The 64,842-nt window shown below is 52.7% G+C and overlaps 2 protein-coding genes across 4 annotated transcripts; both read left to right on the top strand.

Moving 5' to 3' along the window:
- The first annotated feature begins 32,146 nt into the window (after positions 1–32,146).
- On the top strand, positions 32,147–39,860 carry SERPINA4 (serpin family A member 4). 2 transcript variants are annotated; one of them, XM_045561424.1, is made up of 5 exons: positions 32,147–32,242; positions 34,076–34,741; positions 37,212–37,485; positions 38,351–38,510; positions 39,302–39,860. In XM_045561424.1, the coding sequence occupies exons 2-5, from the start codon at positions 34,093–34,095 to the stop codon at positions 39,500–39,502; spliced, it is 1,284 nt and encodes a 427-aa protein (XP_045417380.1). In that variant the 5' UTR covers positions 32,147–32,242; positions 34,076–34,092; the 3' UTR covers positions 39,503–39,860. The 2 variants fall into 2 exon arrangements, with proteins under 2 accessions (XP_045417380.1, XP_045417373.1); XM_045561417.1 differs by lacking the exon at positions 32,147–32,242 and adding an exon at positions 32,299–32,358.
- Positions 39,861–50,369: 10,509 nt separating this feature from the next.
- Positions 50,370–61,057, top strand: SERPINA5 (serpin family A member 5). 2 transcript variants are annotated; one of them, XM_045561407.1, is made up of 5 exons: positions 50,370–50,461; positions 56,369–56,997; positions 58,691–58,961; positions 59,277–59,424; positions 59,988–61,057. In XM_045561407.1, exons 2-5 carry the CDS (start codon positions 56,370–56,372, stop codon positions 60,174–60,176), a joined length of 1,236 nt encoding a protein of 411 aa, XP_045417363.1. In that variant the 5' UTR covers positions 50,370–50,461; position 56,369; the 3' UTR covers positions 60,177–61,057. The 2 variants fall into 2 exon arrangements, with proteins under 2 accessions (XP_045417363.1, XP_045417355.1); XM_045561399.1 differs by lacking the exons at positions 50,370–50,461; positions 59,988–61,057 and adding an exon at positions 55,911–55,933 and having other exon boundaries at positions 59,277–59,614.
- The last annotated feature ends 3,785 nt before the right edge of the window (positions 61,058–64,842 follow it).

The raw sequence follows: 64,842 nt of genomic DNA, 5'->3' as shown, positions 1-64,842 counted from the left end.
GATAACTGGGTTTCTTGGGGTCATTCCCATTTATCCCTCATTGTTGTCTTTTGCTATGTTTCATGGGCTCCAAATTGTCGCTCTATCACCTTAGCTCACAGGGAGTCTTTAGGGGAAGGGGGCCGAGGGGTGATGAATCGGCGACTAAATGCATAACTTCTGTTAGGGGTAACAGGAATAAAAAACTCACATCAAAGTTTGTGACCACGCATGAAAGTTACAAGTTGTTTTCCTATTGCATGTTTGTTGTGCTGGAATGCTGAGACTACGGGTGGGTTTTGTTGCCTTCCTCTCCCCTTACATTTTTATATCTTCCAAATTGTCTTTAAGGAACAGGCATTACTTTAGATTTGATTTTTAAAAGACTTAAAATAAAATGAAATTCTTATCTTCAGTTTTATCACTTAGAGAGAGGTGTTGATGATGCCTGAGAACCATCCAACCCGCTGATCCTGTGAAGGAAGAGTGATAACTCCGCCATATGCCTCTTCAGTTCCGCTTTGTCCGATGAGTTGCTATGAGCAGAAAGATCTTTCACATCCTTTCCCCATTCAGTTGTGTTCATAGTACCTGTTATATGACCAAAGCACCATGGAGGCCTCGGAGCAGCCATGCACGGTGGTTTTCCTTCCTTTCGGATGCTGCTTTCAGCAAAGACATGACTCTCATCCCCAAAGCTATTCAGAGCAGGTGACCTAGCAAAGGCGTCTCAGAAAGAGGCAACATTAGGTCACTTCCAGGTCTGGGTCAGCCACGAACTGATGTACTCATGGCCCAGACCAACAGGGCCATGGGGATATGGACTCCAGAGCTGCCAGAACCAGAGAGGGACCCTGAAGGAGCCCCTGAGTTGCCGCCTTCTGTCGCCCAGGGAGCAAGTCCTGCCTGTTGGGATGTGTGTGGGTCACAGACACCGTGTGACCAGGTGAGACGAGAGGGCTTACACTGTCAGGCTCTGTTCACCAAGAGGTGCAGACGGGACCCCCCGGCCTGTGATGGAAGGAAGGCCTGAGGCAGAGGCAGGTGGTCCCATCACGGCAGAGGCTGTAGTGGTCGAGGATCAGAGCAGCAAGGTGATGCTGACCCAGAATCTGGTTCTGCATTCTCGCTTGGGAGGGAAGAACCCAGTGTGATAATGACAGGGTGAGGCCTGTATGAGTCCAAGACCACACCCGCCTGCCTGCCCCAGACCCACTCTGCTCCAGGGGAAACTCCCATGGGAGACATGCAGGGAGAGGCTTCCGCAGGGATGCTCGCCGAGCTGCACGGACTGCTCTGGGGATGCCTGAACTCAGACAGTGCCAGAGGCCAGGAGGCTGCAAGCAGAGGGTCATTACAGGGGGGCTGCAGGCCAGATGCTAAGCCTGATGGTGAGATGGTGCCAAACCTGCCTGGGGAGAAGAGCCCCGCAAGAGGTGGGTATCGGCGGGGAGCAATGAAGGAGATGGCTATGGGAGGACCAGCCCCTTCCAAGCACCCATCAAGGGACCACAGCCTAGACTTGAGGCTGCCCCTGACCACCTGTGGATGGGGTGACTTGAGGCCCATGGGTTTGGGCCTGGTGTCTATCAGGGGCTAGAAGGATGAAGGTGATTGTTCAGCCTGGGGAGGTAAGAGCCTATAGGAGGCACTGGATCCTGCCTGGGGTGCCTAGGATGGCTTCATAGATGGGGTACTCTTAAGCTAGGTTTTGAAGGATGAGTAGGAGTTCTCTAGGTAAAAACTGAAGGCAAGAGTAACACATCAAAGATCCTGCATCCTGGAGAAAGTGAGTAAATGATCTAATGCCTCTAGAAATTATAAATGTGACTTTGGGCTTCTGGTTCCTTAAATGCAAAATGGGAATAACCTACCTCTAAAGCAGTCGTTGTAGTTCTGGGAGCACATTAGAATCATCTGGGAGCTTTAAAAATATCCATTCTCTGCACGTTCCTCTAGAGCTTTTGATTGGTTGATGTGGGATAAAGTCTTTTTGGAATGTCTCCAGGGAATGCAATGAGCATCTGAGGTTGGGAATCTCTGCTCTAAAGCAAGTAATTCCCACTTGGTGATTCTGAGACTCATTCAGGGAGTCTTTGAAAGCATTGGGCCACCAGATATCAAGGATGGCTATAAAGCCATAGCAATTGGGACAGTGAGGTATTGGCACAGAGACTGAGAAGTCAGCCAATGGAACAAACCAGAGAATCCAACAGACCCAAAAAGGAAAAGTCACCCAATATGTGACCAAGGTATCCCCGCAGCTGAATGGGGAAAGGATGCCAATGAAACCACTGCATATCCACACGGGGACATAAACAGCAACCCCATTTCACCCCATATACAAAATTTAGTTTAAGAAACCACAGACCCAAATGTAAAAGGTATTAGATTGGACCATATGAACCTCTGGAGAGTTAATAATTTTTTTTTACCTCAAAACCCACAAGTGTCAAGACAATAAAGCTTGTAGAAGAAAAAATAATAGAATATCTTCACAACCATGAGATAGGCAAAGACTTTATAAACAGCACACAGAAAGTAATGACCATAGAAAAATGATATATTGAACTTCATTAAGAACTTTGCCTGGGCGTGGTGGCTCACACCTGTAATCCCAGCACTTTGGTAGGCCAAGGTGGGAGGATCGCTTGAAGCCAGGAGTTGGAGACCATCCTGAGCAAGACTGAGACCCCATTTTCACAAAAAATAGAAAAATTAACCAAGGGTGCACCTGTGGTCCCAGCTACTAGAGAGGCTGAGGCAGGAGGATCACTTGAGCCCAGGAGGTTCAGGCTTCAGTGAGCCATAAAGACACCACTGCCCAAGTGACAGAGCAAGACTCTGCCATTCATAAATAAATAAATCCCCTGAGAGAGTGCCAGAGCAAGTCACAGACGGGGAGTGGTGCTTATAATGCATATGTCTGATAAGGGCCTCATATCTGATTTTAAGCATTTCTACAAATCAGTTGGAAAAAGATAACAATTTGAAAAATAAGCAAAGACATAAACAAATACTTCACAAAAGGAGATCTCTCAGTGGCCAGTAAACATCTGAAAAGAGCTCAACATCATTAGTCATCAGAAATATGCAAAACAAAACTCCAGCAAAATCCCACTGCACACCCACTAGAGTAGCCAAGATGAAAAGGACGGGCGACACCAGGGTGCGGAGCAAGCGGAGCTCTCTGTGTTGGGGGTGTGAAAACTGGCGCAAACGCTCGGGAGAACTGCTAGGCGGGATCCACTAAGGCTAGACCTGTGGTTACCCTTGGACCCATTCGTGTACCCCGCGGTATGTGCCCAACAGAAGCGAGTGCTAGTGGGCTCACACAGACACGCACTTCGATGTCCACAGGAGCTTTGTCTAATTCCCCCAAGATGGAAACCACCCGGAGGTCCATTAACAGCAGAATGAAAAAAAAAAAAAAAGAGCCACCACCCGGGATCATACCTTCCATTTCCGTGGTGACCCCATTGTCCGTGGTTTTCAAAGGACCCCCAAGTGATGCTCCTGGCAGGCAGCCATGGAGCCAATCCTCACTGCAGAGCCCAAATGCCATGGGAACAAACCATACTGCACCCCCCAAGCAAGAAGGTATAGACTGAGTTAATAAAAATGCAACTTTACCCATGGAATTAAGCTGTAACTGGGGAGTTTAACCAGTAAATAATTATAAATCAATAAATGTTTTAAAATCAATAACCAACTGATTTTAAAGGAAAATTAACATTTTTAAGCAATCCCAAATAAGATCCTCGGTTACCCCAAAGAGCTTTTAGTAAAAAATGTTGAAAATCTTTCCAAACAAAAGTCTAAGCAAGTAAAAAAAGGAGAAAAATAAAAATATCTTAAAAAAATTAGGAAGTAGTCCATAGATAGCAAAAATCCAAGATGGCACTACAAAACAATGGAGAAAAGGTGATCAATTACATAAATGTTAATGGGAAACAAACAAATCATGTCAAAAATAACATAAAATTTGGAAAATAAATTAAACTTAAAAATATTGGAGGAAAGTTTTTTTTTTTATAATGTCAGAGCAGGAAAGAGCTTACTAAGCGTGACACACACGCCAGAAACCATGAAGGAAGAGATGGATATATCCTTCTTATGTAGTATGTTAAAATTCCACAGCATACACTAAATAAGGACAAATCACAAATTGGAATATGTGGGCAAAACTGAGAGCTAACATCCTTAAACATGCAGAGCTCCTATACGTCAGTAATGATGGCACGTGTTCCTCACTGGGCAGAAGTGGAGAATGCGGGCAGATATGCACTGAAACCTTACAGGTGGGGGCCGGTTTTGATTCCCTACTTTATCTCATTCTCCTGATCTTATTTTCTTCTTCATCTTTGTTTCTGCAGAACAAGGCACTTTCATACACATGAATAGTAGGTACAGTTGCTGATAGATATTACGGATTTTTCACATTTACTTTGTAAGTTAGGAGCTGCTAGACCCATCTTAACATATAATAAGAAAACTGAGTTTCCCATAGCCAGATAATTAGCAGACTCAGGACTCAAAAATCAGGTGTTCTGGTTCTGAATCGCGTGTTCTAGCAACAGCTCTCTGGCGACTGTAAAGGAAAGCTGTGGCCACTGTGTTCTGGCAGCCAGCTCTGACCCACAGCACACCCGTCCAGGCTGTGCTCCAGCCGTAACGCCAGGCATAGGGAGGACGCGAGATGTCTATGTGTTTAATCACATCGGTCCTTGGTTCTCTCCCCTAAGACAGACAGAGAACACACACACACACACACACACACACACACACACTCACACACTCACATTCCCACACTCATACTCCTTGCACTGACCTCCCCAGCCCCTCCTTGCCCCTCGGGTCGGTCTTCCTTGGCCGTCCCCAGGCCTTGCAGATGCCAGCCTCCTGGTTCTCTGTCCTGGTCCTGCAGACTCCAATCCAGGTGTGTTCCTCCAGGCTGCCCAGCCCCACAAGCCTTGTCTGAAGACTGGGTGGGCTTCTGCCCACGACCTGCTGAGCCTGCCTCTGCCACCTCCGCCCTTCCCTGGGGTCAGCCTGCCAGGCCTCACCCAGATGGCAACATGTCTGGGAGTTCCCTCTCACCCTTCGGGAAAGCTCAGGCCTGCTTTTTCTCTCCCATCCCAAACGGCACGGAGCAGCGTGCTAGGTACACCGCAGGCGCTGTGCGGGTTCATCGATAGGGGCCTGGCTTGCTAGGATCCGAGCGTTTGGCACCCAGGAAGCCTCGTAAAGGTGAGTGCACACTGCCCAGAACCCAGAGTGGCACACTCCACTCCATGCCTGGTTCCACAGCCCTCATGTCTCTAACGTCCTTGAGTAGAATCACCCACCCCAGATTCCTTCCCAGGGGCAGGGAAGGAGGGGGTGTGCATGCCCTGGCACTGCTGTAAGATGCCAGCCCCATGGCATAGATGTTCACATGGCCCCTCCCCCACCTCCCAGGTGCAGGCTGGGCGCATGCCACTCACCCACCCCCAAGCTCTGGGAGGTCCCAGGGCCTTGGCCTGTGTTCTGGGCTCCAGATATGTGACCTACAATGCCCCAGGTGACTGGGAAAGCTATCCCTTGCTCTGATTCTCATTGTATCCACCTGTACCATGGACAACAGAGGAGAGCGCTGGGTCTATGGTTGTCTGAGAGGGCCAATCTCCTGGGAGTCATGCTGTTATTCAATTTCACTTAAAATAGTATAGACCCAAGTCTGTGCTAAACGTCATTCTCTACTGGACAAAATTCTGGTTCAACAGCAGAGCAACAGAAGATATAAAAACAGAACATTTCAGAAAAATATTTATGGGAGGAAAATTGCACACTGCAAAAAACTAAGTCTGTAATTTCATGTTTTCCTATACTTTGAGATAAACCCACCAATTTGATTTTTAGCAGCATGTGTGCTGACATGCACACACACATGTCTATGTATACATATGCACACACACACACACACATATATATATACACACACACAAACTTAATTCTTACAAGTCAATGGTGGGGGGACTATTGACTCTTGTTCCATTATAGAGATTAGGAAATTAAGGTTTGGGATAATGAGTAATCTATTGAATATCACGTGGTTATTAAGCGGATGTACATCCTCATAAGAATTTTTTAATATAAAAGTAGGAAAAAATTAAATGTGGATACCATTAGTGGAGAAAGTTCGGGAGAAATTGAGGACACACTGGGATTGTCTCCATACCCCTGCATGAAGCCACTGCTGCTAAGTGCCGAGTTCCCGGGACGAAAGGCAGCATTGGGTTCCCGGCATTGGCCCGATGGTTCATGAAGCCCAGTGGGGCTCGGGCCAGCACCACCTTCCTTTTTCCACCTCTGAGCCATTCAGCATCTCCTTTGGAAGAGGTCCCAGCCACCTCTGTCACCTGCCTTCCCCTCGGCCCCCTTTCCTGCTTCCTTCCAAAGTGGCAGGACTTGAGCTGAAACACAGTTGTATCTGTCAGGTACTAGGCAGTCAGGGAGAAATAACCTAAGTCCTCCTCTGTGAGCTCACAGACCAGGGAAGGGGCAGACACTGGGGCCGGTTCTGTGCTAGAGACCTGATCAAACCCTAGGGAAGTCCCGGGGAAGAGACATTTCCTGGCTGCCAGAAAAGCAAAGGCAGCTTCTTGGAGGAGGTGATGTTGGTCTTTCTAAAGTAAAGTCTGAGGCTTTTCCACTCATCCCAGCAGCCCCAGCACAGTTGCCGCTGGGGGGTGTGGCCATACCAAAGCCACCGGAAGCTATGGAGAGTGCACAGGTGAAGTCAGCCTTGGGAGTCCTCCCGCCCCAAGAAGCCCCACAGCGAGCCAGGTGGAATCTCAGCACATGCACACCAGGCACGTGGCTGGTTTCTGTCCAGCTCTCTCACGGAGCCTCAGTGGGCTCCTTTGCCAAATGCAACATTTAGATTCCACTTGCCTGGAAACCAGGACAGAAGGAGGTGGGACCCTACAGGTGTCAGAAAGATGGCGGAGCAGACCGATTCCATGGCTGTGATCTGGCTGTGCCCCTCTGTTGCTGTCTCCTACCCTGCTGGACTTGGGGATAGAGAGGAGAGAGAGAAGAGCAGGCTGGGAGAAGGGAAGGACAGCGAGGACACGTCAAGATTCGGGAGCAGGGGGTGAGTTCAACATCATTGCACCCAGGAGAGGTGCACACTGACTCAAGTCAAGGCCTCCAGATGAGGTGACAGCACCTGCTCCCTTGCCACTGACAGGTGCCGCTCTCGGGGGTGGAGCAAGCCAGGCACCTCACCCAGGTCACCTCACCTCTCTATGCCTCACTGTTTCCATCTATGCCGTGGGACTGCAGAACTATCTGCTTTGCCCACTTCACCCAGTTGTTAGCAACGCTGTCAAACGCAATGGCCAGTGTGGAGGGGGCAAATTAAATATAATGAGGAATAATCATAGTAATAGCAATAATAGCAGTTAATAATTGTAATTAATTATTAGTGAGTATTACTAATAATGAGCATGAGGTCAGTGAACTAATTCTGCTCATCCAAGTCACACACTGCCCAGTCCCATCCTCCGGCGTCTAGAGAGAAGGTGTCATGTGCTTAATACTGCTGCAGCCCGGGAGGGGACAGTGCCTTCCCATCAGATGGGACATGTGCACAAATAGCGGATCAGACAGCAAGAACAGAATTTCAAGAATGGCTGAGATCTATCAACAATTTAGTGAGCACAGGAAGTGATGGCCCTATTTGGGTAACTACTGACTATTTTATGTGCTATGGTATAGTTAAGGAAGGGAAAAGCTCATTTCTGAGCTTTCAGAAATTCAGGAAAACAGAGTGGTTGTCTACTTACGACCAAGAATAGGGCCAAGTCGTGGGGCTAGAGAAGCTGAGCCGTGTCGGGGAGGAAGCGGTGAGGAAACACACAAGCCCATACACCCCTTCTCCAAGAATGTTCCATGCATTCCCAAATGGGATCCGATGCCAGCCACAAGCCCTAGCACAAGAATGAGGAGTGATGCAGAGTGTAGCTCTGGAAGCAGTTGCCACGTGGCTCAGCCTGCGGATGGAAGGAGGGAAGTTTCCCTTCATCCATCCACGTTCCCAGCGCTCCTTCCGGGTGAAGTGAAAGCAGGCTGGTGAAAACCACACGTGGGCTGCTGGGTAGGCTGCCCTTATTTGCAAGGCTTGCTTGCTGACACCAGACAGCCCTTCCCAGAGGATTGTCTTTATAATCTAAGATGAAATGAAGGGCAGTTCCTTCTGAGAGAGAATATATTGAAACTTATTCATACTAAGATGTAAATGACTGATACTGGCTATTTTTAATAGGGGCAAGGAGAAAAACAGTGGAGCTGGGGGAACCTGAAGCTTGCAGGAAAGAGCTCAGAGGGGTGAAAATTACAGACAGAGAAATGGAAAGGTGGGGTGTTCCTCCATCTGGAGTCAGAAAGTCTGGGTTCAGGCTCCATATCTGCCACTTCTCAGCTGTTATTTGATGAAGTAACCTCCTCAAGTTACTTCATCTCTCAGGGTCTTAGTCTCTTCACCCATAAAGGTGGGGAAATGCTGGGGAAATCCACCGGGAGGGTCGACTGAACTAGGGCTGTAAGAGGTGCGCCGCAAACCACACCCGGCCACGCACAGGCTGCTCCCTGACCTCGGAATGTTGCGTGGGGTCCCCAAGGGCTGGACCAGTTACTTCCATTTTCTTCCATTCTGGGACGAATTTTTAAAGAACTACTGAGTGCTCAGCTTGAAATCTGTGGAGTTAGGATTAAAACCTAAACACCACACAACTGTCAGCGTCCTCCGGTCAGGTTTCCAAATGCCAAAGTAGCCTGACCAGCGGGGACTTCAGTCAGTCAGCCCCTCCGAGTTGCTGTTCAAGACCAGAAATGATTTCCCTCCGTGAATGAGCAGCCTGCAGGTCAATCCAGTGGCTTTCTGGGGGACTCACAGTCTGTCTAAGGGTGCGGGTTTGAGACCAGCAGCGTGGTACCGGGCTAAACTCCAGGTGCCACCCCACGTGTCATCATGCCTCTGTGCCTCAACTGGCCCACCTGTAAAATGGGAACAATCGTACTTACCTTTCCACCATTGAGAGGTTGAATGAGATCATCCATGCAAAGCCGTGGGACTGCGCCTGGTACACAGGGCACTCCGTAGCAGCCAATTTTGTTTGTTATTATCAATCATTATTGTTATCATGTAATTGTAATTATTATTTCAGGATGACACTGATGATGGAGACAGTTGTTTTGGGCAGCAACCCCAAAAAGCTGGAGCCACAGAAGGCAGAGCATTCCCACAGATGTGTCCACAGCCACCCCACTCCCCAAGAACAGCTGTCCCCTCCCCCGGTACACTCCGGCAGCTTTGTGCATGGCAGGCCAGGTGGGACGCGTGTGCTGCAGGCACGTGGCCAGAGTTGGACGCCAGACTGCCGGGCGGGCACTCTCAGCCAACCCTGGCGCTATGACTCACCTCCCAGTTACGGCTGGTGGAGGTGGGAGAACAATCTTAGAATTCAATGCAGGAAGTGGGGACAACTGGGTAGGGCTGGGAGAGGGTGGGGACCTGGGCGGGTCCTTGGAGGTGGCTTTAAAGGGCTTGATTTCGGCGTTGGGGGTGGGATGGGGTGAGATGCAATTTGAGTCCATGTAGGTGTCCAGGGAGGGGCCTGCAGGTGAGGCTGATGCTCTCTGAGCCCGTGGCTCTGCTTCCAAGGGCTTGATCTGGATAAACACAGGTATCTAGGGGCCCATGCGCCGTGCAGGGCTGAGGGGACTCTGAGCTGGTGACAGCTGGTGGCCAGAGACAGGCAAGTGGTGAAGCTTTGAATCCACTGTCATCTGTGTCAGGGCTTCTGTGGCCAGTGAGCATAGAGGGGGCAGAGTCAAGTTCACAGAGGGTGGGGGAGGAGGTGGACCAGAGTTAGGCTGGATGTCAGCACAGGTTTGCAGCCCAGCAGGAGAGGAAGCGGCAACTCAGGACCTCGAGGCAGAGGCCAGGTTCCATGGACTGAGGAAACTCACTGTGCTGGGAGAATGGTGCTCCCTGCCCAGCCAAAGGAGGCTGAGCCGCAGGCCACACACCTCAGTCAGGGGCCAAGGTGGACATCTGGGTCAGAGTTGGCTTGGGCTGGAGTGATCGCCCCTGCGGGCTGGCAAGGCCAAGGGTAGCAATGCCCAGGCTGACGGTGACGTGCATGGGGGATGCACAGAAGTATGTGACATGTTCCTGCTGGGAGACACAGACAACCAAGGGGAGGCGACAAGCCATGGGCAGAAAGAGAAGCAGAAACACGAGGGTGCGCTGTGTGGGGAGGGCTGAGCAGAGCTGGTGTTGGGAAGCCTTGGGCTGTCTGGGTGGTCTCGGAAGGCTTCCTGGAGAAGGTGTGCATGGAACAAGCAGAGCTCAGAGTCTCTGCACGACCTTCCCCGGGAGGAGGCCTGCCAAACCCACCCCTTCCCTCCCCTCTGCTCCCCACGGCCCGTCTACGGAACACCCAGGGAGCTCCTTCACTCTCTGTTCCCTCCTTCCTACCCCGTCTTTCTAGCCTCTTTCCTGAGTTCAAGTAACATCCTCCTGACCACAAGTCCTACTTCCCGTCCCTTCCCTGTCGGACCCAGTCTCTGTGTTACCGCCAACAGGAGTTTTTACAAACACAACTCTGTTGAGATCACTCTCCTGCTCAAAAACCCGCAATGGCTCCCCACTGCCCACTGAAGGAGGCTTCCTAACTCTTTGTGCAAGGCCCTCCGCAATCTGCTCTCAACCTCCCTCTCAGCTCGAAGACTTCTAACACTCCAAAAACAATAGATTACTTGCTGTTTTTCCCCAAATCTGCAAATGCTCCAGCCCCGTGCCTTAGCTCAAACCTCTCCAGGGAAGCCTCCCGGCCATTACCACCTGTGGGAGGCAGGGCCCAGCCTCCGGGGGCCGGCTCGGGGTCCCTTTACCCCCCCCCCCACCCTCCTGCATCTCCCTGCCCACCCACAACTGAAATGGATCCCTCCCGCCCTGCCACCGCTCTTGCAGCCCACACTTGGTGCTGTGTTATCGTTAGAGATTTATTTTTGTCAATATTTTTATTTACTATTCTGTCTCCCTAAACAGGATGTGAGGGAACTCAATATAAGATGGACTGGGTGTTTCCCTCGCACTGTCCTTCCTCCACCCTGCAGACCTTGCTCCTTCTCCTTCCATGTTCGCTTCCTGTCTCTGCCCATTGTTACCTTGGAGAGGTTCTCGTTGAGCTTAGAGGGGGCCCCAAGCTCCTTTCAATCACATCCCGTCACCCCCTATCTTATCACATCCCGCCTTGTTCCTGCAATGGTTGCATGTCCCCAGCTTGCCGCGTCTGCACTGTGGATCTTCGGCTGTCGGGTTCCAGCTCTTTGGGCTCAGAACCTGGGCTGTCTACTGCCGCCCCCCAGGCGCTGGCCAGGCCTGCGGGAGCAGGGGCTCCAGCAGACACAGCTCCAGGGTCTGGGAACTGCAGTGAGGCCGTGCAGGGCAGGCGCCTCCACCCACAGCCGTCGCCTGGTGGGTGCTGAAGAGGCAGCGGCGCGGCGGAAATGTGTGGATTTGGAGTCAAACAGACCTGGTTTGAACATCAACTCTGCTGCCAGCCGGTTACATCAGCCCTGGGAAATTGCACTTCCAGAAACTCTTCTTGCTCATCTGCAGGATTTGGATAACGTCCAATTCCTGGGACAGTTGGGAAGAGAAGAGAGGCTCCCAGCCCCAGGGAGATTTGCAAGGGGGGAGTTTATCAGCCTGCAGCTTCCGAGGCAGTGACAAGTGAGCAGGTTACACCTGGAGAGAGCAGGGCTCAGGAAAGCCTTGGATGTGAGAGCCACAACATGATGTGTGGCTGCCAGAACTTTCCATCTGCCCGCGCCCTTGCTCCAGGTCATGTGCCAGCTCTTTCCTCTCTGTGAGCCAGGCCTTCCCCAGTGCAGCCCGGGCGCGGGGCACGGTGTGACATTCAGGCTACTGCAGGGGGAGGCCCAGCGGTGGAGCTGATGAGACGTGTGGCCGGCTGTCGCCCTGGGTCTGGTGGTCTGTGCGGGTCACTGTAGGTCAGCAAGGCAGGAGGAGGGAAGAAAGCCTGGGCGTGAGACAGGGCTGGGGGAGGCCCAGGGGGAGCCAGGAGGACAAGCCAGGGCCATGTCTGCTCTCCAGCCTGGCTGACACAGCCACCCGGGAAGGCGCTGGAGCTCCTCACCTGGCCAGGGCCCGGAGGGGCCGTGGGAGGAGGCATGGAGGGAGGAGGAGCCGTGGGCATAGACGCTGCTTCACACCCACCGTGCACCGGCAGGTGGAGGGGCACAGGCCTGGCACCCACACCAAACTTGGAGCGTCCTGGCTGCAGCTTACCTTCCACTTTCCAAACCAGACTCACACTTCTCTCGTGGCCAGCCCTCACCTGGAACCACGCGGGGCAGAGTTCTGAGAAGTGTCGTCCCTTTTTAGCTACGCTGACAGACCTGGCTGGGACCATCACCCCCACCATCTTCCAAGGTTTATATCTTATAGTTTCTGCCGCGAAGACGTATTGCCTCTGCTCTCCCTGAGCCCAGCCCCTAATCACAGGGCCCAGACACTGGCTGCCTGGTTTAGGTGTCCCTCCCTGGGCCAAACACCTCTGGACACAGGGCTCAGGGCAGGACAGGTGATAAAATGGCAGCTCCTGCAGGCACCTGGGGTGGGGCAGTTTCTATCGAAAGGACAAAACTATACGTGTCACCTCAGCTATCACACACGCAAACATTAAAATAATAAAATAGGAATAATGCGGGGGAGGAGAGGGCATTAAGAGAAGAGCAGTGAGTCTGCTGACCAAGTGTCCGTGAGGTTACGCTTTGGGGGCGTAACGGTGGTGCTCTGGGTGCCAGCAGCCACGGACCCCACGGAGCTCCGCAGCCACCCCTCCCTCTCTCCTAGGCGTCAGCGCCCTGGGACAATATACAGCTTGGCGTCCCCGGCGGTGCGCGTCACAGCGGGAGGCACGGTGGAGCATTGCACGTGTGCGTCAGGGAGGCTCTTCCAGAGTAACGTCGTCCCCTTGCTCAACGTCGTCCTCCAAGCACACAGGGCAGCTATCACGGTTTCTCTCCCTCCAGAGGTGCCTCCTGGATTTCTGGCTAAATCCTCCTTAACCTTCTCTCATCACTTTGTTCACTGACAAACATGTATTTGGCACTGACTGTGTACCAGTGTGGTCTCCTCTGATGCTGGACTCAGAGGGGTGATAGTGGTCACCCTCACCCCAGGGCGGCTAAGAATTTGGGTGCTTGACACTCGGGGCTGCCTACCCGCCTGGTGTGCAGTTGCTCATTCCCACGTTCTCCCACATACTGGGCTGGTATTTTTTTTCACGTTCTTCCCCCATCCCCTTCCCCAGAACTGGAAATTTTCGAGTTGTTTTGTTTTGTTTTGTTTCCCTGCGGATGAAGGTCTTCAAGGATGTAAGGAGAATGCCCAGCAGACTGGGGCTGTGGGTTCGGTTCCGGTGTGGCGCCAGCTCAGTTTCCAGTGTAGGAACTGGTTTCTGATGCTTTTTCTTGCCGTGTTTGCTCCCCTCAGCTGCCGGCAAGACATCAGGCAGGAGGCTGGTAAGGACTGTCTGCCCAGACACCTGAGGGCCTCCCAGCCTGTGACACCCCAAGTGTCCCAGAGACAGCTCAGGCTGAAAGGCCGTGCTGAAATGGGCAAGGATGCAGCTGCCCTGGGAGTGTGCTGGAAGCTTCAAGAAAGGAGCCTGCAAGCATTGTCCTCTAGCAAGGACATCCAGTTAAATGTCAGAAATATCCCCATCCTCGTCGCCCACCAGACGGTCTCTGGCTGAAGTTGCAGCATGACAGTTCCGTGCATTTGTCACAGACAGCAGTTTGAAAGGGAAAGGTCAGGGTTTTTGATGTCCGAGAGGCCTGGCTTTGAGCCCTAGCGACAGCCTGATTAGCTGAGCGTGTCTGGACCGGGTATATAACCTCTCCAAGCCTCAGTTGCTTCTGTAAAATGGGCTTGATACACCCCACAGTGCACCACTGTGAAAAATAACTATGCAAATATTGTTTGGGGCCTGGAAGCTATTTTTACCAGTAATAACAAAATGGATATAAACGCACAAACCTCCTAGCTTTATTGTGAGCATTAATGAGACCATTTAAACAGAATTTGTGATTTTGTTCTTGGCTGTATTCTTTGTATTCCTTGAACCTTGCTCATTGTCAATAAATATTGAATACACATAGAGATGAATGAGTGTGATTTCCCTCACCAAAACTGCCTTGCCTTTGACAGAAAATCCAAGTTTGTTAAATAGCAACAGTTAAGAAATGTTGTGATCCCAGTAGAATACCTGGCACTCCCCAAGCCCTCAATCCACACACTTTTTCAGCCTCTCCTGCCTTTACACTACAGAAGTGCCAAAATCCCTAGGCTTCTCCACCCCAAACATGCCCTACCTGTCTTTGCACATGCCGGGACTTGGGCTTGTAATACCTGTTTCTTGTCCACCTGAGAAATTCTTATCTAGCTTCAAAATCTAATTTAGATATTACTTCCTCCAGGAGTAGAAGGTGGTGCTGGTGGTGAGGGTGGTGGTGGTGATGATGATAGTGGTCGTGGTTATGGTGCTAGAGGTGCTGGTGGTGATTGTGGTAATGGTGGTGATGGTGGTGGGGATAACAGCGATGGTGGGTTGATGGTGATGGTGGTGCTGAAGGTGTTGGTGTTGGTGGTGGTAATGGAGACAATAGTGGTGGCGATGATGGTGGAGGTGGTGGTGATGGAGGTGGTAGCACCAGTGATAATGATGATGCTTATGGTGATGGAGGTGGTGGTGGTGGTGATAGGGGTGATGATGGCAGTGATGGTGGTGGTGATGATGGAGGTGGTCATAAGAGTGGTGGTGATGATGGTGATGGTGCTGCTGAAGGTGTTGGTATTCGTGGTGGTAATGGAGACAATAGTGGTGGTGATGATGGTGGTGGTGATGCAGGTGGAGGTGGTGGTGATGATGGAGGTAGTGATGGTGGTGGTGATGTAGGTGGAGGTGGTGGTGATGGAGACAATAGTGGTGGTGATTATGGTGGTGGTGATGCAGGTGGAGGTGGTGGTGATGATGGAGGTAGTGATGGTGGTGGTGATGTAGGTGGAGGTGGTGGTGATGGAGGTGATGGTGGTGGTGATGATGGAGGTGGTGATGGTGGTGGTGATGGTGGTGGTGATGATGGAGGTGGTCATAATAGTGGTGGTGGTGGTGGTGGTGATGATAGAGGAGGTGATGGTTGTGGTGGTGGTGGTGGTGGTGGTGGTGGTGGTTGTGGTGGTGATGGTCGTGCAGACACTAAACAAATCCTTATCTTAATCATCATTTAATTACAATTTTCATGTGGGACAGAAGAGAAAGTACTGTATTAGATTCCCTTTCCTCCTCTTAAAATTCACATGCATTTCAATCTCTAGGGACTTCGGCTTTGAGCTGTTCTTGGTCATCTATCCCTGAAAGAGAATAAAGTCTTCGAAGATCACCTTTGGTAGACAAATGGGAGGAAATAGCAGGGCACTCCCAGAGTGGGAGAGAGAATAGAAAACGTGGCTCTGAGCACCCAAGTGGAGTTTCCTCCCTTGGCCTGCCCTCCACTACCATTCATTCATTCATTCATTCATCCGCTTGCAAGGTTTTGCTGATCGCTATCTCTGTGCCTGGCACTGTGGTCGGTCCTGCGGACACAGCGCTAAACAAAAGTCCCCCAAAGTGCCACACAGGTAACTTTCCCCCAGGGGAAGTACAGTGGCTCCACCTCCTTCTATCTGGAGTCCAGCGAGAGAAAGGTCTGTAATTCACCTACGGCTTCGCTACGCCAAACAGCCTGCTGATCCAGATAATTAGGTCCCTGCTATAGTTTAAATGCTTGTCCCCTGAAACTCATGCTGAAACTGAACCCCAATGTAATAGCATTAAAAGGAGGGTCCTTTAAGAGGTGACCGGGTCATGAGTGGATTAGTCTATTCGTGGGTTAATGGATTAAGGGGTTACATAAAAGCTGGTTTGTCCCTCACCCTGTCCCTCTCACCCTGTGATGCCTCTGCCGGGTTAGGAGGCAGCTTGAGGCCCCACCAGATGCCAACCAGATGTGGCCGCCCCGTCTTGCCCTGCCCAGACACCAGACTGTAAGAAACAAACCTCTTTTCCTCATCAATTATTGTCTCAGGTATCCCATTATAGCAACAGAAAATGGACAAAGACAGTCCCTAAACCCAGAAATTTAATAAAAGGAAAAAAATTACAGGCACATAATTCCTCAAATGAACTCTTTACTTGAACCTGGCAAAGGAGTTGGGGTGACAATCCAGGGTGCGCAACATCTTGGGAACCTTTGGTGTTTCAGGCTTAGACCTGGGAGGAGGTGAGAGGGCGGGGAGAAGCAGGCAGGTGCAGCGAGGGGGTCCTTGCAGGCAGAAGCCCCTCTGGGACCTGGAATGTCACCCAGCATGAGATCAAGCCCCACTGCTCAGCTTAGGCAGGCCCAGAGGGAAAAGGTGGTGCAGCGCCTGGCCACGCGCTCTGCAGGCTGGTGTGTGCCACCCTTAATGGCCGTTCCTGTTGCTCTGTCTGTAATCTGAGGGACAAATGCGCCAGCAGCTCTAGCTCCTGCCCTGGACGGTGACTGCGACAGCCATCAGAGGTTTTCTTGGAAGAACGAAAGCTCTGCTTTGCCTCCAGGAAATTGCGGTAGAAAGCTTTTTCAGTCACCTCCTAGGTGACTTGTGATCCTGTTTCCTTTCCCTCCTTCCCAGCAATTTACAAAGAGATGCCCTACGCCAACATTCCCTTGAACCCTGCTTCTCTTTTCTTTAGGCGGACTTTGATTCTGCAGCGGTTGCATAACGTCGCTTTCTGCAGGAGCCCAGCCTCCCCGCATGTCCTGCCCCGCGGCCTGCTCCGGTTTCCCAGGCAGCCCCTGCTCTCTACTCCAGAGCAAAGGCGTTTTTCATTGCTGTGAACGCGCTTATTTTCAACAACAAGCCTGTCCTCAGATGGACTGTCCTTGGCCCATCCTCTGGGACTCACCCTTCTGTGGCCCAGGGGCTGCCACCCATCTCTCCGGGAGTGTCCGTGCCACAGCTAAACTCTGCTCTTCCCTTCTCGTAAACATCCAGAGCTCCCCACTCCAGGGCTGTCTGCACTCCAGCCCTGCATATCCACACACAAATAAATCCTTCAACTCAAATGTCACCGCCTCCCAAGAGCCTCCCCAGATTCCTCCCAGTTAGGGGAGGCCACACCCTTCTCACTTCGCCCGGTGCCCGACCTGCACGTGTCCCCTGACACCGACACCATCTGCTCACTGCCCTGGTTTCACCACCACTGCCACCAGCCCAAGACCTGTGAATGTGTAGGTCCAGCCCAGGCCTGGTGGATGTGGAGGTGGACGCCCTCAGGTGTGGGGCTGCGGTCAGGGCCGTCTGCTCCTCCTGGGCCTGCCCTGAGGGCCGGTGGAGTCCAGAGACCGAGCTGGACGGGGTTGGAGTCCAGCCGCGTCAGCCCATGAGGGAGCCCGAGCAGCATTCTCCCCGCGCTCGGGGCGGGCCAGGGCGCCGGGGGCCGGCCTTGCCCCTCCGCTCTCCCCTCCGCCCCATCCCGCCTCCCCACTTCCTTTCACAGGTGTGGGTCCTGACAAGCATCTTGTGTCCCAAACGCCATCTCAGTGTCTGCTTCCAGAGAGTGACAGGGGCTGTCTCCATTCATTCGTTCATTCAGCAAATACCGACTGAGCGCCGATGTGTGCACACTCTTCTGGGCAACAGAGATCCAGCAGCAAACAGTGGGGGACTAGCGGACCAGTAGGTGAGACAGACTGGAAACAAGTAACTAAAGCAACAAGAAGATGGCTCGTGCCGTAGGAACAGACAGGGCGATGGCACAGACAGTAACTTGGAGGTCACTAGCCTCGATGCAGAAAAGCTCCACACGGGAGGAGACATTTGCTCTTAGTCCTGAAGCCTGGGAAGCAGCGGCTGTGGGAAGAACTGTTCTACCTGGTCCCATACGGCCAAGTGCCATCTGGACAGCTCCCCAAATGCTCTCAGGCCCCCAGTGACCCCAGTCCTGCTCCCACTGCTCTGCCTGTGTTCATGATGTCGGTGGACATCTCCACTGACCCCCAGCCACTCAGCCCAGACCCTTGGCTGTCACCCCAGCCCTCCCTGTCCCTCATCACCAGGCCCCGATGCCGCTGACCTTCTGGGGCAGCCACATTTCCCAAGCCAACTGCGGGCCTTGGTTCGGGTGGACTCTCAGCACTGTCACCAGCTGTCACAATGCTCACCTGACAGGTGGCCCTTCTCCAGATCCTGTGTCTGTTCCTGTACAGACCTTCTGCCCAACTCCACCCTCACCTGCTCCTTGGAACTCTGGGACCCCACCTCACCTGCAGCATCAGTCTGCCAGGGCAGCCACAGCAGACTACCATGGACTGGGAGGCTAAAACAACAGACGGTTCTTGTCTCCCAGTTCTGGAGGCTGGAAGTCCAAGACCAAGGTGTTGGCAGGGCCACACTCCCTCTGAGACTCGGGCAGAATCCTTCCTGGCCTCTTCCCGGCTGCTGGTGGCCAGCGCGCCTTGGCACTCCTCGGCTGGCAGCTGCCTGCGCCCAGTCTCTGGCTCTGGCATCACATGGCCATCTTCCCATCGTCTCCCCTCTGTGCATGACTGTCTGTGCTCAAATGTCCCCCCTTTGGAAGGACACCAGGCATAATGGCCTCATCTCAACTTTACCTCTATGAAGAAACTGCTTCCTAATACGATCACACTCCGAGGTACTGGGGGTTATGACTTCAGCACCTCTTTTCTGAGGGAGACACAACTCAGCCCCTAACACCCGTCGTGCCTTTGCCCTAGTCTCAGTCACAGTGTAACACAGTACTCTTCCAGCGGGGCCGTGTCCACCCCGCTATCCACATTCTAGCACCCAGATCAGTGCTTTTCAACCTCTGATTCTGTAGCACAATTTTTCAAAGTTAATTTTGCATGGAGCTTCAGTAAAACAAACACAAACAAAGGAGAGGTGCTCTGATTAAAGGGGAGGGTGGTGAGGATTGCAGGCGCCACGCCCCCCCACCCCCCGCCATGATGCCTCCACTAGCTGACCTCCAGGGAAGCCACGGGCCACAGTGGAGAAACACTGGCTGGACAGGTGGCCTCTTGCAGCCGCTCCTGGGCCTTGGCCAACTGGAACCCGGGGGTCCCAGACACACACCCTCGCTTCCTCCGGCCTCTGCCCAATGCCAGCTTCAGACATGCCTCCCTTGGTGGCCTGTGGTACGTAACAAATAGTACATAATCCCCCACTCCCACCCCCTGTTCCTGCTTTACTTTTGTCCCTCACACTTGTCACTGCACTTGTTTATTTGTTTATTGTCTGCCTCCCCTCTGCACGCTAGAACGTAACCTCCACAGGGCAGACACTCCTTGCTGTTCTTCCAGAGCCTAGAACAGTTCTTGGCATGGGGTAGCTGCTTAAAAAACATTTGTTGGAAGGATATTTAGACAAACTTTATCTTTAACAGCTCTGTTGAGAAATAGTTCCCATTCTACACCACTCAAGCCTTAAAAGGTGCCCAACTCAATGGTTTTTAGCACATTCATAGAGGCTGACAAAACACGACAGATTATTATCACGGTCTCTTTCTCTGAACAATACCAGGCAAAAGAACATTCTTGCTATCAGCACAACAGTTTGTTACACATATTTGTGCGTGGAAAAGAGAAAATCAGGGGTTTGAATGATGAGACAAACATGGACACAGAGTTTTTATAGGTAATACTTTTCTGCTTTTATTTTATGAGAACATACAGGTTGTTATACTAACAAATGGAGCAGTGTATATACGCTGACGCCTTAGGAATAGATGTTAGAAGTTGTTATGTAATAAAGTACTGCAAATGAACTTTAAAAATTAAACAGCTGCAGTTCACATCTGTTGCTTTTGTTTGCCAAGAACCGCCTCATCTGGAAACTTCCTTCTTCAACTCCTGGATGGTGGTCGTTGCTATGGCAGCCACTAAAATGGTACAATGTGTCCCCAGCCTCTGTTAATGGATCTCAGGTGAGTACTAGACACGAGATGGGCCGGTCTAGCACTCAGCCTCCTTTCGGAGGAACTTGGACTCCAGACCGAGCGGTGCCTCATCCGACTGCTCTCTGAAATAAGAGAGACATAAGTTTGGAGCTCTCGGTGGCTTTCTTCCGACATGTCACTAAGGAGGGGATAAAAATCAGTTGGCGGTAATAGAGAAAAATAAAGCAGTGGAAACAGTGGAAGGGATTGGGAGAAGGAGGAGGAGGAGGGAAGGGGAAGATGAAAGGGGAGTACGAAGGCACAAGGGTCCCGGCACCGGCTTCAGTGCGGCCTGATTATATGTATCACTGTCCGTTGTTCTATCAGACACTGCTTGGGCCAAAGGTAGCCTCTTACTATCCAAAAAAACTTGCTTAGAAAAGCATGGAATAGGTTAAATATGTGCAATTAAATTTGACATTAATGAAGAGGATCATTTGCATCATAGAGTGTTTTCTGGAAGGTTTTTCCTCCCCCGCCCCCCGCCCTAAATTATTCCTTGTTTCTTGTGATTCCTCCAAGTCCCCATCTCAAGGTGGGGCCTCTTGGGCTCTCCGGAAAGGTCTTCTCCATCCAGATACTCCCACTTTGAGCCCCTGAGGCGGACGAGGCAGGACTCAGCCAGAGCCCTCCTTGTTCCGGTCCCAACTCTCCATCCTGAGTTTCCCAACCCCAGCTGCAATATTCCAGGGGAACACTGTTTCAGGCTGCTGTGGGTAACAGCCCCAGGGCCTCTGAGCCCTGTTCTGGGCGCCACCCTCCCCTCGCCTTCCACTTGTCAGACGCTCCCTTTGCAGAACAGTCTCTGCCACGTCCAGGCGGGTCCTGTGCTCTCTCCTCCCAGTGGCGGCTCCTCTGGGCAATGTGGGGACTCTGGGAAAACTCACAGTGGCAAGGAAACCCCAATTCAGCATCACCCAGTGACTGTCCTGGTGTCCAACCTTCCCTCCCTGCCTATAGTTAACAGTGCGGTATTGGGCACTTAAAATTTCATTGACAGGGTAGACTTCATATTAGATGCTCTTAAAACACACACACACACACACACACACACACACACAAAGGGACATAAGTAAATTTTGGAGGTGATGGACATGTTTATTGCCTTGATTGTAGTGATGGTGTCATGGTACATGCGTGTGTCCACGATCACCAAATTGCATACACTAAACATGTGTGGGGTTGCTTGCATAGCAATTACACCTCAATAAAGCTATTTAAGAAAAGAAAAAAATCTCCTTGCCCTCACTGGAGCACCTCAGGGAGAGGGCTGATCCCAGAGGGATTTCACGACGCTGACAGCACAAAAGATCTTGGAAGTTCATCGGGACTCAGAAAGGAGTATGGCAAAGATACTGGCTCTGGGTCATAAGGCATACAAGAACATAAGCGTTGTTCTGACTCCTACTGCTAAGTTTTTTTAAAACAACAGCAAAAAACAACTTTAATGCTCTTGTATGTTTTAAATTACAGTGTACTAAATAAATGTTTTACTGTTGTTTTCACGTTTCTATACATGTATAACCAGCAGTAAGAGAATGCTACTGTTTTGACAAAATTAAAGAACAATTGTGACCTTTCCCATTGACTGTCGGGAGCCTGGCGCAGGGTTTCAGCTCACAGGGTCACTTTTACAGTCCTGTGCTCCCGGCCGGCAGGATGAGATAGCCTTGTTGGAGCCGTTAGTCAGTGCTTGTCTCAGACGAAGGCTGTTAGCCAAGGGTGTCAGCTGCCCTTGCTCTTGTCTCCCCAGTGGTAGGCTGGAAGGCATGGGATTGTCTTCCTGGGGTATAAAGTGAGGGTCCAAGGAGACATTCTGGAGGCATAACCATTTTGAGCCCCCAGATTAGGAGTGTCTCTTCAGTTCCTCCCAGACTGGCTGCCGGTCCACGTCGTCTCCTCAAACAGCACCAGCTGCAGTGGCAGGGGTGAGAAAGCGTGATAAGCCATACAGGGGTCACACAGCCTATTCCCGGAGTGACACACATCACTTCTGCACATACTGTCCTGCGCCCCCAGGAGGGGCAGCAAACGTAACAGCCTACCCCAGGTTTAAAATCACCGAAACTCTTCAATTGGAAAAAAAATTACATATGCTTAAAAATTCTCTTGCCAATTGTTTTCACGCTTACAGATATGAGAATTTTTATAGGTGACATATTTACATGGTGATCAACAACATTATATAACAATAGAAATGTTGCCAAATACCTGCTTTCAAAAGATTCTCCAAAACATGAGTCTGTTTTTCGTCTTTTAAAAATGTTAGTTTCTCACTCCTAATGAAAATCTATCCTTTATGCCAGACAGATAGATTATTTATTTTGGGGGAAATAAATACACTTGAAAATGAGATCCACTTCCCATTACAAAAAAAAAAAAGTTAACAAATTTGAAATATCCGTCTTACATAGAAGAAAAATATGCAACTCATCTTTAAATACCACACTTTCAAGCACTTTGCACAAGATAAGCAGAAAATTTCTGTGTGGTATCAGCGCTTTAAATATAATTCCTCACCTTGCAAAGATTCAATTTTAAGATATTCTTTTTATAAAAATCATTATATTGATAACATCTTTCAAATCTGGGCTCTAAAACTGATTCTCCATCCTATTATAAACATTTATTTTTAAAGATATCTTTTTATAAAATTAAACACATTGATAATATCTTATAGCTTGCTTACAGTTGATTTAAGGACTATAATGGCACAATTTCTATAAACACATCCTCGGAATCCTTTGTCTATTCTACTCTAAAATACTGGGTCTGCACCACACCTTTTTTTCCCTATAAAAACATTGTTTTGACTTAAGAAACAATGTGGTGTTGAAAAATATATATCCTCCAATACATCTTTCCTTTAGTGTTTCACCAAAAACAATAGTTATTTAGGTATACTTCAATGCTGGAATAAAATCTAAGAACCTAGCAAATATCCTAATTGAAACATATTAGACTCATGATTGCTGTCAGCCAACTGTGGAGCAAGGAACCCACACACGGAACTTCTTCCAGCAATCTCTGCTTAGATTCTTCAGCAATGTTTTCTCTGCCTCATTAAACAGTATTTGTTGACAAATTAGTTTATTTTAGTTTACTGCCATATTGTTTTTCATATGCTATTTCAGCCATTTTTACTATGGCCAACAGGATGTAGTTTTTTGTTTTCACTATTAATAAAGAAATCTGAAAAGTGGTGTCTTCTGGGAGGCTGGTCACACTCTCATTCTTGTTCTACGTGGACGTGGTACATTTGTGAATAATTAATGAGCTGCATACTTATGGCATGTGCTTGTTTCTGTATGTGTATTACACTTTAATAAAAAATATTTAAAGATTTGTAAAATGTGTCATTAAAATTAGTACAATTTTGTAATGTACCAAATTGAATAATACGTGGGTTTAAATATTGCTGAAAAAATTTACAGAGGTTGGTTTTAGTTCTTAAATAGCTGGCTAATTAAGATGGCTCCACACTATCATAGCTAGTGTTAATATTTCAAGGAACAACATTTGCTAAAGAAGAGAGAATCTGCCTAGAATTGTGTTCAGCTGCATGTGACACAAAACCCAACCAAACAGTAGCTTACACAAATTAGAGGATTGCTTTTTCTCCTGTAATAGAAAGATGACAGCTCTGGCATTGTTTCAGCAGCTCAAAGATTTCACAGACAACTCTTTACCACTATCTTTCCCTTTCTCTCAAGAGCACAAGAAAGTTGCCACACCTCCAGCCATCACATCTGCATTCCAGAAAGGAAGAAGGAGGATCACGGGTCAGGGCAGACACCAGGTTGCTGGGGCCGACATGGCCCTGGTAGAAATCTGCAGGCTTCGTTACACCACAGTTCCCAGCTGGAGGTGATCCCCCCACCCAGGGGACATGGCAGTATGTGGAGAGAGAGTCCAGTTTTCAACTCCTTACTGGTCCAACCACTTTGATTTACAGATAGGGAAACTGAGGCCAAGAGAGAGGAGTGACTAGCTGAAGGCCACACAGTGGTTCCTGGTGGACATGACCTCCTGACTGCCATTCCCAGGACACTTGTTGGAGCCGGGATCCCTGGCTTCAGTGGGTCCCCTCTGCCTCCGTGACCCCACTCACCTGCCTGCCCGGGTCCCTCAGGGCCCCTTTGTTCTGGGGAGTATGTGTCCCATGCTGGGCTGACCTGACCCTGTCGGGAGGGTCCCCTCTCCGGCCTCCAGCTGAGAGCAGGTGACTTCCGGGAGGAATGTACATTGTCCCCTCCCACCGCCCGCCTGACATCTGACTACCCACAGCCCCTGAGCCCACCACTGGAGTAACACTGCTGTGCCTTCAGTTGTTTGCTTTTTGTTTTTTGACTTTGCTATGATCCAACTATCAGCAGCACATCCAGCCCAGTCATTTCCACGGCCGCATAATGATCAGCTAATTGTCTTTGGTGCCTGTCGTCTCCCCACCCACACACCTGTTGGAGGTTGGCAACTTCCCTGGCTCTCCTCCCCCTACCCCCGTCATCTCCCTCCTTGCTGTTTCTATGGTGCTGTGGAAGGAGGAAGAGAGACCATCACTTTCTTTGCAAGATGGTTTCCATGGCAACGGGCACCGTGGCTTCAGAGTGAAGCCGCAGCTGCCTCTCGCCCAGAGTCTCCCTGGCGTTGCCCAGATGCCCCGCCACCAACCTAGGCTGCTGACTTTCTGTGCGGCTTCGGCAACTCGCGCTCTTCCTGCAGCCTGGAATGTCTGACCACGTCTGTTTGCAGGGCTTATCCCTTCCCTGCTTATCTTGGCGCAAATGCCACCTCCTTGGAGTAGACATCCCTGACCTCCTGCTCCTAATCACTCTTCATCTCCTGTCACCTGCTGTACCTCTTTTGGCACTTAGCATGAGCTGAAATTCTGTTATTTGTCTATTTGTTTACTGGCCATCACCCTGACTAGAATGTAAGTTCCATGAGGATGGAAACTTTGTCCTGGTCAGTGCTCAATTTTCAGAGCCCGGCACAGTGACTGCCACAGAGTAGGTGCTCAGTAATGACTGACGATGGAATGAATGGTCTCCTGCCTCCTCTCCGGATCTCAGCCTTCTAGTCCCCGGGAACATCATGTATCTCAGTGTGATGTTAGGCTACTTCGCATCTGTCAGGTGAGCTGTGCTTTGGAGTTTTTCACAAAGAAGGAAAAAGAACAGCTATTAGAAAAGCTTTTAAGTCTGGGACCGCTTGGAGAATCCATTGCTACGTAACAAACAACTCCGAACCTCAGTGGCTGAAAGCAACAACCACTTTGTGTGCTCAGGATTTGGTGGGTGAGGAATTCAGGCATGGCTTAGCCAGGTGGTTCTTGTGCTCCAGGTGGTGCTGGCCGGAGTCATTCCCTCAGTAGCATTAAGACCTTGGCTGGCTGGCTGGGCTGGAAGGCCCATGGAGGCTTCACTCAAGTGTCTGGTGCCTCAGTGTTCCTCCACAAGGCCTCTCTCTCCATTTCACTAGCTTGGGCTTCCTCACAGCATGGTGGTCCCAAGAACTAGACTTTGTACAAGGCATCTGGCTTCAAGAAGGAGCATTCTAGCCTGTGGAGGCCAAAGCTGCAGATCTCCCTCTGCCTCGGGTCTATACAGCATCACTCTGCCCCATATCATTAGGACAAGTCACAAGGGATGCCCAGACTCAGAGGGAAGGGAAATAGGCTCCACCTTTAATGGGCAGAGTAGCAAAGACTGCAGTCATATTTCATTCACCACAGGGACCAGTCCCTTTCCGGCCCAGGCACGGCTGTCAGAGAGCTTCACAGAGCGTGGAACAACTAGACCACAGAACAGGCAAGTCCAGGGACTCAGCTGCAGGAGTTAATGGGTTGCTTTTCTAGGCTCTGCCACAGCTGCAACTCAGCACTCAAGACTCTTGGCCACTGCTTCTCTCACTTCCAAATTCCACTTCCCTGGACAGGGACTCCTTGACGCACCATTCAGTCATGCTGCCAGCTCCAGCCTGGGGGACAGAGGCACAGGTCCGGCCATGGCCCTGGAGACTGTCCAGGTTATTGGGGCAGATCCTGGAGAGGGAAGGTGGTTGAAAATCAGAGGCGGGATGGACACACCCCCCCAAAAAAGTCTGGTTTGGATATGGAGTCCGATGACACCACACGTACACCTAGAGAGTACAAAAAGGTTTAACACTCACATAATGAGGTTTTCTGGGGAGAACCAGGCAGGTTTCCCAAACTGGTCCGAAAATGGTTTGAAAAAGCAAGGAAAGGAGACTGCCTTGGGGTTTCATGGTTATTAGTGGGTGGGGCTGGGGTGAGGATTCCCAAGCAGTGTTTGAACCAGCCTCCAGCACCACAGGAAGGGGCACTCGGCTGTCGCATCAGCAGGCCTGGAGGTGGGAGAGGCAGGAACGATGCTTAAAAGCTGTCAACAGTCAAATATCAAGACATAGAGTCAGACTTTTCATTTCAAAGTCCTGCTATAAATCCTTTATATCCGCACAACAGTTGGTTAAACCCATTCCTCCTCATTACCCTACAATCCACAACAGCTCTAAAGCCTGGAGACCCAGGAGGCTCCGAGCTGAGGGGCCCAGGACAGGGCAGGTGAGTTGTCCCAGGCTTGGACCTTGGTTGGAGCTACACAGACCCAGCTGTGCACACAGCAGAGCCTGGGGTGCAAAGGGCCCCAAGGCTGGGCTGGAGTTGCGGGAGGCAGAGGGGTAGAGTTTGAAGGATAGAGCTGGCCCTTGAAGAACAGAAATCCTCATACCCTCCCTTACTCCTCGGTTCAGAAGGATTTTCGTCTTCTGAAATAATCTGCTCAGGATCAATTAGAAAATGCTCATGGCTAAGGTGATACCTGCTCTACATGGTCAGAATCAATGTCCTTGCATCAAACCAAACAGGGATCAGCCTAAATGCCACCTCCTCCAGGAAGCTCACCCCCATTTCCCCCTTCCATCCCCTTTCTCTATGGCTTTTGGCCTTGCCAGGGACTGCCTCATGTTGTCATTGCTGCTCCCTAAGGTCAAGGTTGCACACTCATGTATCCTTGACACCTGCCTCCCCCTTTCCTCTCCCATGACCCTGGCCTCCACACCCTGACCCCCAGGCACACCCATCATCACCCCAGGCTCCATCCTTCTGCAGGACATTTGCACATGCTGTTCCCCTACCTGGAACTGTTACCCCACTTCAACCCTCTCCTTTTACTTGGCAATTCTTTGTCATCCGCTCAGCTCAAATGGTCCTTCCTCTGGAAACCCTTCCTAAAGTCCCCTGCTACCCCAGCCAGGACAAGTTCCTGTAAAGGAAAAATAAAAATCTCAGGACCGCCCCCCCAGAAAAATTCATTATGCCAAAAGGGAGAACTGAGCCTGAGAACTGAGTCACACAAGCACCACCGTCCTCTCCCCAGTGAGGTACAGGGGTCCTCTTTTAAGAAATGAAGGGGTTTAGGAAATGACTAAACAGGATTTTTTGGTGGAGAAAGGAAGCCTGGCTGGAAAGGTGGTCTTGTTATGCAGGAAAGCCTCAGATAACAGCCCTCAGGGAAACGGTTTTATGCAGTCCTTTGAGGGTGTCAAACTCTCAGCAAACCTGCCCCGGATCAAATAAGCAAGGACTGGTTGCATTTAACAGAGATTCTCTGCAGATGCAAATCCATCCCCCGACCCCCAGCCTCCCCAGCTGGACAGTCTTCCAGCATATTCCTGTTTGCCCACAGCCATCTCAAAATACGTCAAAGACATGTATTTGGGGGTAAAATATTTATTTCCTTCAGCCCTAAAAACAAAAAACAAAAAACCCTTCAAGATACACAGCTCCTATAAAACGAGCACATGTCAGTTACAACCTTAGGTCTGTAGCCGGAATAAACTCTTAAACGTCATCACAAGTTTATCTGCACAGATGGAAACCAAGGAAGAGGAACGATCACTCTTCTACCCACTCTGAGGTCACAACATTGACAATTTCCTCTACTCCCTTTTTTTTGAATGTTCATCTCATCCTATGTAGATTTACTGTGCACCACACAGAAAACTTCACAAGAAAACCGCCAGCTGCCTCCCTGCTCACCTCCTGCACCCCCCTTTTCCCTGTGCACCCCGCTTTCCTTTAAACGGGACATTCTCAACCTCTTCCACGGGGAGCCCCGTCCCGACGGGTCCTTCCTGGGCTGTGCTTTTCCCAGACGCGTCCTCACCATCTTGGCTTCATGAACCTCAACTGAGTGTGACTCTCGTTTTTTATTTAACGTCCCCATCGCAGTCAACCCGGCTCCGAGCTCCTGCCCCGTGCGCGGCCGCCCCGCCGAGACCAGGAGGATTTTTGCTCATTTTGCTCCCCGCAGCGGGAGCCCAGGAAACAGCGGGGACGACCGAATGCGTGAATGAAGGAGTGGTGCAGGGTCCTGCGGAAGTCCTCCCCTCAGTCCCTCTCTGTAACGGGTGTGTTTGGCTGTGTTACCTAGTTTGACACTTGCAGGACAGCGCGGGGCTCGGCGTGCGTGCTCAAACACGGAAACCACGTTTTTCCCCCAAAGCCGCAGGGCCCGGTGTCAGGCGCGCCCCGAGGAGACGCCCGCGCGGTTAAGAGGTGGCGGCGCGCCCTCTGGTGGTGGAACTGCCAACTGCAGGGGTCCCTTCAAGTGCAGGTTCCCGGAAATGCCCTGCCCCAACCCTGTGATTCTGATTCAAGAGATTTGGGGAAAATCCTGTGATGCTTCCCTTTTAATAAGTACCTCTCTTAGGGGGGACTCCAGGGCCACACTTTGAGGAACGCTGGTCCTGGGCACAAGGCAGGGGAACCCTTCGGTTTTCCAGAGTCTCTGTGGTCTCAGGAGGGGGCGGTGGCCTCGGGAGTGGCGGGACTCACAGCTTCCCGGCGCGGGCAGGGGCAGAACCCCACAGGCGGCTCAGTCCCCAGCATAACCCAGGTGGAGAGTTTAACCCTCTATGAGGGGAAAACGTGGGTCGGAGCTGCCCCCGGCTGGCTGCACAATCGGTAGAGATTAAACCTAACAGTAATAGTCGGAAGTGGACACTAAGAGATTTCTGGGTTCGAATCCCAGCCCTCCCATGTAGCAGCCCTGTGACCTCAAACCTCTCTGGGCCTCCTCCACCTCCTCTCTTTAATGGGGATAAAGCCAACCCCTTAGAATGATTTATTGTGGTTACATCATCAAACACAAGACCCAGAACATTGCAAAAACTCAACAAATAATACCCAATATTGTTGTAGTTATTGTAATAATTATTTATTCAACAGACCCTTACATAGGACTTGTTCTGTGCTAAGCAATGGAAGTTAGAAGGAATGGGAAAACAGAAAGAAAAAGGAATAAAATGCTGGCCTTGCTTCCAAAAAGCCCATAGTCTAGCAGGGACATCAGATGGTGGTTGACAGCATGTCCACCCTCAAGATGACTCCGGTCTCAGCCACTGTCCAACTACAACCACCTAAGAGACCTTGAGCAAAAACCACCCAGCTGAGCCCAGCCAACCCCTAGAAGACCAGTAGAGGTAGCAATAATGCTAAACAACTGCTGTTGTTTTATGCCATTAAATTTGGGGTGGTTGTTACCCAGAGATACATAACTAAGACATTTGTTCATCCACATGTCCAAAAGCCAGATAGAAAGTGATGAGTTTAAGAGAGGGACAGAGAAATAGATGCAGAGTTTCTAGGGAGTCTAAATAGCCCACCTATGCCCTTTAGCATTTCCAGACAACCTCAAGTGCCCTGTACCCCCTGACTGCAGGGGCCTGCAGTGTGTTGTGAGTGCTCCACTGGAGCCCAGCCTGCCACCAGGCCGATGGCTGTCGTTCTCCCTCTCTGCACCATCCAAGTCCAGCAGCTTCCACTACACGTCTGAAGTTCTTTTCCATCTTCCCATTACACGGTCATGCTCTTTGGGGAAGAAAATAACTGCCCGAGCACACAGGGACTGCAAGGACTTTATGGGACTCGAGAATCTCCCTAAATTCTAAAATATTGTTCATATGTGCATATTTCAGGCAAAGTTCAAAGCTTTCTGGAGATACTCTGTCAGGACTGCAACTCAAAGAAGTTTAACAACACTGCTTCAGCCGCATGTCACATTTGGGGATGAATGCAGGGTGTGCGACTCGTCTGGAAGGACAGGATGGAACACCCCACACTGACGCTGCACGGGCCAGCGCCAGACGCCATTCTAAGCACTTTGCAGATGTCAAACTACTGACGCCTCGGGATGACCTTGAGATTTAGGGACAATTATTACCCATAGTTCACAGATGACACCAAAGCCGAGTATGCACCTTAACCAGTGGTGAAGTCAGAATTCGACCCAGGCAGGGCGCCCTCCAGCACTGCTGGACTGAAAGGGAAGAAGGAAACGCCCCTCGGGGCTCCTGTGGGGCCCCGCACCTTCAAGGATGCCCCCTGCCCCTCGTACCAGCCTTTCTGATGAGTGATTGTTGCCTCTGATCTGACAGGTGAGGAAACAGGTTCAGAGAGTCAGCGGTGGCAGAGCCTGTCTGACTCCAAGGCCCAACCTCTGTCCAGAGCGTCACAGGAGCAGGTGCCAGGAACCAAGGGGCAGTGGCTGTGTGTTCACAGCAGGGACAAGCTGCCCATGCCCTGGGCTGTGGTCAAGCACACATTGTCCCCTGGGATCTGTTGCAATAGTCCAGAATTCTCAGCAGAAGACAGAGTAAGAGAGTAAAACCCCAAATTGTAGACTATTGCATAAGCAATCATTTATTTCCACATTCATGAAACCAAAGCTCTATAGCCATCATTCATTCACTTGGTGACTGCTGATGGAGCACATGTCATGTGCCAGTGAACAAAGCAGGAACTGCCACTCTGGTGGCCGGAAAGCTTTGCCCACGTGGAGACGCAGGGGGTGCTCGGAAGGAACACGGGCGTCGGTCCAGCAGCCCCGGTGCACACCCTGACTCTGGAATCTGAGCTAACAGCTTCCCTGGGCTGATGTTTTCTCATGTGTAAAATGGGCTAAGAATAGTACTCCTCATGTATGAGAGAGGTCGAGAGATGACAGAGGGCGAGAGGGAACTAAATGAGATAATAGCTCTCACTTTGTCTGACCTGTCACGTTCCTCTCTTGTGTGGACACATTCTGGACCCCAGGCCAGCTGGGTCCAGGGCTGTGCTGTGCCTGCTGTCATTCCCGTGTTTCGTCCCGCTCAGGGATCCCGGCTCGTCCTGATGCCCAGCGGTGTGTATCCCACTTAGGTTAAGGCCCCGAGGACCTGAAACACGTTCTTCTAGAGGAAGCTCAAAGGGTCGAGGTTATCTCATTCTGGTACCCAAGGCCACACCGCTCCCTGTGGTCCTTCCCTGGATGCTTGAGAAGGGTTCTGGGGTGCAGAGGCTCACTGATTACTGGAGAGAAAGCAGGTTTGACTCCACAGTTAAAGAGTAAATGTGCAGTTGAATTATTCCTGGCCCAATGAGGGGTCTGGTCTCCCCCTGTGCCGCCCTTGCTCTGGGACGCATTGCCCTTATGATCCAACCCATGAGATCTCAGCAGACTCCATCCTCAGAAGTCACACGGTCCAGGATTGCAAAGTGGAGGCCCCGGGCAGGATCAGCCCACAATGGGTCTTGTCTGGCCCACAGAGAGCGGCTCTCACCACTGCCACATCCCTGCTGTTCCCTGCATGTCACCCTGGAGCTTCCTTAGCTGGTCATGGAGGCGCTGGAGTCTGCTGCCCCTGGCCTGGTGCAGCCCTCCTTGTGCAGGTGGGAGGGGAGTGACTGAGGCCCAGAGAGGGGCGAGGATGAGCTTGGGTTCACACAGTGCGTGAGAGGCCGAGTGGAGACCAGAGCCCCCCGGGCTTCCCCTGGACCTCAGGGAGAAGCAAGGGCCAGGCATCCCCCAGGCACTGCACAAACAGGGAGAGGTGAGCCCCCTTGGGGTTCCCTGGGAGGGAAGAGGGGGAGTTCTCTTGGGGGGAGGTGAGCCAACTTCCGGTGAGGTCTGTCTCCACGTTGAGACTCTGTCCAGTGCCCTGGGTCTGTTCATTAATAATTACCTGATGGGGAGGCAGGGGGTGGTGCTGAGAGGGCCCTGCTCCTCTAGTCCTCCTGGGCTTGGGAAGTCACCTCTAGAGCTCAGATAGCCACCCAGGGCCACTCCAGCACTGACTGTACCGTGAGTAACCCTCTGAGACAATGGAGACGTGGGAGAATCCAGGGGGACAATGACCAACCGGTTTGCCCAAGACTGAGAGTTCTCCTGGGCCATGGAACTTTCAGTGCTAAAACCAGGAAAGTCTGGGGCAAGCTGGGGTGGGGTGAGAAATGCTCAGTCTAGAAAGACCCTGACACGTGACTGTCCCCAACCTCCCTGCTGCACCCGTGGGAAACTGCCCAGACCCAGAGGAGCGTCCCCCAAGGACACGCAGCTATGTAGGGCCACACCGGCCTGGCACTCAGGTCTTCCGGCTCCCAATCCAGGTGCTTTCGGGGTGCTCGTGCCCAAGGGCAGTCCGGGGTCATCGCACTGTAAGGCCCAGAGCAGTGCTGGGCGGCTGGGTGCAGGTTGGTAAGGAGGGATGTTGAGCAGGTCAGTGACATGGTCTCAGGTATGTTTTTAAATTATGTCCCCAGCTGCTGGGTGGAGAACAGAGAGCAGAAGGACCAGTTAGGACCCAGTCCTGCAGGGGTCTAGGCCAGGGGTCAGCAAACTCCTGCACACGGGTCAAATCTGGCCTTGTTCACTGCCCGTAACTAAGAATGCAAGTTATAAAATATAAACATAAAGTTTCTGAGTATAAAATATAAATTTGGAATATAAGTTATAAATATAAAAGAGAAATATAAAATATATAACGGTTTGAAAAAATCAACAGAAGAAGAATATTTTGTGACACAGGAAAATTATAGGAAATTCTGTGTCTATCAGCAAAGCTTTCCCAGAGCACAGCCACGGCCATTCCTGCATGTCTTGTCCGTGGCTGTTTCCGGCGATCACAGCAGAGTTGAGTAGTGGCCACAGAGATTGTGTGGCCTGCAAAGCCACAGATTTGACTACCTGGCCCTTGGCAGGAAAACTTTTCAGAGTCCTGGTGTGTGTGACAGATGATGGGGACTTGAACGAGGACTGCGGTCGTGAAGGGGGGCGAGGTTGAGGGGAAACTGCAGGACATGCTGATGGGCTAGGTGGGCCGGGGTAGAAGGAAGGCCTGACAAATGTGGGGGATGGCAACTGGGTTTCTGGCCTGAGCACCAGATCACGCTAGGGCCATTTGATTGGGCAGGGTCAGATTTGGTGGGGAAACGTGAGCAGCCTGTCTTGGGCACGAGAAGGTCATTATGAAAAGGGACTCAGTCCTATCCCTGAGCCTTTGGGCAGATCGCCTGTTGAACATCAGTTTCCTTATCCGTACGGGGTGGTAACAGGAAGACCAGTTCTCCTGAAATTTCCCTGGGAGAGAGGTCAAACAAAATCACAGAAGTGTGGTTTGTAAACTGCAAGGCACTCCACAGATATTTGTGGGGCAGAGGCTGAAATAAACTCCGGTGATTCGCAGCCTCGGTGTAAGGTCATTGGGCTAATACTGCAATAAACTCATCTGAACGACAAGTGTGGTGTGAGCAGCTCCAGGCTAAGTGTGAAGACCTGGGGTCTGGCTTGGATATTTGCCAGGTAAGTGACTTGGGTCAGTCACTTTTGGAGCCTTTGTCTCCCTGTCTCTCAAATGAGAATATATAGTCTGTTGCCATGACGAGCTCACGGCGATGGAATTGCAATGAGCAGATAGGCACAAGGCGTGTGCTTTGTAAGTCCAAAGCACCACCATGCAATAGCATTGTCACCACACATGGAGAGCGCTGGGCATTCTTTCCGTCACCTTCCTCAAGCCCAGCTGCAGGAGTCGAGGGCGTCCCTCACCACCTCTGGGTGCTGGCCCACTGCCCACCTTCTTGGTAAGGCTCTGTGCTCTGCCGGGGGATGTCCTGGCCACTCTCTTTCCTCCTGCAGGCCTGAGAGTGCAGAGGATGCACCTTGCCGACCGCCTGCTCCTCCTCCTGGCTGCACTGCTGGCCCTTTCTCACGGCCAGCTACACCCTCAGCATAATGGCGAGGGTCACACCAACAGCTCCCATCAGCAGGTTCCAGGGACAGGTGAGGACTCTCCCAGCCTCAGGATCGCCCCCGCTAATACCAAGTTTGCCCTCCGCTTCTACCACCTGATCGCTTCTGAAAGCCCCAAGAAGAACATCTTCTTCTCCCCGCTGAGCATCTCGGCCGCCTTGGCCATGCTCTCCCTGGGGGCCCGCTCGCACAGCCAGACCCAGATGCTCGAGGGCCTGGGCTTCAACCTCACCGAGCTGTCCGAGTCTGACGTCCACAGGGGCTTCCAGCACCTCCTGCACAATCTCAACCTGCCCAGCGGTGAGCTGGCAATGCACGTGGGCAGTGCCCTGTTCCTGAACCACGACCTGCCGTTCCTTCCGAAATTCCTTAATGAGACCATGGCCTTCTATGAGTCCAGACTCTTCCACACCGACTTCTCTGACACTGTGGGTACAACCCAGCGTATCAACAACCATGTCAAGAAGGAAACTCAAGGGAAGATTGTGGATTTGGTCGGCAAGCTCAGCACGGACACCTTGATGGTGCTGGTGAATTACGTTTACCTCAAAGGTAGGAGGCGAGTCATAGGTGGGTTCTCCATCTCCCCTGATCCCTTAATTTGTTGACTGGTTAAATATCAAAAAAAAAAAAAAATAAGTGGGTAGGTTGGGTCTGATAGGGTCCAACAGCCCTCAGAGGATGTAATGTTAGAGCGTCATATATTGAACACATTGTAGTGTTAAGGTTTCCAACCCTGCCTGTCTTTAGACATATTTTCTCATTTATTTTCTTAATAAATGTAATATATGGAATGCCTCATAGCCAGTGACCAGGAATTGCACTGCTGGATTCGTGTCTGAGCTTGGCCACTACCAACAGTGTAAACAGGGCACTCGTTTGCTTGAGACAGGGATCAGAAGAGTCTCCCCTTCAAAGACTGGCTTCCAGGGTGAAATGGTCTAACACACGCTTCTCAGAAAACAGCCCAAAGGGGGAGGGGGGCAGACCACAGCCTGTAGGCCAAATCTGGTTGGCCACTTGGTTTTGTGAATAAAGTTTTATTGGCACACAGCCATGCCCAGTCTTTTACACACTGTCTGTGGCTGGTTTCTCACTACAATGGCAGATTGAGCAATTGCTGCAGAGGCTGAGTGACCTGCAAAGCCTAAAACATTTACTCTCTCTACGAACTATTTTTGCTTGTCAACCACTGGCTATTCTATATACTCAAGAAATAGCACCTGTAATTACTGTAATGATAACAGTGCTCGTTCTGAAGACCTTTAAAAATACATAAAAGCATAAAGGAGAGAATAGAAATGACCCCTAGTTGTACCACCCCGAGGCAACCATGTTAACATTTCAGCATCTTTGCTCCCGGTCTTCAGCTCACACACACACGTTAGCACAGTTGATATCATGGAGTGGGGACGATTTTGTACAGCGTACATCAGGCGCCATCAGAGAAGCAGAGCCACCTCGAGCCAGGGTGAGGGCATTGTCCCAGGAATTAGTCCTCATGCAGTGTGGGCGGGGCTGGGAGTGAAGGTCTAGAGGACAGGAGAGTTGGAGGGACAGAGAGAAGGTTGCTGGCATGGGTGGACAGCTCGGAGCCTGTGGGGGAGTCTCCATGCCGGCACCTCCAGCGCCAGAGTGGGTCCGTGGATGGGCACTTGTGGACAGCCTGCTGCCGAGCACCTGGTGGTGGCCTGGGGCCACTGTAGGTCGGCAGGGTTAGGGTTGGGAAAAGGAGCTTGGAGGCAGACAGGGACAAACTAAAGCACACAGGGCACTGCTGGGTCTGTCCATCGTCACAGCTGACCAGCAAGCCCTGCAGAGAGCAGCAACGGCCTCACATCTGCCTCCAAATAGCACGCTAGTAACCGGCCGGAACCCAGAATCTACAGGGAACACAGCTCTGGGGGCATTCCCAGACGAATAACCCCGCCAAATTACTCATCACACGCAATTTACATGGGGAGTTTTCACGCACCTTTGAAAACTTCTTTAAAAAACGTTTTGTTTTGAAATGACTGAGGAAGGAAGGAAGACAGTAGTACGGGTTTCACTGTCAGGAAGCCATTGGTTGGATCTCTTCCTTTTTTCTGGACGAATACTCCAGGCACGGAGGCCTCAATCCATTCACCCCACCTGCCACCACCTCAGAACCTCCTGCCCCCCTCCCGTCTCCCCGAGGCAGAGGTTTCCCGGCCCCTCGATGTCATTGCTTCCTTGCAAACACCTAACTTCCTCGGCTTTCTCTCCCTCCATCTTCCTCACCTGGCCAAGCTGCAAACCTGCTTAAACCAAGTGATCTAACTGTCTACACCTGCACCCAGCAGCTGACTGTGGTTGGAGAAAAGTTCCCGCTTGAACTGAGGGTCTCACCTGATATTTGTGCACATAGCTCTGTGCACCCTGCTCTCTCCACACTGCCCAGCCGTCCCGTGTACTCTTCTCTGCACGCTCCAGACAACTGTTAGCATCTTCTTCCTTCTCACATCTCTTCCCAGCTCCCGACTTTCACTCAACAATCTTGCCTCACAGTTCATTGAGAAAACAGACTCAGTTAAGCAGGAAATCTCTCATCTTCTCACCTCCGAATCTTCTCGCCTCCCCGCATTTGGAACCACAAGCACAGAGCCCCTCCTTTGGTAATGGCAGAAGTGACCCTCTTATCGAAAGGCAACCCCTCTGCTCATACTCTGCAATCTCCTCTCTCCTTCTCATGGACGCTGACCCAATAATTAAGCCTCTTTCCGGAATTGTTGGTTTCTTCTCTGCTGTATCAATCCTATTCACACATCAATAAACACATCCTCTGCGACCTCTTGTTTTACCATCTACATGAGCCCCAAGGGATCCATTCCCCAGGTGTGTCAGGTTCTGAGTGACGGGAATAATATGCACTGTTGGGATGAGGCAGGGTCTGGAGCGACTGTTACAGGGACTCAGAACACCAGGTGCGGCTGGCTCCCTGGCTGGAGATTGGCTTCGTGGCCCCCAGATGACTTGTACCTTCTTTCCTTCTTCTCTCCAGCTCTGTGGGAGAAACCATTCATTGCCTCGAGGACCACCCGCAGAGACTTCTACGTGGATGAGTCCACCACGGTCCAGGTGCCCATGATGCTGCAGGATAAAGAGCATCACTGGTACCTGCACGACCGGTACCTGCCCTGCTCGGTGCTGCGCATGGATTACAGAGGAGACGCAGCAGCACTGTTCATTCTCCCCAACCAAGGCAAAATGAAGGAGGTGGAAGAGGTTTTGACTCCAGAGATGCTAATGAGGTGGAACAACTTGCTCCAGAAGAGGTAATCATTGTGCCACCTGGGGCTGAATCTACTGTACTACCTTTCAAATGTACCTTTCTAACGAAAGCCAGTGCCCCCAAATCGGGAGTGATTGCCAAATTACGAAGAAATCTCACTTGTTCTAAGATTTTCCTTGGGTTTTCTTTAGCAGTGAACTTTTCTGTCATATTTAAAATCAGGGAAAAGAGAATCGCCCAGGTGTTAAGCATCTTGGGCTCTAGGCGTAGCCCTTCAGCTGCACAAGACTTGGGTCAAGTGAGTTTGCCTCTCTGGGGTCAACCTCTGTGCAAGCAAGAGGGAGACCCCTGGCCAGGAGGGCTGCTGAGCTGGCAGGGGTGAGTCTATGAAAACCCCATCCACTCAAGAAATTAGCGAGGATGTTCTCCATCATGCCAGGGCTAGGAGCAGAAAAAGCCTCCAACCACATATAAGGAAAAGGACCCCAGCCTGACAACACATGTGAATGTAAAATTCACACAACTCTCGTGGTGGAGGGAATCTGATCCAAAGTGACAAACTGGTCCAGTCCAGGTGAAGCCCCCCAGGGCCCCAACAGAGGCAGAGGCAAACCGCCACACGGGAGATGCACATCTGCCTTCCTGGGCACCTGCCTGCCACAGGAGCAACCTCTCCCGAGCAGCAGCTCCCAGGGGCGGGGGCTCCCACAGACAGCAGCCCCCGGGGCAGAGGGGTCCAGCCTTCAGCCTCTGGGAGCACTAGTGAGGGGCAGCATGAGTGAGCCCAAGGTGTGTGTAGGGACAGAACCCAGATGGAGCAGAGCTGCCAAGAGAAGGCCACCGAGGAGGGCTCAGCGCAGTGGGGGTCCCTGGCCTGTTCACGAATCTAATGTTTTAACCCTTTTTAGGAATTTTTACAGGAAACTGGAGTTGCATTTCCCCAAGTTCTCCATTTCTGGCTCCTATACATTACATCAGATTTTGCCCAAGCTGGGCTTCAGCGATCTGTTCTCCCCTTGGGCTAACTTCTCCGGCATCACCGACCAGTTGAACCTGCAGGCACCCAAAGTAAGTCATCAACAGTTGTCAACCGCTAGAGACCTCGGTGGGGGATGCCTGTTCTCGGGAGCTGCTGGGTGATGGGAGCTCTCCCTGCCCCCACGTGGAGTCTCAGAGCCTGAGCATGTTTAGTCACCCATGGGCATTGATGTCCACGAGCCATCGGGCATGTGCCAGGCATGGTGCTCGGTGCTGGGGATACAGTGTGGATCCTGCTCTCAGCGATCCTCCATTCAGGGAGACGGCATCTCGTCCATGAGGGCAATAGACAGAGAGAGGTGCAATGACAGACACAGGGGAAGGGTGTGGATGAGGCTGGGTTGGATGCAACTGTGTCAAGGAGAATTCTCAGTCGAGAGAAAGAGACATATGACCTTAGCTAAGAAAAGCAAAAGTGCATTAGAGGGTAAAGCCCTGGGTTTCAGAGTTTGAATTCCAGTCTGTCTCTTGTGCTGTCCGGGGATGGGGAGGACCCGGTCTCTGAATTAATCTCCCTCACCTTTGAAATGGACATAGTACTACTGACCTCATAGGATGGTGATGAGATTAAATACGATAGCACATGCGGAGCACTAGGCCAGGAGTAAGTGCTCGTACAGTGACAGCTGCCATCACTGCGTGTAGGAGGAGGTCAGCCAGCTCACTCACCCACGTGGGAAGTTCTCGCTGTGGTCTCCCCAGTAGGTGGCTTTGGGAGCCGCGATGTGCAGCATCACTCGCCAGCAGTTTCTGGTTCTCCCTGGCTTGCCTGGGCCCCTCTTATGTTCTCTTGGAGATAATGCCCATGACTTCTCCCCCAGAGCTTCCACAAGGCCACCCTGGACGTGAACGAGGCCGGCACCCAGGCTGCAGCGGGGACCAGCTCCTCCTCCAGGTTCTTATCCGTCCCCAACAATCACCGAGTCCTGTGGTTCAACCGGCCCTTCCTCGTGGTGATCTTCTCCACCAGCACCCAGAGCATCCTCTTTCTGGGCAAGGTCGTCGACCCCACAGAACCATAGCCCTCCCAGGGCTGGCTCATCTGCCACCAGCTGGAGGGCGTGGCTGGGGAGGGCTGGGTGTCAGCAGCTCCATGTTCAGAGTGGGGGACCAGGATGACTCCGAGATCCAGTGGGGAAGGTGCAGGCCAGGGGGCAGGGTGCGGGTGGCACCAAGATGAGCATGGACTGGACACCCAGCTTCCGGGGCTGTGCAACCTCGGGCAGACATCTAACCTCTCTGAGCAAGTTTCTACCACTGGACAGTGGGGGAAATCTTCCCGGGGGGGGGTGTACAGATTAAACAAAATGACGACTATGGAAAGCCTGGGTCAGTGTGTTGCATGTAGTGGATATTCAATAAATGTGTCCTTTGCCTGTCCCTCTGCGATTGCCCTGTACTCCAGGTATACCTTGTCCCGAATACAGGGCATGAGGAGCTCCAAGTTCCAGTAGGTTGCCCAGAGTGTGCAAAAGGGGACATGGTGTGGGCAGCCAGCTGCCTCCAGGCAGGGCCAGTGCCTGGTTCCAGAGCAGAGGCTGGGAAGGCCATGGCGGGGCTGGGAAGGCCGTGGCAGGGCTGAGCACCAACCATTCTGGACACACACCTGGTCTGGAAGGCTCCGTGAGGGACTGCCCCCTCCTGTGGCCACAGATATGTGGCCAGTATCTCTCCCAGGACAGAAGGCCGTGGTCAAGGGACACACCACAAGGCAGGCAATGGACCCTGAACCCTGTCTTCCCATCCTGGTTCTGCTCTTACGTGTTCTGGATCTTCGGGCAAAGCTCTGCCTCTCTTGGGCCTCAGTTTCCCCACCTGGGTAATAAGTGCTGGCTTGTGTGGCTCAGACCGTTTGAGTGTATGGGGTGAATTCTCTGAGGAGGGTCTACCCAGAATTTGTGAGAATAAACTCACCCTTCCCACCGGAGGGGACAGGCCCGTGGGACCCGGCTTTGTGTGCCCCAAGCCTCAGTCATTTCTAGCAAATGCACTTCTCTGGGCAGGACATTGTGGGTTTTCTTGATGGCCCGTGCATCAGTGACAGGCTGGGCTCCAGCAAGGCCTCCAGCCCTTAACCATGGACATGCAGTTTCCTGGGGCAGTTAGAGATGGGGACGGTCCGGCCAGCAGGGCCCCCCCCCCCCGCTTCCCTTACTGGTCCCAGCCTACCCTCGGCTTTGAGGTCTGGGGCCACAGTTCCCACAATGCTTTGCCATCAAGCCCTCACCCTCTGGCCACGAGCCAGGCTGCCCATTTTGCTGTCCCTCAGTGCAGTGTCCAGGTTGCTGGTGAGATCAACATCAGAATTCCTGGGTTCAAATCCCAGCTCTCCTACTTAGAAGCTGTGTGATCTTGGAGAAGTCATTTAACCTCTCTGGGCCTCATTAGCCACATGTATAATGTAAGGATGGTGATAATACTGCCTTTCTCATAGGATTGTTTTGAAGATTAAGCTGTTAATGTACATGAAGTCTTTTTTTTTTTTTTTTTTTTTTTTTTTTGAGACAGAGTCTCACTTTGTTGCCCGGGCTAGAGTGAGTGCCGTGGCATCAGCCTAGCTCACAGCAACCTCAGACTCCTGGGCTTAAGCGATCCTACTGCCTCAGCCTCCCGAGTAGCTGGGACTACAGGCATGAGCCACCATGCCCGGCTAATTTTTTTTTTTTGTATATATATTTTTAGTTGGCCAGATAATTTCTTTCTATTTTTAGTAGAGACGGGGTCTCACTCTTGCTCAGGCTGGTCTCGAACTCCTGACCTCGAGCGATCCACCCGCCTCGGCCTCCCAGAGCTAGGATTACAGGCGTGAGCCACCGCGCCCGGCCTTACATGAAGTCTTAGAGCAGTGCATGCAAACATTAGCTATATTATTATTACCATCGTTCCTGTGGCCCCCGACAATCAGTGCTGCCACCATTGGCTCTGAGTTGGGGGCCCCCCGAATCCACCTGCCACCTGAGGACCCTCAACCCTTCTCGTTTTGGCACTTTTACTACTCAGCAAAATAGACACAGAATCCCAGAAGGGGGAGGTTTCAATACTGCAGAAGTTTTGTAGGTTCTTCTCCTCACAATCCTGGTGCCTGAAGTTCCTAATTGAGCTTCCAGAAGGTTCTAGAAGGTTCTTCAACTCTCCTCCCTCTCTCTCAGTAGACCCAGCTGGGACAGGATGTCTCCTCACAGTCTGTTCTGGACTGAAAGGAGGGGGCTGTGACTTTGGGACCAGCTCAAGGAATCTTCTCAGCTTCAGGAATGGTGCTCAGCTGCCATGTCCCCTCCAGAGGCTTGCCCAGGGCCCAGGAGGCCCACGGCCGGTTCTGGAGACTCTGGCTGCAGGCTTCAGAATAAGACCCGCCTGGCCCAGGTCCTTGACTCTGGCACACAGGACGTCTCACTGTCACAAACCCAGTTTTCACTGGTGACCAAGGAAAGCCAAGGCTGCAGAGCCACCTCCAGCACTGACGGTCATCCAAGAGTTGAAATATTCCAGGGACTGTGTGACATGGTTCCTGGCGCAAATAATGCCACAACCCCAGGAACAGGCTTGTTGCCAAGAATCCAGGAAACCGATACCCAGAGCAATAGATCACTTTTATACAGCAAACAGGCCATTGCAGAAGGAAGGTGGAAGAGGGAAGACAAGGGGCTTCTTCTCCCTTCCTGCCTCTAAAATACAGCCCTCAGCTGGCCGCGAGCCCGGCTTCAGGAGAACACGGACACAGGACAGGTCCTGGTGTTAATCCCACCGGCGGTGGCTGTGTTTAGGAGAACCTCTCCAGTGAGCACTCCAGGACCCCTGAGGCCCTCCAGGGCCCAGAGGAATGTGCACCCTCCCTTCCACCCCCTGGTCTTACTGGCTGAAAACAAGCCTGCTAAGCTCAAATACTGATCCATGTTCCCCATACTTTCTGGGAAGCTGGACTCTGTTTTTCAACGACCAGACAAGAAATAAAATTGCATCTGGATTGACTCACTCCTGCCTCTGCCCCTACAGAGGGTGTGTGGGTGGATTCCAGGGTCAAAGACAAGCCTAAAAGAAGGCCACAGTCTAGGGTTACCATGGCAGTAGCACGGCCAGGGTGGTGTGGGATTGAGTGGAGCCCTGGTGTGACAAAGGGGAGAGAAGGGGAACAAGTCGCCCTCAGTTTAGCCTTGAGAGTGGAGCCGCCTTGTTCTGACTGATCCTGGCCCTCCCCTACTCAAAAACAGTCGAGGGCTCCCTATCGCCTGCAAGATACAATTCAGGGGCCTTTGTCTGCAGTCAAGGCTCTCGCTGAGCTGGCCCCTGCCTGCCCTCCTGCCTCAGTCCTTCCTCTTGCTCTCACCTGTCCAGTGATGGCAGTTGCAGAAAGTCTTGCTGTTTTCCCAGGGTGCCCAGAGTGTGCCACCTCCAAGCCTTTGTCCCTGCAGGTCCCCATCTCTATGAACCTGAACTCCACCAAGATCTCACATGAAGCCCCCATCTCCTCCCAAGGCGACGGCTCCTGCCATCAGACATGGTCGGCCTGATGAGAATTTCTGGCCCCACCCCCAGGCCCCTGTTAGATGGAACATCTCTAAGGCAGGGCCCCCTTCACCCTGCATTCCTTTAGCTCACCTGGACCCAGTGCCAACTGTGTACAGTAGAGGCCCGACTGGGATTTGTTGAATGAGGAATGAATGCATCAGTAGAAACTGTTGAGCTGGGAGTGAGGTCACCTAGCTATTTGTTCTGCACCACCAGCCCTTGCCCTGGAATTGATTGGGTAAATATTGAATTTAGCTCCTCAGCTTTCAAAATGCCCTCTTGGAGCACTAAAAAAATAAATGAAAAATAAAAAGACTCCACGTAGGAGATCTCGTCTCTTCGGGGCGGTGCTCACTCGTGGGGTCTCTTGTTTGTGTGGCACTTGTCACGCCCTGGGTCAGGCAGACCTCTGCGGGTTCGGCAGCGCGTGATCAGAGAGCTGCATGTGCTTGTGGGTTCAGGAATCATCTCCCAGCAGAACAAGTAAATCCTTTCTGTGTGGGAGGGCAGAGGGAGGCAATGACACAGTCTGGCGCCTGTGAGCCTCGGATCCCAGTGGAGGGTGACAAGTTTGCATGACTCCAGTAAGTGCCTGGGTAGAGAAATGCACTGTGGGCTTATTCGGTTATTCATTCTTTCCTTCAGCAGACAGTTACTAAGTGGGGCTTGGGTGTGTTCGAAATAAGAAAAAAGAAACTGTTTTTCCTGCTCTCATGCTCAAGACAACACTTCACCCCTGGTCACCAAAATGTGTGTGGGGTTTCTCCCCACCAACAGCCAGTTCTCCAGGGGACACCAACCGTGTTCGATTCAATTCATTTCAATTGAATTCTGACACCATCTACCTGGAGATCCCACAGGCTGGGGCTCAGTCCACAGACTGCCCCCATTTCAGATGCCAATCATGAGTAGTAAGCTGTCACCTGGACTTCTGGCCGCTACCTCTGACCTGTAAATCAGGGCTCCCATGACCCCCTCGTCAGGTTCAACAAATTAGCTAGGAGGCCTCACAGAACTCAGGGAAGTTCTTACACTTGCCAGTTTATTACGTTAATGGAGGATACAGATGAACAGCCAGATACAGGGATGCCACGGGCACGGTGCAGGGGACGGGCATGGAGCTTCCTCGTCCTCTTCGGGCATGCCACCCTCCAGGACCCGCCATGTGTTCTGCTATCCCAAAGCCCCCAAACCCTGCCCCTCTGGGTTTCTGAGAAGGCTTCGCTACACAGGTGTGATTGATTGATCACTTCATTGGCCAGTGGCCATCAACTGAGCCTTCAGCCTGTCTCCCCTGCATGGACTGAAATCTAATCATGTGGTTGGCTCCCTTGGTCACCAGACCCCGTCCTGAGGCTATCTAGGTGCCCCCAAGACTCGCTTCATTAGAACAAAAGATGCTCCCATCGCCCAGGAAACTCCAAGAGATCTAGGAACTCCATGTCAGATGCTCCTGTCACTCAGGGGGTTACAAACGTCCTAGGAGCTCTATATCAGGAACTGGGGGCAAAACCAAATATTAGAATCAAAGATTTTCGTAGCTCCTGTTTACAAGGGTTTTAGGAGTTCTGTCTCAGGAACCCGGGGCAGACACCAAATATATATTTCTTATTGGATCACAGTGTCATAGGCTACTTACTCGGGAAGCCAGAGAGATGTCCCCAGGATAGGGATAGGCGATTGAAACTTGGAGTCAGACAAGGCTGCCGTCCCGGCTTCTCCCCTAACTACATGTTGTGGGGCAGTCACTTTATCTGTTTGGGTCTTACTTTTCTCATCTATAAGTGGCGGTGTCATCTGGGCACAGAGACCCGCTGCTACAGCTGCAGCAATGGAAACAGGGAGATGGACGTGGGATGGGCTGAAGACACAGACCTGGGAGCCCCTGGCTTCCGGCTCCAAGTAGCAGGTGAAGGGCAGGGAGGAGTCGGCCCCATCCCCGACTTCCTGGAAAGGCAAAGGCCCCTCTCGGAGAAGGGGCAGATCTAATACTAACAGCTCCCATGCTCTGAGCACTGCAGTGAGCGAGGCGCAGTACCAAGTCTTTCCAGAAGTTACCAAGAGGCCACAGAGCATGCAGGTATGGGACCTAGACTTTGGAGGCCTGAATTCGAATCTGAAATCCACCCATTACTGAGTGTGTTTGTTTGCTGGGACGGCTCTAATGAAGAACCACAAACCGAGTGGTTTAACCAACAGAAATTTGATGTCTCACAGTTCTGGAGACCAAACTCAGAGATCGGGGTGTTGGTTCCTTCTGAGAGCTGCGAGGAAGCATCTGTTTTATGCCTCCCCCTGGCTTCGGAGAGTTTGCTGACGGTCCTTAGCATTCCTCGGATGCGCAAGCATCGCCTCGGTCTCTGCCTTTATCTGTGCGTGGCATCGCCCCTGTGCGCAGGCCTGTGTCCAAATTCCCCGTGTTAAAAGAACCAGTGGTGCTGGATCCAGGGCCCACTCCACTCCAGTATGACTTCATCCCACTAGGGCCATCTGCAAAGATTCTATTACCAAGTAAGGTCACATTCTGTGGTGCTCGGGATTTGGCTTCAACATGTGAGTTTGGGGAGAGACACAAGTCAGCCCACAACGCTGGGTGTGGGGGTTGGGCCATCTTCCTGTGCCTCAGCTCCCTCACCTGTAAGATGCAGACGACAATACCTAACTCACAAGCCTGCTCTGAGCACTCCCTGAGTTACTGCGGGTAAAGCACTTAAACGGTGGCTCATCCCCGGAGCTGTACAAATGTTAACTATCGTTACCTCGTGTTATCTTTTGTCGCAACTATGTGCTCTAAAGCAAGGGTCACAACTGCATGTGCCTGCCAGGGCTGGGCAGGTCACTTACGCAGGTAGAGTGGGCAGGCAGTGGTGGGGGCCAGGCAGGTGGAGCAGCAAGGGCCCCCATCTGAAGGCATTTCTGTTCAGAGTCGTTACAAACACTCAGTGGGCTGAGAAAACCCGCCTCCGCCTGGCGTGAAACTTGCCTATTGAAGGTAGATAGCGTTCTTTGTTGCTCTTGATGTCAATAGAAACAAAACAAAAAATGTGTCCTGACCTACCCAGTCCTGAGGTTGGGTTAATAGCCATTCTGGAAGAAGAATGCTAAGTTCACATGAACTGGGCAGGAAGCCAACCATTTGGTCTCGAAAGGACACACCGCCTTTGACCTACGAGCTAAGACCATCAGGACCGAGTTAACGAGGGCTTCCCTGTCAGGCCCGTGGCCGTGAGCCCTTGTCAACCCTGGCTGGTTCTCCGGCTGCTGCGCTGCTTAGCAGGGGTGGAGGACAGATCCCGGGCCCAGCCAAGGTGGCCCGGTCCTCAGAGCCACCCCCTAAAGTTTTCAGCTCTCCCAGGGCGCTGCCTTCTGAGGGAGCATGGCTCTGCCAATACCTCGATCTGGACTTCGAGGCCCCAGGACTCCGAGAGGATAAATTCCTGTTGTTTAAAGCCACCTAGCGTGTGGTCATTTGTTATGGCAGCCCTGGGAAGCCAATACTCCTCCAGTTTCATCAGAGCAGGTGTTTTTCTTCTTGACAAATAGCTAACTATTCTCTCGGGCCTGTGGACTCCTGCCACCTCCTCTATTAATCACCACCTTTACCCTCCTTGCCGCTCCCTCCGGAAAGTCTGTAGCCCTGAGGCCTCCCTCCCTGCACTGCACAGCTCCCTCTGCCCCGTGGCTTCCCTGCCCCGACAGCCCCTGCCTTGTGGGCCTGCCGCCCTGGGCTCCTGCTCCCCGCTCCCCACCCCCCACTAACACCTCCCTGGTGGCCTCTGTGGCCCATCAACTGTCCTTGCCCTACCTGAATGTTCTGCCGCATCGGACATTGACAATGACTTCCTTCCCCCTCCCCTGCTGTCTCCCCGGCCCCTCTCCCTTCTCGCCAGCCCCTTTGTGAGCTCACCTTCCTGGGCTCAGGGTGACTGCTGAGGGTCCCCCGAGTTCCCTACTCCATCCTCCTCTTGCCTCCTCCTCCCCCAGAACACCCCCAACCTCATCTGCTCCCTTCGCTTTAGTTCCCTTCTCCACGCTGGCATCCAGACCTCTCTCTCCCAGTGCACCCACCTACCTGCCCACCTGTCCCTCCACCAGCAGATGCACGGGCCCCTCAGGCCCTCAGAGTCCAAAACTGAACTCTTCAGCCCCCATACAACCTTCCGAAACCCACCGCTCACCTCACTCCTGGCCCACTCTCCCTCCTTAATGTCTCCACCTCTCTAGCCCCTCCCCGACCCCATCGCCTCTCCCCTGGACCACTGCCTGCCCCAACACCTCTCACCTGGGTTATCACAGCCGTGCCACTCTGTCCTGTCTTGTCCGCTCCAGGCCATCATACCTGTGACAGGCAAAGAGAATCTCTCTTATAGGATGAAGCTCAAGCCCTGCCCCTGCCCCCAGCAGGACTTCCAAGGCCCTCCACGCCTGCTCTGGCCCTGGCTTCTCTCTGTCCCCCCCTCCTCTTCCTCCCTGAGTGGCTCTCGGTGCCCTGCCAGCCCCCTCTGCCGCTTTGGGCTGCAGCTCACTCAGCCCAACATGCGGCCTCCTGCTGCCATGGGCTCTTCTGTCCGCCCGCCCCTCTGCACTCAGCCAGGGCTGGTAGATGCCAAGACAGTGTTCAAAACCCAGATCCAAAGTCACCGTCTTCACAAAGCTTTCCCTATTCCACTCCCTCTTCAACCCCGGGAGAACACCATTCCTCTGCGTCTGTACTGCAGAGATACCTGTCTGAGCATTGGCTCTGTCTTGAGCTCATCTATCGAGCTATGTAGCTCTCTTCTTGAGCCCAGGGCTATTTTCTGGAACATGCTTAGTGCTCAATCAGCACTGATGTTGGATGGATGGAAGGAAGGAAGGAAGGATAAACAGAAGGGAGGAAGCACCAGTATGTATTGGTCCAGACTCGCAAGCAGGTGACAGGCAGAGGGAGGCATGTTGGCTGACGGCAGGATCACAGCAGGTGCCAAAGGCAGGATTGCCAGCCCTGCAGACACTGAGATGAGAAGACGGGGGAAATGGGGACGTTATTAAGGCACAGGCCTAGATCAGGAGCCAGATCCCAGAATGAGGTAAGAGCCTAGTAACTAGGGTGACCAACTCATCCCACTTTGCCAGGGTCTTGGCCAGTTTTAGCACTGAATATCCCACATGCTGGGAAATTCCTCAGCCCCGGGCAAATTGGGATGGTTAGTCATCCTACTAGCAACCAGGACCAGGGCCCCAGTTCAGAGCGGGAGTGGCAGCCAGCCCTGAGTGGCCCCCGTAGGCTCCTGAATGGGTCCCACTCAACTTCCCCAAGGCCAGGACGTGCCCAGACCCAGTGCCGGGGAGCAGGGGGTGTGGAGGCCGAGGCCCAAGCAGAGGAACACCTGTTCCACCAGAGCAAGGAGGCACAGCCAGCCCTTCTCCCAAAGACCACTTCCCACTGGGGTCCCTCCCCATCCCCTGCTAGGCTCTAGGAGACCAAATTCCCATATCCTGGCCACTGGCCCACCCTACACACTCACCTAGGGTATTATGGACTGAATCGTGTCTCTCTAAAATGTGTATGTTGAAGTCCTGACCCCAGTGTGACTGTGTTCGGAGATAGGGGCTTTAGGGAGGTAATTAAAGTGAAATGAGGTCATGAGGCTGGGCCCTGATCCGATAAGATTGGCGTCCCTATCAGAAGAGGAAGAGAAACCAGAGCGTCCTCTGTGTGTGTGTGCACATGCGTGTGCATGTGTGTTCACGTGTGTGTGCTCACAGAGAAGAGGCCATGTGAAGGCACAGGGTGAAGGCAGCTGCTATACAACAGGACAACAGCCCTCACAGTAAAGCAACTCTGATAGCACCTTGATCTTGGACTTCCAGCCTCCAGAACTGTGAGAAAATGAATTTCTGTGGTTTAAGCTGCCCTGTGTGTGATATTTTTTAGTGGTAGCCCAAGCAGACTAACACACTGGGGAACCATGCCCCTGGGACTGCTGTGTCCCACGGAGTCCCACCCTACAGGTACAGTCTAGAAATCTCCAGGTCAGTGAGATAAAGGGAGCTTGCCCATGTCCCATGGTGTAAATGGGGAAAAAACAAACCTAGACAGAGGGGACCCATCTTCCCCTCGTTAGCATCTCTCCTTGTTAGCTGTGTGACTTTGGATGATTACCTAGCCTATCGGGTTCTGTCTTCTCACCGATCCGATGAGGATGAATTGCGAGGACACTGCACAAGACACAGGCTGGGTGCCCAGGAGTGATTGTGCTGGTCTCCAGGTTGGGGCTGAGGTCAGTTTACCCCTGGCAGGGTTGTTGGAAGGATTATGACATAAATGCTTTAATATGCACAAAGCACTTGATCGAATATGTGGTCTGTTTTAAAGCATCAATAAATACTAGCACTTACCATTCCCAGGGAAGTTCAAAGGCTTCGTGACTGGGCCGGAGAATTACGGGGAAGGAAAAGGAAATGTTGGAGGTAGGAGAGGGAACGGGCTTGCTGAACATCAGGTCTGCTTCCCCTGGGCAACCTCTGTTGCTCCGCCAACTCCACACCCCACCTGTAGCCTCACGACCTTTGGGGTCATGGCCACACACCATGCTCTGTGCTGAGAGGAAGCCCCAGGCGCGGGGACCTTGGAAACACAGCAAGGTCTGAGCCCGCACCCTGCACCAGCATCTTGGAATTGCTCTTGAGAGTGAGGGACTGAGTTAGGAAACCCCAATTTCAAGGTAAAAGCAGACAGTTCAGCCAAGCCCATAGAAATCCTACATACAGCTTTTTTTCTGAGCAAAAAGCACTAGCCTTGGAGTTAGCCACCTGGGCACTAACCTCATTCTGCTCCTAATTTGTTGCATGACTTTGAAAATTCCCTACATCCCTCTAAACCTCAATTTAGTTTTTGGTGCAGTTGTGGGGCCGGGTACAGTGACCCTGCATCTCAGCCATGGTGAGATCTCTCCACCCCTCTCTCTTCCACCAGAGTCGGACTGTTGGGGTCTATGATCCAGTGAGCACAGCGGGCCTGTGCGAGCTCACGGGCTCCAGGATGTGCTCCCGCGGGTCTACAGGAAATTAGCTGCAGAAAACAAAGGAATGGAGCCTAGTCAAAGGGAGGGTTTGCCGGAAATATCCCTTTCCCTGTCTCTGCTCTTCCAGCCTCCAAAACTGTAAAAAGATAAATGTATGCAAGGCCGGTAACTGGTGGCCTCTTGGGCCTTGTCCCCAGGACTGCCAATGCCATTCCAGGCAAGTGGTGGCCGGTGTGGGGCTTGGGGGGCAGTGAGTGGGTGGCCTGGTCCGAGCCTCTGGCTCAGGCAGCTTTGGCTGGAAGCAGCCAGGACAGGAAAGGGCAGTCCGGGGAGGGGCCAAGGAGGGGTGGAGACCGGGCCCGCTGTGGTCAATGACAAATGCTGGCTGCAGTCCAGCCAGCCCTCTGCACTTTCCCAAGCCCGACGGACGGCCACCTCCACTGCGTGCACGGTCAGCCGCGGGACAGAGTAAGTACAGATGCTGCATCGGGAGGTCCCAGGGGCTCGAGGGCGCTCGAGGAGAGGCGAGGGTGGGTTCTAAAGTTACGGGGTGTGGAGGGTTTCAAAGCCCTGGAGGAGTCCCAGTGTGACGGAAGAGTCTCTGTAATGTCGGGGACCGAGTGGGGGCCTCCGAGGCAGCTGAGGTGCGTCCCCCAGCTGTGTGACCCTAGGCTGGACACCAAATCTGGCTGAGCTTCAGTGTCCGTATAGGTAAGGTGGAAAGAATTACACCTTCTGCACAAAGACTAAACACAGCGGTGGCCCTCACCCAGGCACACCTGGTCGTGTCTGCAGAGATGTTTGGTCGTCACAACTGGGGTGGGGAGGGCCTATTGGCATCGAGTGGGTAGAGGCCAGCGATGCTGCTAAACACCGCACGGTGCACAGGACAGCCCCGCTGCAAAGCATGGTCCCGCTCAAAAGGTCAACAGGGCCAAGGTGGAGAAACCGAAATCAGGCAGTAGGGACAGAATGTCTGCTGGACAGGAGGCGTTCAGCAAACGGCAGCGTGTGCCTGGAGTCTCTGGCCCTTAGAAATCAGAAAAAATTATGAAATAGAATCTGCTTCCCTGAGACAAGGGCACCCTGCCTGGAGGCTGCCACCAAGGACAGTCTCGGTGGCTGCTCGTGAGCTAAAGGAGCCGTTCGGCAGTTAGCTCAATAAACAAAATGTAGAAATACAGTGAGTGTAATTTTCAGTTTTCCTAAGGATGAGGACCTTGGCAAGAAATGCAGCAATAAAAAGGGAAGCTGCTCCCCTGGACCAACGTCCTCATTCACAGATGGGGATTCCGAAGCATGGAGATGTCTGGAGGTCACGGTCATGTTTGTGGTGTTGATTGTGGTGCTGGTTCCACAGGTTTAGAATGATCTCTAAACTCAAGGTGTAGACGTTATATACGCGCAGCTTTGTGTAGGGCAGTCCCACCTCCACCACGCAGATGCTGAGGGCAGGGAGGGAGTCATTCAAGGTCGCCTGGCCAGGGAGCCCCGGAGCCAGGGACAGCTCAGTTCCAGATGCCCAGCCTGGCTCTGCTTCCCCGCTCCCTGTTCAGCTCGTGGTCTGACACCTCTGAACTGCAGAGGGGTGGACAGGCGTCTGTTCACTCACTCATTCCCGAATTCATTCCACAAAGGTGTGTGGAGCACTTCCCCGTGACTGAGAGCCGCAGGGGTGAGGGTCCTCTCTGCAGGAGCGCATGCCCTCTGGGGAGACGGGCCAGAACAAAAGATGCCAACATCAATGGCACATGTGTAACTGATGGAGCGTTCCAGCGAACAGCAGCAGAAGGGGAGAGGGCCCAGTGTGCTGGGCGTCACAAGAAGTGACGTGTAAGCAGGGGCCTGAAACCCATGCGGAAGAAAGCTCAGGAGAGGATTCCAGGAGGGATGGCAGGACGTGAGAAGCCCCAGGGCTGGGCTGGGACGGGGCCTGCCGTGTTTGAGGAACTGGGGAAGGAAGAGTGAGCCTGGGGGCCTCATGTGACCCAGGGCAGAGAGGGTCCAGGGGCCACTGGCCAGAGGCAGGTCACATGGGGCCTCTGGGTCAGAGCACAAATCAGTCAGATTTTACCCCAGATGCCGGGGATGCTGTGAGCGTATTTATGATTGACAGAGATTCTTTTACACACTATGTAGAATGGTTTGCGGGGGCAAAAGTGGAAGCTACTGGGTGGTCTGGGTGAGAGATGAAGGGGGGCAGGAAAGTGGGGAGAGGCAGCAGATTTAAGACCCGTCTAACCTGCCCAGCCTTGCTGACGTGCCGCAGGTGGGAAAGGAGGGCAAGGTGACATCTCCCAGGAAGCTCTGCTCCCGGGTCTCTAGGATCAGGAGGAAACCGTGACTCTGTCTCTCCCTCTCTGCCTGGGCTCCAAGGCTCACGTCCCTTCTTGCGATTGGCAGATATGGGACAGACCCTCCTCACCTGCTCACTTCCCACAGCTGAGCCACAGCTGGCCCACGCGGGACGTCACTGCCCAGCACGGGGAACACAGGCCAGGAGATTTGGGTCTGTGGATGGTGGGGCCCTGCCCACTCCATGCCCACCCCCTGCCACCTCAGGTCACCTTGGCCTGAGATGACAGATAAACTTGTTTGAGCTTCTCTCCTCTGTAAAAACCCAGGAGAGGGGCAGACTGGCCAGCGCTCTGGCACTCGGTGGGGGCTGATCTGAGGAGTGGGAGGCTCCCAGGCCCCAGAGCAAGCTCACCCTGGCTTGGAGGTGACACGAAGCTCTGTCAAAGCTGCACCAGAGGCCCAGGAACTTGGTGGCAAAGCCCGGGCTTGAAAACTAAGAAACCTGAAACAGGCAACTGAAGCTTCCTCTCGGAGGACCCTCTGTTCCCTGTTTTGTTCAGTTCCGATAACGACACCAGCTCCACGTTGCTGGGGAGCAGCGTCAACGCGCTAAGGCAGGTGGACGGCTCGGGAGAGGGCTGGGGGCACACGCAAGAAGGTGGGGGCCGGGGGGAAGAGGTGTCGACTCCGCAGAGCCGCGACAGGGAACCAGGAGGCAGCCTGTGCACCAGGTGAAGGAACCTGGGTTGTAATCCCGGCTCCATCACTCCCTGGCTGGAACAAGCTATTCTGTTTCACTTAGCCTCAGTTTTTTCATATGTAAAGTGGGGTTAATCATGCTTACCTTTGGTGAGGATGTAGTAATGTTTTACTTTGGCAAAGGTAGTAGTATTTTATAGAGTGTGTAATAGGTCCTTAATAAATAGTGGCTTTAATAAAAAATAGAAAAAGAGAGAGTAGGTCCAGTTGGAGCAAGAGTTCTGGGTCCCAAACCTGCAGCCCAGAGGAGCCTGAGTGAAGCCGTGGCCCTGGGCAAGCAGACCCTGCTCCCCAGGGAGACCCCGCTGGCCCTGGGAGAGGCAGCTCTCGCCCAAGCTCTCTGACCTTGGGAGTGGGGACACCTGGCCGCAACACGTGGCAGACCCCCTGCTGCTGCTGAAGAAACCGAGGCCCAGAAGGTGGCTGGGGCTTGCCCAGGGCCATCTGGCCGGCTGCATAGACGGCAGGGCTGAGGCCAGAACCTCACCGGCAGCCCCTGGGCCCCTCCCTCTAAGCAGGGACCTCCCTGCTGCAGCAGCCACTCTCCGAAGGCCTTTCTTCTGGGTAATTAGCAGCTCCAAACGAGTCTGCAGGGGTTGAGCTGAAGTGTTTCTTCAGCAGCATCTTGATACACGAGTGGTTCCCACACTTGGCAGGAGGGACCATATTGTGCTGGAAAATGACTAGTTTCGAGGAGACAGAGATTAAACCACCCACCCACGTCCTTCAGAGACTTCCAGAAGGCAACTCCCAGGCTGGGAACAGATGGGAGTGTCAGCTCGAGAGCCCATACCAGGCTGCTTAATTATCTGCAGACTGGGGCTGTCCTTGGTGGCTGCTGAGTCAGGGATCGCCAAATCATGAGGACATGGAGGTACGGGGGAGGCAGGGACCTGCAGAACCGAATGGCGCAGTGGTTCAGAGCAGGGGCTCGGGGCTCGGAACTGGGTCTGAGTCCAAGCTTTGCTACTAGTAGCAAGTGACTCAACCTCCCTGAACCTCAGATTGCCCATCTAGTAATAGAACCTGTCTCCCTCGGGGGGCGTGAGGCATGGCGCCTAGCGGGGGCGCAGGCCGGGCACCTGACCCCCAGGGGTGCGGGATTCGATCCTGTGTAGCCGCAGGCTCTGCAGGCAGAACAAGAGAAATGAGCCACCTTCTTGGAGTTCAGGGTGCAATGTGGAGGCCAGGGGTGGCAAGGGGTGACCTGCCCAAGCCAGGCAACTTCACTCAGACAGAGACTGACCTGCCGCCCAGGTCTGCCTGACTCCCAAGCCCACCGGCCACTCCGAGGGCAACTTCCCACGCAGCTGTCTGGCGCCCTTTGGAGTTTGGTTTGTTGGGTCACACGACGCTGTGGCAGGCTGCCCCTGCTGTCCCTGGGTCTGGGGGACCTGATGACACGGTGCCCACTGGGGGAGAGAAACCAGGGGAGGGGGTTCACTCTCCAGCTTGGGAATGCACCGGCCGGGCTGCTGCCAGCTCCCACGAGACTGTGTGTGCAGGAAATGTGTATCCCACGGGACGGCCCAGGAAACGGGGGTCTCAGATAGGGCTTTGGCCAGATGAAACCACACCCACGGCTCACACTTCCACAGCACGTGCCCCCCAAGCACACCATGGTGGAGGTGCTGTTATGACCTCCACCCTACAGGTGGGAACGGTGGCTCAGGGTGTTGCTGACTTGCCCTAAATCACACTGTGAGGACACAGCAGGCCTGAGATTTGAATCCAGGCAGCCAGCTCCAGCGAGGATGGAGGGAGGACTCCTGCCCGCAGCCAGAAGGGGTGGGATGGGCATGGCGGAGGTTCCCAGGTGGAGTGACGGGAGAGGGAGGGGAGGACTGAAGGCCAAGGTGGGAAGGATGGAGTACGCCACGAAGGCCCACCCAGGAGGTCCCCCGGAAACAAAAGGTGAGCGTCCTTGTCTGGAAGTTGACGAGAAGAGAGGCCTTGCTCTGCTTAGGCTTCCACAGCAAAGTTCCGCACACTGGGGGCTTAAACAACAGAAACTGCTTTTCTTACCGTCCTGGAGGCTGGAAGTCCGAGGCCAAGGTGCCAGCAGGGTTGGTCCCTCCCAAGGCCTCTCTCTGTGGCTTGAAGTCTTCTCGCTATGTGCTCACATGGTCTCCTCTGTTCACATCTGTATCCTGAGCTCCTCTTTTTTCTTTTTTTGTTTCTGAGACACTCTCACTCTGTTGTCCAGGCTAGAGTGGCGTGGTGTCATCATAGCTCACTGCAACCTCAAACTCCTGGGCTCAAGCGATCCTCCTGCCTCAGCCTCCCAAGTAACTGGGACTATAGGCGAGCACCATGATGCGTGGCTAATTTTTTCTATTTTTAGTAGAGACGGGGTCTCACTCTTGCTCAGGCTGGTCTCAAACTCCTGGGCTCAAGCAATCCTCCTGCCTCGGCCTCCCAGAGTGCTGAGATTACAGGCGTGAGCTACTGTGTCTGGCCTCCTCTTTTTTCCTATAAGGACATAGTCATATTGGATTAGGACGCACTCTAGTGACCTCATTTTAGCTTTATCACCTCTTTAAAGGCCTATCTCCAAGTGCAGTCACATCCTGAGATGTTGGGGGTTATGACTTCAGCATATGAATTTTCGGGGGACACGATGCAGCCCATCACAGAAGAGGAGGGCATTTGGGATGCTTACATTAGCAGAGCAGATTTCCTTAAGAGGGGAAGGGGTTTCTGTGAGGGACAAGGGTGGCCCAGAGCGGCCCCCAGGTGAAGGAGAAGGGGACCGATGGGTGTCCTGCCACAGGTGGATGCTCACTGTGTTTGCTGAAGGAGCGGCATAAATCCAGCAGTGCTGCGGGCCCCGGGGGTAGCTGGTCTGAGTTTCCTTGCTACATGCTGGACACCAAAGCGCAGGTGAGAGGCCACGGATGGAAGCAGCTTCTAGTTCCCTGGAAACCTCAGAGACACTGACAAGGAAGAACACAAGAAGCCACTTCCCTCCCCTCCATCTCCCATCTGCCCCCATCACATACCTTGACATGGATGAGCAGAGGATTGTTCACCTGGAGCCTGGGCCCCTGCCTCGGGCCTGCCCTTCCCCTGCCTCCTCCTTCCTCTCCCTACCGCGAGATGTCCATGTCCCATACAGCCTCACCTCCAACCCCATGGGAGCCATCGCTTCTCTTTGAAACCCAATAGACCACGCCTGCATGTTGGGTGTTGCGAGGTGACATCTCTGGAGTGTCAGCCCCCCTCGCCTTTCCGTCTCCTCCCTCCCTCCTGACCCTCAGCCCCGAGCAGCGGCACCAGCCCCCTGCCCTCTCTGAGAGCACCCTCTCTTCCTTCCAGAATGAGGGGCAGCGCCATGCAGCTCTTCCTCTTGTGCCTGCTGCTCCTCAGCCCTCAGGCTGTCACCTTCCGCCGCCAGCGCTCCCGTGAAATGAGGAAGAGGGTCCAAGAGCTCCCTGCGGCTGCCAAGGCAGCCCCCAGCAGCAGGGACTTCACCTTCAACCTGTACAGGGCCTTGGCCTCAGCGGCCCCCGGCCAGAACATCTTCTTCTCCCCGCTGAGCATCTCCACCGGCCTGGCCATGCTCTCCCTGGGCACTCGGTCCAGCACGAAGGCGCAGATCCTGGAGGGCCTGGGCCTCAAGCCGCAGGAAGACCAGGAGGAGCAGCTGCACCGGGGCTTCCAGCAGCTGCTGCGGGAGCTCAGCCAGCCCCGAGACGGCCTCCAGCTGAGCCTCGGCAGCGCCCTGTTCGCAGACTCCAGGGTGCAGGTTGTGGACGCCTTCCTCAGTGCCCTAAAGACACTGTACCTGGCGGACGTTTTCCCCACCAACTTCAAGGACCCGGCAGGGGCCCAGAAGCAGATCAACGACTATGTGGCAAAGCAGACCCAGGGCAAGATTGCCGACCTGATCAAGGACCTCGACAGCACCGACATCATGGTGATGGTGAATTACATTTTCTTTAAAGGTAAGGCCCTTGGGCTCGAGCCTCTCTCTTTTCGGCCGCTTTTATCAAAAAATGCCCGATTCCCTCACATAAAGGAGTGGGAGGAGGTTTAGTCCTCCCTGGAGCCTGCTGATGAGCACAAAGCCGGCAAGCAGCCGCGGGGGACGGGCCTCCTGCCGTGGAGGTGCTGTTGTTGAGCGCAGGACGCTGTTTCCTCCGCGGACGGGGAGCTGGTTCCTGTCTCTGGGCCCCAGGGACACCTGAAGGCACAGCTTCCACACAGGTTCTGAAGCACAAGCCGGTCATGGCCACTGCGCCCAAGACACCAACGTCACGGCCACCCGGGGATAGGGACCTCAGAAGGGCTTAGAGGGCATCTCCCAGCCCCCTCTGCCCCACAGACCAGCCCCTCTGCCCTCCCAGGGGCCAAGACTTCCCCAGACATGCCCTGTCCCTCTGAAGACTCTTCTCCCGTCCTCAGCAAGAGCAGCTCCAGCCTTTATGTCCCTGCTCCTCCGCTTCCCCTGCATGGGGCCTGTCTGAGGGTGGGAAGGGGAGGGAAGCAGGGGTGGAAGAAGAAGGGAAGGGAGGGGAGGAGAGGGGAGGGAGTTAAATTGCGAACACGTCTTTCCTATGGCCACAGATAGCAAGTGCCTGAGACTATTAGGGCTGCTGTAACAAAAAAAAAAAAAAAAAATCAAGGGCTTATAAACAACAGAAATTTATTTCTCACAGTTCTGGAGGCTGAGAAGTCCAAGGTCGAGGCCCTGCAGACTTGGTGTGCAGTGGGAGCCCACTCCTTGGGTCACAGACGGTGCCTTCTTGCCACGTCCTTGATTGGTAGAAGGAGCAAGGCAGCTCTCGGGGTCTTTTGTAAGACATTGGTCCCGTTCCTGAGGGCTCCACTCCCATGACCTAATCACCTCCCAGAGGCCCCACCTCCTGATGTCGTCACCTTGGGGGTTAGTTTCAACATATGAATTTTGAGGGGACACAAACATTCAGACCATGACAGTGAGTACCGAGCTCAGATTCTAAGATTTCTTGTCCCCTCATCCAGGGCTGTCCCCTTTACACCAGGCTGCAGAAGAGTTGAAGACTTCCCAAGGGGAAAAATCACACATTTCCAGGATCCTTACAAACCGCTCTCCCAAAATTAGATCAAAATCCAACATTGGGGCAAGAGTGAAAAACAGAATAACTCACCCAGATATCAGGTAGCATTCTCAGCCAGCCGGGTTTTTCACCCTCTTCACTTGGATATTTGGGCTTGAGTAGTATCAAAGAGAATAACAAAGAACTTTAGGGGTCCAAGGCCTCTGAAGACACGAAAGCCAGCCTCCTTGTTTTGCAGATGTGGAAGGAAAGGCCCCACAAAAAGTCCAAGTGTGCCCCCAAGTTATAAGGAGGCTTGCGTTTCTATTCAACAGGTTCCAAGATCACCGCTACTGAGGCTGCTGTAAAGATGATCTCTGTTGACCATATTTCTCTCTCCACTCCTTCCATTTGCAGCTGAGAATTTCTCATTTTTTTTTTTGCCAAAACATGAATTTTAATGGTAGTCTATAATATCAATTTTCTAAGCAACCTTAGGAATACCATTTTGAATATATTGTCTAATAATCAGTTCAATGAATCTTATTCTTATATCGTGCAATACAGTTTCTCCTTCTTACACAGAGTTCCCTGCCATTTCTCCCGTTTTCATCTTTAGCTAAGTGGGAGACAAGCTTCAACCCCGAAAACACCAAGGAGCAGGACTTCCATGTGACCCGGAAGAAAGCGGTGCGCGTGCCCATGATGAACCGCGAGGATGAGTACTACTACCTCCTGGACCGAAACCTGTCCTGCAGGGTGGTGGGGGTCCCCTACCAAGGCAACGCCACCGCCTTGTTCGTTCTTCCCAGCGAGGGAAAGATGGCGCAGCTGGAGAACAGACTGAGCGAGGAAACGCTGAGGAATTGGCTTAAGATGTTCACAAAGAGGTACCCTCAGGCCACTCCAGGGCCAGCCTAACCCCACACGCCCCCAGGGAGATACATGGTCCCCTCGGGCCACACAGCTGTGATGGGAAGGACTCATCCAGCCAAGGAGCTGCCTCTAAGCCCAGCTGGCAGGGCCAGGGCTGGAAGCTGGGTTTCCTGGGGTGGTGTCAGGGTGGGCAGTGACTTCTGGGGAGCTCCACCCTAGACAAGGGGCCAGAGGAGCATTAGGAAGCTTGGGGGAGGGAGATGGCAGAGGCATGAGCTCAGGGAGCCAATGCCCCAGAACAGTCTAAGAAAGGTCCTTTCTCTCTTCAGGGAGCTCGAGCTGTACCTTCCCAAGTTCTCCATTGAGGGCTCCTATCAGCTGGAGAAAGTCCTCCCCAGGCTGGGGATCAGTGAGGTCTTCACCTCCAAGGCTGACCTGTCCGGCATCAGCGACTACCCCAACATCCAGGTGTCCGAGGTGGGTCCGGAAGGTCCTGAGCAGAGTCTGCCTTCAGAGATCGCTATTCCATTCCATTCCGTTCCGTTCTGTTCTCTTTGTCTCTGCATCTCTCTCTCTGTCTCTATCTCTCTCCCTTTCCTCTTTTCCCTCAAGATCTGAGCGTCTCACCTTGGTCTTACCCTTCGTGCAATGGGAAGCCATACCTACCACTGTGCCTGGGTTAAGGAGTCCTGTATTGAGCAATCCAAGGACAGATTCCGGCGCTGGCTCCTTCACTTACTGGCTGTGTGATACCCAACACATACCTGAGTCTCTGAGCCTCCTTCTCTCCTCTGTAAAATTGGAGGGTCACATCTCACTCTGAGAAGTCAGGAGAACTCAATGATAGACACACGTGCAGTCACTGCCCAGCCCAGTGTCCGGTACAGAGTAGCTGCTTGATCATTCATTTCCCACCTGCTTCATAGCTCAGGCGCGTAGGGACTTTGACAGGGATGCCCACAGGCAGAAGATTTGCTGTTTGCTGTGATGGCTTCTCCCAGCCCCTGGTGGCTTGGTGATGCCTGGTGTCCCCCCTGCAGATGGTGCATGATGCCGTGGTGGAGATGGATGAGTCAGGAACCAAAGCGGCTGCAGCCACGGGGGTGGTCTTCATGTTCAGGTCAGCCCGACTGAACCCTCCAAGGGTGGTGTTCAACAGGCCTTTTCTGATACTCATTGTGGAAAACGGCAAGAACGTGATCTTCCTTGGCAAAGTGACCCAGCCCTAAAGTGGGTCCTGAAATCCACAGGCCTCCATGGTGGGAGCTGGGCGTGTGCTACGGCCCATCTGTCTGCTGGTAGCTAGTGATCTGCACAGGCTTAGTTGTCCAACAAGGCATCATGAGTAACAACAAAAAGATTGCCCCGTGGATGAGTGATTGCTTCCTCTGACACAAATGCAAGACACAGGTGCCTTGGAGACCCTTAGAGAACACTCAGTCTTGCCCTCACCTTTCATCAGTGGAGATTAGCACTGAGGCCCAGAGAGGCTGGTTGACTCACCCAAGCTCGCACAACATGATACTGGCAGAAAGAGGCCCAGAGTCCACATCTCTGACGCCCATCCCAGTGTCACAGAACTCTGTAGGAGAGTTGTTCCAGAAGATGAGGGCCACCAGGAAGTACATGTCCAAGCCAGGTCTCCCACCCATCAGCAACAACAACTGTCAGTTCATCATGGTTTGGAAAACCACTGGAAAGGGAGTCTGGAATGGGGCTACTGTCCCTGTTCTAACCAGCTTTGTGACACTGGGGTTACACCATTCCTCTCTGGACCTCAGTTTCCCCACGTATACAATGAAGAATCAGGGCAAGTGTCCAATCCAAGGACTTGAAATCGTATAGAAAGGCTGGGGTGTACCCTGCCAATTATAGCCAATTTCAGTACACTCAAGTGCCATTTACGCTTTAATAAAGACAGGTGGACATGAGGGTAGGAACGGCCCAATGCAGGAGTGCATCACCCTGTGGATAAAGTTATCATCTCATGGGCCTGGCTGGGGGTGGAAGAATCGAGGCCTGTTGTAAATAGTAGAGCATCACTTGTAGACACTTATTACCAGCTTTTTGAATTTTATGGCAGCAATAACAATAAAGCATTTTGCAAACACTGGGTATCATTGTCTTCATGGAGGCACCTCCAGGGATGGTGATGTTGACAGCTCACCAGGTTCCAGGCCGGGCGCTGGGCCTTTCCCCTGGATGGCCATGTTGACCCCTCACAACACTCCTGTAAGTCAAAGCACCACTAGTAGCCCTATTTTACAGATGGGGAAGCCTCGCCTTCCCCATCTGTAAAATGGGACTTATAAGTGGTGGAGCCAGGATTTGATGGGTGGGGGTCCAGGGACTGTGACTCCAGTGCCAGGCACTCAGCCCTGTGCTCTGCTGCGGGAGATGAGCAGGAAGCAGAAGACTTGGTTCAGGGGCGTCTCAGCCAGCAGCTCCCCCAGAGCCAGCAGGTTCCCTCCCTCCCTTTACCGAGCGTAGCGAGTCTCCTTGTCTGTCAAACAAAGGGGATCGGACACTGTCAAGAACTGATGGATGAGTGCATGAGCGAGTCCTTCACTGTCTCAAAGTGTCCCCTAAGAAGTGGATCTCAAGTCCACCCCTGCGCTCCTGCCCCACCCTGCAGGTTCTCAGCATGCTTTCCACGAGGCTGAGCCACTCTGGTCCCAGAGTTGGGACTGTAGCACCGATGAGTGCCCGTGAGAAGTAACAAGGTCAGAACCCCAAGCTCTGACCATCCCCAAGTACTGAGCACCCACGATGTGCCAGCCTCTGCCAGGCACTTTGCATTTTTGTCTCATTCATCCCTCGACAACCCAGCAAGATCTATGTGCTGTCCCCATTTTACAGAGGAGAACATAAGTGCCTGCCCAGAGTCACAACTGGTGACAGTGAGGGGCCCAGGCTCTGGGAGCCCAGAGGGCACATGTGCAGGCTGGTGGCGGGGCAGATGGCTGCAAGGGACCTGGACAGCTGATCCGCATTTCTGCTGCGGGCTCAGGGCAGCTCTTCGGGATGGGGCCTTCGCGTGGGGTCACCTGCTCCGGGTGCTGCTCCCTTGCATCATGCCTCGTCTGTCTTGGCAAATGTTTCTCTCGCTGTTTACCAGCTGGTCCAAGGTCAGGGGGAGGCCCTATCTGTGTGTCACATATCAAGGTCCAGCGCTGTCTAAAGTTCACTGGGCAAACAGTCACACAGCAGCCACTGTGTGCGGGTTCGGTGGGCTCCAGTGTAGCTTCTGCAGCACGCCACATGTCAAAGCGCCATGCGGGGTTATCGTGGGCGGTTTAACTCCATCGGCCCCTGAGCCTGGGCTGCACCGGATGGGAAAGGAGCTCAGAGAGAGAGAGAGACAAGGAACTTTTGAGGGGTCAGAAGTGTTTTCGTGGAAGAGGTGGCACTGAGCTGGTTTTGAAGAACAAGAAGGACTTCGCCAGACAGCAGATTTGGGAAGGGGCATGGGACTCCCAGGCAGAGGGATCAGCTGGAGAACGGGACGTGAGTGAGCCCTGGTGTGGGGGGAGACACGGAGACGTCAGTCTGGGCCAGGATCGGGCATGTGAAGGACAAGAGGAAGGAGGTGACTGTGCTGGTGGTTCAGACAGGGACCCTGGACATGAGACCATCCATGCCACACCTCAAGTGTCCCCAGGACCCCTTAACCACATGGACTCCCACATCTGCACAGCAGTAGATGCCCCCACTCAGGCCTTTGGGGCTCCCACACCCATCCACACCTCCTCCAATGCCCACCCGCACCTCCTGCAGATTGACCTCACCCACTGGGGCTGTCACGAGTCTGTAGGACACGTGCACATACGGGTCTGACTGTCCCCCCAGGATGCTCACGCCTAGCCCCTGTATGAGCTTGCTAGGGCTGCCGTCACAAGGCACCACGGTCTGAGGCTTCAGCAACAGAAACTGATTTGTGCACAGTCCTGGAAGCTTGCAGCCGAGATCAAGGTGTCAGCGGGGCTGGTTGATGGCACTTTCTCCCTGCCTCTTCACGTGGTCTTCCTCCGTGTGTGTGCTGGGTCCCGGCCTCCTCTTCTCCTCTCCTAGTCTCCACCAGTCCTATAGGAGTAGGGCTCATGTTAACTTAATCACCTCTTTAGAGGCTCTATCTCCAAATACAGTCACATTTTGAAATACCCAGGGTTAAGACTTCAACATACAAATTTGGGGGAAACACAATTTAGCTTATGAATAGCCACACACACACCCTTTGAGTTCCTGTAGATCTTGCCACGTTCATTCTGGTCTTAAAAAGCCCACTTTGATTTCTCTCGCTAACCATGTGGACTCTAAAACTTCCTCTTCTGAGCTGCAACCAGAATGCAGAAGAATAATACAAGGTCAGGGCCCAGACTCCTCTTTACACCTCTCCCTGCAGAGACCCAGATGAAGAATAAGGACCTTGGTCTTCAGGAAAAGCACTTCCCACCCCAGTGAACAGCCGTGCCTGGCCTCCCCTTGGCTGTGGGGCTCACTTCGCTCATTCGTCCAAAGCCTGTTCCCGGGGTGCCTCTTTGGGACCAGGCATGGAGCTGGTGCACAGGTTACGACAACAGTGAGCCCAGCAGCCCTGGGCTTGGCAATCAGGTAGACAAATAAATAAACGTAGGATTATAAACTGTGATGAGGGCAATATTTTTGTCCACAGATATTTACTGAGTGCCTGCTGTGTGCCTGGCACTGTTCCAGGTACCAGAGATGAACAAAGGAAACAGAAATCCCTGCATGTGTAGAGCTGGCATTCCCGTGTGGCAAGACAATAAAATAGAAAAGAATAAAGAGTAAAATAGGACAGTGAAATAGATCGCATGCCAGTTGATGACAAGGGCTGTGTCATGTGACTCACATCTAGAACAGAGACCTGGCAGGCACCACCTTGGTCAAGGGACCAGCGATGAGTGTGTTGGCATCTTGCGCCCTCTGACTCGGTGCCATGAGCCGGGTGCATCACCGCGGAGGGAGCTTCCCCCCAACCCAGACCCTCAGTCTAGTCTTGAGAAAACAGCAGCTGATGTCAAGGTGAGGAACAGTTGGCAAAGTACCCGACCAGTCCCCCTCAAAAATGTCATGTCATAAATGGCTAGGAAATCCTGAGGAATTGTCACAGCCCTGAGGAGACTAAGGAGACACAGTAGGATGCAACGTGGAATCCTGGAAGGGACCCTGGAGCAGAGAAGGACGTTAGTGGGGGCGCTGGTGAAATCCGAGGGAGTCTGGATGCGCCAACCACCGTTTCTCGGTTTGGGTAAATGTATCGTGGTTATGTGAGATGTTTACATTTACATTAGGGGAGGCTGGGAGACCATTTGTGGGAACTCTCTCCTATCTTTACAACTCTTTTGTAAATCCAAAATGGTTTAAAATTAAAAGTTTTTTTTAGATAAAATGTTCCAAAACAAAACAAAACAAAACAAAAAAAACAAAGCCATGGAGGGAACAGGTTGGGAGTCACAAAGGCAGAAGCAGGGAGCAGTTAAGGAAAAGAACAAGGACCTTCTGCAGCCAGGGTGCCAAGGGGGTCTCTCTGAGGTGGTGGCACTGAAGTCGAGCCCTGAGGGACAGGCAGGAGTGGACAGGGCAAAGGCTGAGTGTGGACATCCTGAGCAAAGTCCCAGAGGTGGGAAAGGGTGCATGCTATTGACAAAATTGAAAGAGGGCACGTGTGGCTGGAGCTGGCAAGGGAAGGAGAGGGTGGGGAGGGAGGCTCACCCCTTCATTGGTCACCATGACACCATGTGGGCTGCTGGAGCAGGGTGATAGTAATAAGAACAGGTGGCACTTGGAGGCCACATCCTCCGTGCCAGGCACTGCTCTGAGCCCTTTGCACATGTGGGCTCAGTTCATGAAGAGGTGAACCAGGAGTCACCTACA

The sequence above is a fragment of the Lemur catta genome, chromosome 1 (assembly GCF_020740605.2).
Source record: "Lemur catta isolate mLemCat1 chromosome 1, mLemCat1.pri, whole genome shotgun sequence".
NCBI classification, from domain to species: Eukaryota; Metazoa; Chordata; class Mammalia; order Primates; family Lemuridae; genus Lemur; species Lemur catta.
The sequence above is the reverse complement of the archived record's forward strand: the minus strand, read 5'-3'. Positions and strand labels throughout refer to the sequence as shown.

Coding starts and splice junctions, on each gene's coding strand:
- SERPINA5 (XM_045561407.1), top strand. CDS start 56,370: ATGAGGGGCAGCGCCATGCAGCTCTTCCTCTTGTGCCTGCTGCTCCTC. Junction 56,998..58,690: donor GAATTACATTTTCTTTAAAG/GTAAGGCCCTTG, acceptor TTTCATCTTTAG/CTAAGTGGGAGACAAGCTTC. Junction 58,962..59,276: donor CTTAAGATGTTCACAAAGAG/GTACCCTCAGGC, acceptor TTCTCTCTTCAG/GGAGCTCGAGCTGTACCTTC.
- SERPINA4 (XM_045561417.1), top strand. CDS start 32,334: ATGGAACTTTCAGTGCTAAAACCAG. Junction 32,359..34,075: donor ACTTTCAGTGCTAAAACCAG/GAAAGTCTGGGG, acceptor TTCCTCCTGCAG/GCCTGAGAGTGCAGAGGATG. Junction 38,511..39,301: donor TGAACCTGCAGGCACCCAAA/GTAAGTCATCAA, acceptor CTTCTCCCCCAG/AGCTTCCACAAGGCCACCCT.